General features: G+C 49.0%; 1 protein-coding gene and 1 pseudogene across 1 annotated transcript; both read right to left on the reverse strand.

Annotated features, from left to right (window-relative positions):
- Positions 1 to 3,257: 3,257 nt before the first annotated feature.
- On the reverse strand, positions 3,258 to 46,501 carry LOC150009727 (interleukin-4 receptor subunit alpha-like). Its single transcript, XM_090279388.1, is given in 11 exon segments — positions 3,258 to 3,695; positions 3,698 to 4,976; positions 5,378 to 5,427; positions 6,840 to 6,918; positions 14,353 to 14,452; positions 18,127 to 18,283; positions 21,797 to 21,945; positions 23,095 to 23,246; positions 24,782 to 24,920; positions 26,454 to 26,541; positions 46,375 to 46,501. Coding segments are annotated over 10 exon segments (2,613 nt in total). The 5' UTR covers positions 26,524 to 26,541; positions 46,375 to 46,501.
- LOC150009728 (small nucleolar RNA SNORA48) lies at positions 44,151 to 44,251 on the reverse strand (annotated as a pseudogene).
- Positions 46,502 to 72,089: the final 25,588 nt, after the last annotated feature.

Here is a 72,089-nt window from a genome sequence, read left to right on the forward strand (position 1 = left end):
AAGGCTCAGCCCCTCAAATGGTTGCTGCCTTATTTTAAAACCCTGACTGCAGCCTGTGACGTAGTCAGAGGGGTGACTGGTCCTGGCCACTCACAGAATCTCGCATAGGCCCCACAAGCTTTTTTGTCACCATTCTATGGTCAAAGCCTCTCCCACCTCCCGGGTGCTGAGTGGTCATAGCAATTTGCATAACTAAGACACGAGCTACCTGCCATAGATAGTCAAAGGCATCTCTCAGGAAAATGGCCGTGCACCACTGAGTCCCTTCCGCCAACTTCCGAGGCTTCCGTCCACTCTCTTACAGTTTCATGCCTGACTTGGAGACCCATGGCTGATTTGGAGACCCATGCCTGGGAGGGCAAGGACCAGGTTTTAAAGGGATTTCTAAGTCTTGTCAAAGAAATGCCAAGGAAGGCCCTGGCAGCCTGCCATTCCCCAGCGCAAATCAACTCATTCCTGGTGGGAGTCACTTTTTTCCTGAGTGTGAATATCAGCAATGGGGGTTTTAACCACTCCAGGTGCTGGTGTCGGGGGGAACCCTAGTCCTCCACCTGTGCGAGGTGAGAGGGAGTCCTACTGGGGGAAGCCTTCCAGTGGCTCCATTTTTTCTCACTGGCTCCTGCTTAGGGGCAGGTTACATTTTGGGATTGAGGAGATTGATGAGAGACTGATGTCTATGGGACCATGTTTCTCAGTGGATGGGGCTAATGTGCATTTAAGCCAAAATATAAATTCCTTACCCCAGCCCCTACTGTGTCTAACCTTATCTCCCACCACTATTCCTGGTTCACTGTGCTGTAGCTGGTCTTTCTTTGCTGTAAGTGTGCCAAACTCCTTGTGCCTCAGGGCCTTTGCACTTGCTCTATCCTCTGCTCAGAATGCTCTTCCCCTAGTCCATCCTGGCCTCTGTAGTCACGGAGGGCTCAACTTAGGTCATTTCCTTAAAGACCTCCCTTTAGGTCCCCATGTCTCAGACCTTATTTTCTTCGCAGCACCTATCAGTATTTGCAATTTTTTCTTTTGTCTGCTTAATGTCTGTCTGTCTCCCCCACTTAACTGTAAGACCAGAAGGGAATGGACTTGGTCTTGCTCAGTTTCCTCAGCACCCAGCAGTTCTCAGTAAATATCAGTGGGACGCGTGGCTTTCCTGCTCTTTGCTTCCTCCTTCCCTGTGCTAAGCTGGAGATGGGGGTTTGGGGAAGTGAGAACCGGGGCCTTTCTCCAGCTTTCCTGAAACTGGGTGGGTAGATTTAAATCCTGGTAAGAGATAGGGGTATCTCTAATTCTCCATTCCAGCTTCCCCAAGTGCAGCCAATTCTGTAACATCAGCTTCAGCTGACAACTCACATCTCTTTCTTATGAGATCCTGAGAAAACAATGACTCCGGCCTCCATTCTGTTGGCCTTCCAACCCAATTGCCTCTCCACTACTCACACAAATGTATTTCCTCTGTTTGCTGCTTAATTTTTAAATTGGATTTTCTGAGACAATACTCAGGCAAAGCGGATTAGAGCTGACAATTGATAGGTGCTAGGCTGTACATGAGGTGGCATTCCTTGGGGGCTGGGAGCTGTGTAGTCAGGCCTGGGTTCAAATCCTGACTCCAGGAATTCCTAGCTGTGTGACCCTAAGCTAAACCTCACGGCCTGCTTCCTCATCTGTAAAGTTGGGATCATTGATCCTGCCTACTAGTGCTGACATAATATACAGCACTTAGCATATTGCTTGGCACTAAATATTTATTTTTAATTAAATTATTATATTTTGTTATAAAAGCTCTTGAAGGTAAAAAGTCCAGAGGACTGGTTCAGGCTCTGCCACTCACTGCTGACCTTAGCAAGTCCCTCTTCCTCTTCAGAGCTAAGTTTTCCCATCTGTAAACTGTGGGGGGTTGGGGGGTGAGGGTAACTGGCAGCTAAAGGGATAGCTTTGGGCTCAGCACGAAGGACATCTTTTTAACAAACATCAGCTGCATATAAAGAAGTGAGCTCCCTGTCACCTCTAGTGCTTTGTGTAGAATGCCAGAGCAGGAAGGAACCTCAAACAGCCAAGCTTCTCATTTTGCAAGGGTGACACAGTCAGAGCAGCTACTCAGGGACACAGAATGATCACATGGGAGGCTAAGAGCCCCTGCCTGCCCACCTGATGGAGGCCCACTCCGTCACGCCACCTACCTGGGTGTCTGAAACAGATCACCTACAGAGGGCCTGGGTGACAGACACTGCCTGGGTTCAGCTATGGGCCTGCCACTAACCAGCTGTTGACCTTGGCAAAGTGTAGCAGCAGCTGCTGTGGCCGGTGCCCCCGAAAGTGGCCATCCAACGATGATGGGAGTTGGTGGACAAACACCCCAGCGCCCCCACCCTTTGCAGGGACACTGCTAGGTGTGTGCTGTGCATGGCTTTCCAAAGCTCCTGGCAGGATTACGTGGCAGTTGCCCACTCCGGCACTGTTTGGTAACACACCCTTCATTGCCTCCTGCCCTTCCCTGCTCACTGCCCCACCCCCCAAGCAGAGTGTCCTGGGAGCACCTCCTAAGGCAACTAATTGCACTTGAATCCCTGTCTCAGGGGAACCAAAGCAGAGATCACAAGTTACTTAAGCTCCTGGGCCTGGGTTCCCTGGATGGGAGGGTTCAACAAGTTAACAGAGATAAAGCACTCACAATGGTGCCTGGCAGTATGTTTGTTTCATAAATGGAAAAAAAAAAAAAGAGAGATAAAGAACTTTTATTTGTATAAAACTCCACCCCTCCCATTCCACCCTCCTCAGCAAATACAGACACCAGGTTTAAACAATCTTCGAGATGCACACGAACAAACATTACTGAACCCCAGGTCTGGGCCAATGTGCAGGCTAAATGTGCCTGGTGTCGGTGCTAGAGCACCCAGCGCAGCTGGGTCACAGGCGTGAAGCTCTCCCTCTGGTCTGTGTGGCCACTGGCAACACTGTCCACGGGGGCACAGACCAGCCCCAAGGCAGCTGGTGTGTTTATTCTGGGGACCCCACGCATACCAGGAGCCCCCAGCCTTACGGTTGTGTGGGGATCTGACAGTCAATTGTCACTGCTTGGTAATCACCCTTTTTCGGGGGCTCTGTTACCCCCACTTAACTGAGCAGCCCTCCGAGGCCCAGGTCCTGCCTCCAGTGTCAACCTAATGAAGCTCTGTTGAATGAACGGGCCCCTCTGGGCAAATAACCGCCCTTCCAGGACCTCAATTTCCCATCAGTTTCCCAGGCCTCCGCTGCTGGCGTGGTCACTTTCTAGGCTCAGCGTCCAAGCCAGTGACATGGCAGTGGCTGGTCCCAGGACTGGGCAAGACATGGGCAGCGAGGGACCAGGTGGATAAAACATGCCTTGGGCGGGCATGACAGGGACAGTGCGCTGGAGAAGCTGTGGACTGATGAGGTGGCCAGCGGCTCCGCTGAGTCTCAGAAATCCACCAGCCTGGCCGCCTTCTGGGCCGGCCTCCGCAGGCGCAGGCGAGGCACTCGCAGCAGCGGGTGGGCACGGGCCGGGAAGCACTTGCACGCGTGGGCCCCGCAGGGAGCACGGCTACCACGTGGGGGGTCTGGCTGAAGCTCTGAGCATGGCTGGGGCCAGGCTGGAAGAAGAGGGAGGCCTTGCCCTCCTCTGAGACACCCAAGGGAACCCTGCCTGGCAGGGGGCCGGGGTCCATCAGAGGGTTCACCGGAGCTCAGACCTGTCTCCACAGCAGCAGCCACAGCAGGGGCTGGACACAACGGGGGCCTCGCCACGCTCCTCCTGGCTGCGGCACTGCTTCAGGTGGCCACACAGGTGGCAGGTGAGGGCTGAGTAGACAATGCCGCTGCCCAGGTCGTCCCTGAGGGCGTCTGTGGCCTGCTCCAGGGACAGCGGGGGCTTCTGGCTGTCTCCACCCTTTGCCAGTGGCTCCAGACCGGGGCACTCAGGGCAGCCGCTCAGGAGTGAGTTCTGAGGGCTGTGAGGCGGTTCCATGTCCAGTCCAAAGGTGAACAAGGGGACGGGAGCAGGAACCCCAGGGCAGCCAGAAGTGAGGTTCTGGAAGGGCCTGTAGCACCCCTCCCCACTGCTGGCCTCAACCCCAGATGTGCCTGGGCAGGTGGCACCGCTGGCGAGCAGGCTGGAGAAGGCCTTGTACCCGGCTTCTCCGGAAGGGCTGCAGCCCGCCGCCCCGCCGCCCGGGGTGCTGCCCTGCCTCACCGTGCACACGGGCTCCCGATAGCCGCTGATGGGGGCCCTGTGCTGGAGGACGCTGCGGCGGAGGACCTGCTCCCAGGTTTCTGGCTCAGGCTGGAACGCAGTGGGAGCAGAGGGGATGTCGGGGTTCCCTTCCCCCAGGCATTCGGACAGCTGTGCGTCTGAGGCGGGCTCTCCTGGACTCGAGGACTGACTCAGGAAGTCGCTGAAGCTGCGGTAAGAGGGATGGTCTGTGACAACGGCTGGCAGCTCTGGGACGGCCAGGCAGGCTGGGCTCTGGGTCAGCGTGGCTGGAGGGGTTGATGCCGGGTTAAAAGGCTCCTCACAAGGCAACTCAGCCCAAGGCGTCTGAGCACTCCCACTTCCTGAAGGTGAGAGAAGACAGGGCTCCCCCAGGCCTTGTGTGCAAAAGCCCCCATGGTCAGCCCCTAGAAGGTCCAGGAACAGGCTCTCCGTCAGCCGGGCTGCAATGCCCTCCCTGCTGTCCTGGAAGCTACCCCTGCTGCTCTCAGGCGACAGGCAGAAGCTCCCTTCATCTTCCTCCACTTCCTCCTCTTCCTCGCTCTCTGCCTGGGCCTCTAGCAGCTCCACACACTTTACCACGCTGATGCTCTCCGGCGAGAGGATGGTCGAGCTGACCTCCACAGGGCACCATGAAGACTTTTCGGGACCTGGGAGAGGCCCATTTCTGGCAGCCTTGGAGGGACTGTCATCCTTTTCCATGTCATGCTCCAGCAAGCAGGGCAGCAGCTTAGTAAGACAAGTCTTCCAGTCTCTGCAGAAGCAAAGGAAAGTGTGGTCAGATTCAGTGTCGCCACTTGAAAAACTCCTACTCATCCTTCAAAGCCCAGCTTAATATCACCCTGGACTGATGTCTACAACTGGCACAGCTGCCCTGGTGGTCCACTCAACCAGCCTTGCTTGGGTCAGACTGTGTCTCCCAAGGGGGTTCTGCAGGTGACTGACCCAGCAGGGAAATTCAGGGGGCACAGTCAGTAGCCCAACTGCCCAGACCATTCCTCTTCCTGCCACCCCTTGAAGGAAAAGTGCTGAGTGCCAAGGAAGAGAAGACAGACATAGAGGGGGTGTGTGACCCCCTCTCAAGGTAGGGCCCACCACACCAATTCCATTCCCTTCCAAATCTACACAGGCTATGACCGAAGTTCATATACATACGGGCACTTGGCTGGCTCCTGGCCTCCAGACCTCTTCCCCCACAGTGACACCTGAAATACAGAGACAGCCAATGAGACAGCGGAGAGCCTTCCCAGCCAGCCTGATGTACAGCCACACCCAGTGAGGAAACCCTTCAGGCCTTGACTTCACACAGGTCTGAGGTCAGATCAGCTCACTCAGCTCTCTGAGCCTCATTTTCCCAAGAACTCATGAGACGACCCCAATATTAAGTTGCCAAGGCTGATGGCAAAAAGAGCCACAGCCGAGTCTACAGCTCCTCCCACCCTTGAATTTGGCCTGGCCTTGTGACTTGCTCTGGCCAATAGAATGTGGTACAGGTAACACTGTGCCAACTGGAGCAGCCTGCTGGAGGATGAGAGACACACGGCGTAGTCACCTCCACTGCCCCAGGTGAGTTAGAGAACTGCCAGACCTGTGAGGGAAGCCACCGGGGACTTCCCAGCCCAGAGAAGATGTGCCCGGTCCAGCCCAGATTCCCCCACCCAACCCCACTGCTGAGCCAATCTGCAGAAGCAAGAGCGACAGAAATGGCTGTTGCTGCGACTAAGTTGCAGGGTCATTTGTTACACAGCAAAAGCTGACTAATACATAAACCACACTTACTACGTGCCGGACCCTGTAATATACATACACTTTACGTGTACTGTCTTGGTGAATTCCAATGTCAGCCTTGTCACACAAACGCTGCTACAACCCACGTGAGAAAACAAGCTCAGAGAAGTTAAGCCACTTGCTCAAGTTCAATCTGCAGGTAAGGGACAGAGCCAGGGCTCAAAGTCAGCACCACCGGACTCCAGAGCCTGCCATGGGGCCCCTGGCATTCTCGACTCTCACTTCCTCAAGAACCCTGACAGAGCTCAGGCAAACCACACATGGCCCTCGCACTGGGGAAGCTGGCCCCAGTCCTGGCTCAGGGGTGGCCACTGGGTTGGTCTCAGGTGTTCCCACTCCTCACAGGGGGATGGTTTAGGAAACAGCATGTGATGCAATTCTGGCCAACAAGGAACGAGAAGAGATTTGCTGGCACTTTGGTGACAGTTTCCTGCTCCTAAGAGGAAGACACAGGAAATGGGTCCCCATCTCCCCCTCCTCTTGGCTGCCTGCCTTGGTACAAGTACCTCCCCAGGAGGTGACATGCAGATGACCTCAGGGGTCGTCTCCTCCCAGTGGAGGGGAAAAAACCAAGAGACCAACTTGAGAGGAACCCATCGTGAGGGAAGGCTGACAACGTAGGTACGAAAGTTGAAAGCCGAAGGGAGGAGAGGGAAGCCCCTGGGCTCCTAATGACCACACTGAGCTACGAATCAATCTCCCCTGAAACTTTCCCGACTGCTGAGGTGCAATTCCCAAAGCCAATGAGTATCTTTAACACCCTAGATGTCCTGAATCTTATTTCCTGATACACGTAGTCCAAAGTCTCAGAACCAACCCACACTCCTACCTGAGACTCCTGGATGACAATGGCCACGAGGTGGCTATGGGCTGGGTTGGGAATTTGGTCCCACCATTCTTTCTTAATCCTGAAAAAGAAAAGGAAAGGGTGTTGGCTTCTCCTCCCATAAAAATGATCATAGTCGCCAATACTTGCCAGGGGTCAGAGACCACGTTGATGGGTTTTGGATGTCTCACCCTAACCCCAAGGAGCAGACTCTGCTGCCAACCCCATTCACAGAGGAGCAGACTGAGGCTCAGGGGCGAAGTGACAGCCGACAGGCAGAAGAGTGGGGTCCTGCTCCAGCATTCTGCCGCCCAAAATGGAGGTCCTCACTCGCTGCCTCCGTCCTCAGTGGGAACAAGCCCCAGGGAAGCAGGAGAGACTCAGTCTGCAGAGGATTCTGGGCTTGCCCACCACCAATTCCCGCCACGGAGCAGCGGAGAGCAAGGTGCCAGGGGGAGGCCTACGCTGGCCTGAGAGGCTGAGGAAACCCAGGAAAGCAGATTCCTTCCCTCTCCTTGCGACGGCCTGGAGCCATGGAGTGTCAGCTCTGAGATGGAAGGTCCTCAGTTACCCCTGGGTCAGTCTCCACTGACCCCACTCAGTCAGTCCATGTCTTTACTGAGCACCTACTAGGTACCACTCACTGTGCAAGGCTTTGGGGACAACACTGAACCAGACAGACAAAAGCCCTGCCCTCACAGAACTGACCTTCTAGAAGAGGGAGACAGAGAAATGAACCTATGACATCATTAATTATGGCATTAAGTGCCATGAATGCAAATAAAGAAGATAAGGGAATAGAGGAGTGGAGAGTGTGATTCAGGAGGGCCTCCCTGAGGAGGTGACCTCTGAGTGGCTACTGAAGGTGGATGAGGAGTCATGGTGATGCCTGGGGAAAGGACATCCCAGTACGGAGCAGAGTGACTGCAAAGGCTTGGAGAGAACTTGCTCGGTGCGTTCGAAGAAGAGCAAGGAGGCTGGAGTCCTGGAACACAGTGAGGTAGGGCTGGGAAGGTCAGGCGAGGGGGCAACTGAGGCTCAGAGAAGGGGAAAAGACTGGCCCAGTGTGGCTAAGAGGTGTCGGTGACAAGACGTGGAGAGGTAAACTTGCAATCCCTGCACCCTTAATGTGTGCCTAGCAAAGTGTGGGACACACTCATGTCAGTCCTCAGTCATCACTGATCCTTACGTGGTGGGTGGGGCTTGCTAGTCCCATTTCAGAGATGGGAGGACTGAGGCTCTGGGACCTCATGTCTCCTAGGGCTCAAACTCACTGGAAACCAGGCTCCTTCTACCTCCAGTCCACTGTGATCCAAGACTCTCCTGGGACTCTTAGGACTGACAAAATATGTTCTCGCTGTATCTCAGCCTGCAAAGGAGGAACCCAAGGCTGATAGTCACACAGCTACCAAGCACCAAGGCCAGAATAGGAACCCAGGGTTCCTGATTCTGTCAGGGCAATCGTCTATTGTCACATGCCCCCAACTGTCTAGACCATACCCTGGGCATGATCTATCTCCCTTTGCTAAAGGAAGGCCCTTTCCTCATCTCTACCCTGGCCAGCTCGTTCCCCGTCAGGTCTCAGCTCAAGTATCGCCTCTTCAGAGGGGCCTGCCCTGGCCTCCCCACCTAAAATAGCAACCTGGAACATTCCTGCCCTTCCCCTGGTGTTGGTGGAAATCAAGCCTCTGGGTAGGGGCATTTCTTCACGCCCCTCAGTCCAGGTGTCCTGTGATTCAGATAAGCAAGCTGGACTTGCTGATGCCAGCAGCTGCAAGCTGTTCTAGGCCACTGAGCTATGGTATCCTGAGAATAGACTTTGCTGAGTACTCCATTACTCCCTTGTCCTATCATCTTGTTCGAAGCTTAGCCTTAAGGACTTATAGTTTTGTTGTTGTCTTCAAACTAGTTAATATTTGAACCCTGGCATCCTGTTTTCTCTTTAAGCAATATGGTGTGTATCCTGTAATTGCCACCCTCGGATTTCAATAAAAGGACGGTGCTTGCTCTGCTCAGTGCTGACTTGCCTGAGCGTGCAGCAGCCCCCCATTTGTCCAATAATTCTGTCTGCTGGAATTATCTCAGCATCCCTCGGTCATCACTTCACTTACAACTACATCTGGCGTCTGAACTCACGGACTTGAAGGTAAGAACTGGGAAGAGATAGAACTGAGAAGGGTTGGTTGCATGGAGTCCGCAAGCCTCTCGGCAATATGAATTGGGGTCATGGGGAACTCGCAATCTTTAGAAAAAGAGTATGTGATCCTCACAAAGTCTCTTATAAAGGGAAAAAGACCTTGGTAAAAAAATATAGGAAGAAAAGATTATATTAAAAATGAACAGAATCTTGGGCACTGTTGGGTAAATACTCATCTGTCCAGAATACTTGTAATTGGAATCCTGAAAGGATAAGAAAGTGAGATTGTGGCTCTTATTGATCTCCTTTCTCAGGTTAAAAAGCACTGCTATTGATGCGTTCCAGAAAGGAAAAATCAGTTTAGCTTAAAAGTATGGAAACAAGTTGGTAAAGCTCTTACAAGAGCTCATCAAACTGGTCATCCTATAGCAGGCGAAACATGGGCCGCTTTTAACCAGGCGGCTGTAGCCTTACAGCCATTTCAATCAGACTTTGAGCCGCTTGGCAAGGAGGAGCAACTGCCTTTTTGAATTTATGATCAGCCCAAAATAGCTCAAAAGAAAAGTCAGGAGGCGGCAGCAGGGGGAGGTTCCCACCGCAGGCGGGGGCCTGAATACCCAATGGGCTGGCAGCGGTGGCAACTCTGGACGCGAGCCAGGCCCTTCCTGTGGATCGCCCTGGCTGTGGTGGGCGCCGGGGGTGTGTGGTTGGCGGCGGCCGTGGGGGGCCCGTCCCCTCCACGCGCCTTGCCAGTTCTCCCTCTGCGCCCCTCACAGCGCCGCCGGTTCCCGTCCCACCGGGTCCGCCCCCCGGGCCATGGTTCCACACGGCGCCTCGCCTAGCAGCCGACTTAGAACTAGGGTGGACCAGGGTTATCTAAAAAACAAGAGATTTATTTTTGGTTGTTACAGCAACTAATAAAAGGAACTGAATATCAAGTTAAGGAAAGGTCGGCAGCCGTCCGTCTCGAGAGACGATGGTGTAGCTTCTTAAGAGTCTATCTGCACCACCGAGAATGGCTGTGCAGTCCGACTCGGGAGTGACACGGTATCTGTCTCCTCCCGTGTTGAATCGACATCTTGCGATGATGCTGAAGCTACAGAGCCTGGGCAGGGTAATATGGAGGGTCTGCTGTTGCCCATGCAGCAGACCCCCCCTCTCTTCGCAGCTGAAGGGTCCAAGGGAAAGACGGAGTCGATACAGCTTGGGTTCAGGTGCGCCGCAGGAGTTGCCGGTGTTGACTACAACGTCAAACCGCCTTAGGGACTCCGGCTCCGGATTTTCTGTCGGGGTTTACTCCCTTAGCCTTTCCCCTGAAGAGGTATGCCGCAAGGCAGCGGAGGTTTTTTGGAGTCAGAGTTTTCCTTCTCTGATGTACCCTGACTGGAAGATCGAACCAGCGACACTTAGCTCGCAGGCCGACGCTCAATCCACTGAGCTAAACCAGCCAGGTATCTTGCTGATTTAGTATATTACTCAAATACTTAACTAATATCCAAAAATTCATGTTTCTCAATGCTAAGAACTGAATTTTTGTCAGTTTATATTAACATTATATACCTTTTATTATCGCTTTAAATAGTCAAATATTATTTCATAATATATATTCCTTAGTTGACAAGATTTCCAAGATTGAAAAGTTAAAAAACTTCCTTACAATCTTGAACTACCTCAGGAATTTATTATTTTCTTCTTACCAAAAAGAAGAAAACTCTAAACCAATCAGACTTAACATATTTTAAAATACTTGGAAAGCTTTGTCAAATAAAATTTTACAAAAGAGCTCAAAAACAATTGGCTTTTGAAAATGCTAATGAGGATTGTAAAAGGGCGTTGGCTCCTGTGAAACAAAAGGGGAAACACTGGGCCAAGGACCGTAAATCTAAATTTGATAAGAATGGTAAATGTATAGTACTCTCTGATAATCAGGGAAACTGGCAGCGGGGCGTGAGCTCCGGTGCCCCGAACCAGAACAGGAGACCCCAAGGCCCCAGCAGTCAAATGTTTTGAGTCAGGGCAGTGCCAAGTCACAAATCTTTGTGCAGCCACAAGTGGGAGCGCAGGGCTGGACTTGGTCACCACCCAGCAATTAACTCTTAAAGAACGAGATCGCATTTATGTTGCTCCTACAGGAGTATGGGGACCTTTGCCTAAAGGATATGTAGATTTAATAATTGGCCAATCTAGCCTTATTGTTAAGGGGGCTACAGCAATGTCTTCTGAACGTGCAGGATGTGTCATTACACACCTCCTAGAAGCTTTTGCTGTTCCTGGAAAACCAGAAACTATTGACAGATAATGAATGCTCCAGCTTATATCTCAAAAAAATGTCAGGAATTCTTTTCTCAGCATAATATTAAACATATTACTGGCATTCCATACAACAGCACTGGACAAGCTTATTGAGCGCCATAATCGAACATTAAAAGAACTTCTTGAAAAACAAAAAGGGGGATATAGTATGGATTCCCCAAAGAAAAGATTAATGAATGCAGTATTTACTCTTAAATTTTTTACAAATTGGTAATGATTCCCTTGTCCCAGCACAAAGGCATTGGACAATGAAAACTGTTTCACCAATAAATCAGCCTGTTTATTACTATGATGTTTTAACCTCCAATTGGCTCCCAGCAACTGTTACTCGTTGGGGTCGAGGATATGCTTATATTTCCACAGGAAATATTTCCACAGGTTCACAGAATATTTGGATTCCTGATAAACACATTAAGTTGCGTCATGTCATCCCAGAAGAGGAAACACAAGGACAACGACAAAGAAGAATGGAGAAATCTCCCGAAAAGGATGTAGAAAATGACCCTGAAGCGAAAACGAAAGAGAGTCCTACGGAAGAACACTGACAACTCTCCAGGAACAGGTTTGCCCAGGTGGAATCAGATTAGAGAATTGACTAATAAAGCAAAACAATTAGTCAGGTCTCAACATCAACTCCTTACATCCAATACTTTGTTTCTTGCCCTTTTAGCAATAATGTTTTCTCAAAGCCCTAGTGCTAATGCTGAGAATTACACTTATTGGGCATATATTGCTAACCCACCTTTGATGAGAGGAGTTTCCTGGTGGGACCCTGTTGTTCCTGTTTATACCAATGAGACCAATTGGCTTCTTAGACCTTTTGACATTCGTGGTCCACTTAAACCCGATGAGGAGGGAACAGTAGTTCCATATTATGTTACTGGAATATTTGGTCCGCCCATTTGCTTTGGTTTTGGGCGTCATTGTCTTAATTATAGACCTCAGGATTGGTTAATGATACAAAGAAATACCTCTAATCTCTATAATAAACAATTAATATTGTTGTCTGCAACCACCCCATATGGGTTCTTTCCAAGCCGCTGCGAACAATGTTCACCGCAGGATGAGCCTGTCTTGAGAGATGCCAGTGTTTCTCTCAGTTACTGATTGGGTCCGTTGGACTCGATGCAGGGGAGAACAAGTACGAGTTCTTGTTAATACTCCCTATGGGAGCGTCATTAACTGGAGTCCGTATGGCTCTGCTTGTACGGCAGACCTTCATCAAAGAATACAATGGTTCAGTCAGAGTACATGGAAGACTGGTATTGCTAAACATCGTTTGGCAAGAGGTCGGGTTTTCGCCCGTTGCCTTATATAAAAGGTTTTTATGCCCAACCTCATATTTGGAAACTAACAGCAGCATTTGAATCTTTAAACATTTGGACAGGACGATTATATCAGGCTAATGGCCTTCATAATCTTACAGTTGTTCGCAATGTTACCAGAAATCTGCAGGCTTGTGTTAAGACTCCCTTATCTCTTACTCTGAGGAAAGATTACTTGGGAGAAATTTCTTGCTGTAATTGTACTTTGCATACTTGTGTTAAACGCTCTATGATTTTGTCTGAAAGTGAAAGCCTATTATCCTAAGATCATGAACAGGAGTTTGGATGCCTGTCTTGCTTGATCGTGCCTGGCAAGACAGCCCAGCATCTGAACTTCTGCGCAAAGTGGCCGAACAACTGCTTCACAGAGGCAAGCGTTTTCTTAGTCTTCTCATTGCTGTCATCATGGGACTGATTGCTATAATTGCCACTGCTGTTATGACTGGAGTTGCTCTTCATCACTCCGTGCAGACAGCAGACTTCGTCTGGACCTGGCATCAGAACTCTGAGCAGTTATGGACTGCACAATGTCAAATTGACTCTGAAATGCAATCTGAATTAGCTGATTTAAATTAAGCAGTTGTGTTAGTTGGAGATCAGCTACAAAGTGTTAAACGACAATTGTTATTGAAATGTGACTGGAATCAGTCTACTTATTGTATAACTCTTGTCCCCTATAATGAAACTGAATTTCCATGGGAAAAAGGAAACATTTGCTTAATCATAATTTGACTCAGCATATTGTAACTTTACAAACTAAGATACATACTACCTTTGAAAAACATCTTGAGCAATTATCTGATAAAGGTATATTTGAAAATGTTATAAATGTGTTAGACAAGATTAATCCTATTCCATACATTCAGGGATTCATTGGATCCCATGCAGGGACAATTTTCTTTATTGTTATCCTTATTCTTATATTTGCTATTGTGTTCTTTAGATATAAGAAAAAGCAAAAGGCTAAAGCAACAGTTCTCTCTGTACTGTTTAACAAGATGATTTTTAAACAAAAAGGGGGAAATGTTGGTGGAAATCAAGTCTCTGGGTAGGGGCATTTCTTTATGCCCCCCTGACCAAGTGTCCTGTGACTCAGATAAGCAAGCTGGACTTGCTGACGCCGGCAGCTGCAAGCTGTTCCAGGCCACTGAGCTATGATATCCTGAGAATAAAGAGACTTTGCTGAGTACTCCATTACTCCCTTGTCTTATCATCTTGTTCGAAGCTTAGCCTTAAGGACTTATAGTTTTGTTGTTGTCTTCAAACTAGTTAATGTTTGAACCCTGGCTTCCTGTTTTCTCCTTAAGCAATATGGTGTGTATCCTGTAATTGCCACCCTCAGATTTCAATAAAAGGACGGTGCTTGCTCTGCTCAGTGCTGACTTGCCTGAGCGTGCAGCAGCTCCCCGTTTGTCCAATAATTCTATCTGCTGGAATTATCTCAAGTGTTCTTGATCACATCCAACACTACGAACACTACACCCTGGTATATTTCCGTCAGTGCATGGGTCACTGAAAATGGTGACCCATGGAAAATGGTGTGGTTACTTGTTGAGCTGATGTCTGTCTCCCACAAGGAGCACAGGGTCCTCGTCGGTTTTGTTTTACCTGTTGCCTCAGTGCCTCACACATAGGAGCTGCTGAATAAACATTTATTATGGAAAGAAGGACTGCAAGCTGATAGCTGAGAAGAGGGATTCCTGCCCCCTTTGCACCCCAGGGGAGCTGGCCCAGGACTCACTTGATGATGCTGAAATAGCAGAGCACGCAGATGACCAGGATGGCAATGCAGGAGATGACAATGGCACGTGGGAGGTGCCACTCCCAGGGCCACTCGTAGTCTGGAAGTGGGAGGGAAGCTGTGAGTCTGCGTCATGCTAAGTACAGCCTGGTCTCCACATCCCTGAGCGGGAGACGGAGCCTCAGGAAAGTGTCCTCCCAGACCCTGCATGATCTGGCCACCACCAAGCCCTCCCGCCTCAAGCACTCCTCCCCTCCCCCTGTGCTTTGAGCCCTCTGACACACTGGTCCTTGCTGTCCCCCGCTCCTCCAAAGCTCAGTGCCACCTCAGGATCTTGAACTTGCTGCTCTCTTTCCTGACGCATAGAGGTCAAGGGCAGTGACTCTGATTCGAAGCCTGACCGTCACATATCCTCACTGGTGACCCAGGACATGTCCCTCACACTCTCTGTGCCTGGTTTCCTCATCAGTACAGTGGGGTTAACCGTAGTACTTACCTCATAGGGTTGCGAGGGTTACACGACTTAATGTATTCTGCACTCAGAACAGTGCCCGCACGCCCGTGACATTTGCTGTTACCACTTCACACAGCTGGCCCCTTCTCCGTGTTCACTCCACCGTCCCTGCTCCCAAAGATCCCCCACGCCCTCTCTACTGTCGCCCTCTCATCGCTCCACCCCGACTCTGCTTTTCCTTCCTAGACTTAATACCACTGGATCTAGAGCCATCTGATTTCCTTTTGTTTACTTGTTTGTCCTCTATTTCCCCCTCCAGAGTGGCAGATCCACAAGCGCAGGGATTTCTGTCTTCTTTGTTCACTGCTGACTCCCCAGTGTCTAGCATGGGGCCAGGCACATGGCGGGGACTCAATAAGTATTTGTGGAAATAATGAATGAGTGTCCAGCACATTGCATATGTCCCATACAAGCTATTTTTCTTCCTTTCCCTTCCCTTCCTCAGGTCAATGTTAGAATCAAACCACATCAACAAAACTTTCCAAGGACTTCCTGTGTGCCTGGCCCTGTTCCGGACACTGGAGACACAGACCCAGGTAGATACCACCCACGGAGCTCACAGCTCAGCATGGGAGACAGGTGGGCGAGGAGACATCAACGGAACAAGGTGGGCGATGCTGAGAGGGATGTGAGGAGGGTGGGGTCGGCGTGCCTGACAGGCACCCCTGTGCCCAGCGCTTTGAAGAATCCTCCTCTCAGTGAATGTTCACAGCAGCCTCTCTCCTCCCCAGTGAGCAGACAATGCCTGAAGCAGCCTCCCCTCCCCTGTCTCCCTTCTTTTGTCAGGCAGCAATGTGCCCACCTGGAAGGTTCAGTTGTAAGACTTCATTTTATGTGAGATGATTCAATATTTCTATTGCAAAAGCCATGTAGTAAAGTTGCAAAGTGTTGTTTTGGGGAATGCAGCTACTAAGTGAGGGACTACATTTCCCAGAACCCCTTGCAGCTACTTGTGGCCATGTAGCCAGTTTCACCAACAGGACGTGAGAGGAAGTGATGTATGGCACTCCAGGATAAGGTTTTTAAGAAGCAGGCGTGGTCTCCCTGCTCTCAGTCCCCTTCTGCTGCCTGGATGCAGACAATGGCAGAGCCCTTAGAGATTCTTAACTTGAGGGTCCACAGACCTCCAACAAGGTTGCAGATAGAATTCAAGGGTCTGGGAACTTGGATGGGACAGAAATGACATCTTTATTCTCACTAACTAGCATTTCCTCCCATTAGGAACGGAAGGAACAAAAGAGTAGCATCAGTCACCCAGCTCCTAGCAGAAATCACAGCTATTCTCATATCACATTACAGCTGCCGGATCACAAGATAACATTTATGCTCTGTAGGGAACTGCTCCTCGTGGTTTAGGGAATTGTAGCCCCGGCCTAAGCATGACTGCCGCTGGCATCCCGGTTGTGCTTGTCTTTAAGTCTCAACATAAGGCTGTGCATGGAACATAATTAAAAGCCACTCACAGGGTTTCCGTGGGAATTGGATTTAAAGAATGCTTATTATGCTTTAGAACTTGCTCTGCTTTCTTTATCATTAATGTAACATAAACAATCTCTAGCAAGGAGTGTATGAAACCTGGCACCTACTGCCAGTGTGGCGTCAAGATGTTTGATAGACCCTGACACAGACTGGTCACTGTGCCCTCTGTACTGGCACATGTAATCTGTTACTATCAACTGTAATCCTAACATCTCCATGCTATTGATGATTCATGAATCTTGACCTTGTATCTCTCATGTGTATCCTCCTCAATAAAAGGCACGAGGGAAGAAGGTCTAATTGCTGTTCTCCACTAGAGAGGCCACCACCTTCCTTCCCCCAGACATAATGAAATGTCCTGGGTAAAAGTTTGTTCCGCCGTGGTCACGAAGCCTCTGCTGGACAGAGCGACTTCCAACTGAGCCTAGGGTGTGTGTGGCACCTAAGCCTTAATGCTCATCTACTTTGAAATTAGAGTATTTATGAGAACTACCACTAGACCATGTTTTTAATGTGTTAATAAAGAAGCATATGTTCCTAGATAACAAATATACTTTAAAATATTTTTATAATTGCATTTCAATAAGTTTCCCCTGTAATCCTATGTGTTTTATTTAAAAATTATTATTATTAATATTAACTTTTTTAGAGAGAGGGGAAGGGAGGGAGAAAGAGAGGGAAAGAAACATCAATGTGAGAGAGATACATCAATGGATCACTTCCTGCATGTGCCCAGACCAGGGACCAGGTCTGCAACCCAGGCAGGTGTCCTGACTGGGAATCAAGCCATTGACCCTTTGCTTTGCAGGATGATGCCCAACCAATTGAGCTACACTGGTCAGGACTATGTATTTTTAAAACTTATTTATTTTTAATATGTTATTTATCTATTTTTAGAGACAGGGAAAGGAAGAAAAAAGAGAGGGAGAGAAACGTCAATGTGTGGTTGCCTCTTGACTGCCCTCAACTGGGGACCTGGCCCGCAACCCGGGCATGTGCCCTGATTGGGAATCGAACCAGGATCCTCTGGTTTGCAGGCTGGTGCTCAATCCACTGAGCCATACCAGCTGGGGCAGATCTATGTATTTTATTTTATACATTTAAAAATACTATCCTGGCCCTGGCCAGTGTGGTTCAGTTGGTTGGAACATCATCCCATAACCAAAAAATTGCAGGTTTGATTTCCGGTCAGGGCACATACCTAGGTTATGGGTTCAATCCCTGATCCGGGCACATATGGTCCCCAGTCCAGGCACATAAAATCCCCCATTCAGGTGCATACAGGAGGCAACCAATCTATGCTTCTGTCTTGCATCGATGTTTCTCTCTCTTCCTTCCTCTCTCTAAAGGCAATGGAAAAAATGTCCTTGGGTGAGGATAAAAAAATATATACATATATATTATTCTGAATGGGGTCTGAAGGCTTCACCAGACTGCCAATGGGACCATGCTACAAAAAGGTTAATTGTCTTTGTCCTTGGGAATGATGGAGCCTCTGGGAGGAAAACCACCTCCAGACCAGCGAAGTTCATTTTAGACTGTTACACAGGCAAGAAATACGTTTGTACAGTGTTAAAGTGCGGGTCTTCTGGGCTCCTTTGCTACTGCAGCCTAGCCTGCCCACCCTGGCCAGCACACCATGTCAGCTTGTACTCTGCTGCCTGCAGTTAGAGGCATCCCATGACATGGAAGCCCAGATGCTTGGCCAGGGGCAGTGTCTGCCACAGAGTAAAGTGGGGAGGAGAGATTCTAACTTCTCAGGACTCACGATAGATACTCACAGTTAAACCACTTGACGCTGGGGCTCCACTCACTCCAGGAGCTATTATAGCTCTGAGCCCAGGCCCTCACCTGTGCGCTGTAGAAAACCCCATGCTTTAGGGTGCTGGCTAGGAGGCGGAAGGTGGACTCCCTGTAGGTCACATTGTAGACCATAACCTGGCAAAGGGAAAAAAGACATTACTGCACCAGCTGTGGGGAGGGGAACACCAGCTCCCACTCTGGCTGCTGTCCTTAGCTGACCCCACAGTGCTTAAGAGCCACCAGCCTGGGTATTTGGTTATTCCTCCAAATCAGACATTGTTTGCCACCTCCATAACTGTGACCAGAGTTGAGTGAGATTGGTCAGGAGATCGCCCTCACCCGCCCCTCCTAAGCCCCCACTGATGAGTCATATGACATGGCTGGGCAAGAAAGAGTTTGCTTCCTCATCTGTAAATTGAGAGTAAAGATCCCTCCTGTCACTTTCTGGCTGTGTGACCTTAGGTAAATGACATAACCTCTCTGGTCCTTGATGTCCTCTTCTGCAAAATGGGAATAATAAAAGTGCTTACTACCCAGGGTTGTTGCGAGCACTTAGGATAGGGCCTGGCATGCAGGGAGCATGACGGTGACCTCTCTGAAGCACAGACAGAGTCACTGTGTCCCTCTCTCTCCTTCACAGGTGCTCTAGAGCCTCCACAGTTGAGCCCAAACTCACTGGCCTCAAATCTCAGCCCTGCCTAACCCAGCCCCCATTGGGAAGAGACCTCCAAGACCTGCTGTGTTCCACGATCTGCTGTTAAGCAGAAAAGGTAAGGTAATAATTTGTGTGTGTTGTCTGCTGCCTTTTGTGTTAAAAAAAAATGGTGACAGACAGACTGAGAGGCCCCATGGTCCTCACCTTGTATCATGCCCTTGTGTGGCCCCCTCTTCTTGAGTGTGGGCAGGAGCTGTGACTTGTTTCTAACTGACAGAATGTGCAAAGGTGATGGATATGTCAGACTATAAGTATGTGGTTACATTATATAAGACTGAAATTCCAACTTGCTAGGACACCCGCTCTCTCCTTTGTGGCCTGGAGAAGGCCCCAAGGGACAGGAAGGAAGGGTGGCCTCCTGACAAGGGCCAGCAAGAACCTGAGGCTCTCAGTCCAACAGCCCACAAGAAACTGAATGCTGCCAACATCACAGGAGCTGGGAAGTGATCCTTTTCCAGCCAAGACTCAGGTGAGACCGTAGTCCTGGACAACGCCTTGGTTCCAGCTGGGGACCCAGGGAGCTGTACGCAGACTCCTAACCCCAAAAAACCTGAGGCAATAACTGTGTGCTGTTGATACTATGTAGCAGCGGACACAGTGATGAATGAGCACACACGTTTGCCTGTAAGGCGAACACTCTCTAGAAGGAGACACGTGCCTCAGACCCTCTACCTGCCCAGCCGCCTCCTTTCCCTCCTGGCAAGAGACAGCAGTGAGTGGTCCACCTCTGGGAACAGGAACTGGAGGTGGCAGTAGGAAGAGAAACACACTGCATTCTAAGTCCTTTCTACCACGGAAATTACTTACTTCATGTAAATATTACTTTAAGACTTTAAAAAATAAAAAATGAAATAAAATCTATGTTCAAGATCAATTCTGCCGGCGAGTGAGTGGCCGGAACCCTCTGCCTGGGGCTCCTCTCCCTGAGGGCCCCACCGCTTCGCAGCCCTCCCTCCCCACCAGGCCCTTGCAGTGCCTTCCTGGTGCCCGCAGATCCGGCAGCTCCACTTCTGCTTGGGTTCGATGCACGCTGGGGACAAAGGTCTGGTGTGAAGTGAGCTGAGGGAAGGCTACGCAGTGAGGAAGCAAAACCTCAACAGGCTGCTGGAGAAACTGGAGGGAGCACCCACGGGCCCGCTGAGCCACGGCCCAGGCACACCGACCAATTCCATCCGCCGGCTGGAGTCCGGCACCAGGTCCTAAACCAGGCTGTGCTTCAGCCACCCAGTCCCTGTTTCCCCTTCCCCAGAGTCTCCTTCGGGGAGCCACCTCCCTCATTCTCAGCCCATCTGGCGTGGGTAGAGCATGTGACTCATCCCTGGCCAATCAGAGCATGGCCCCAGCACCCTCTCTCCTGCCCACGCCTGTGACAGGTTCACAGACTGGCCCATGGCCCATGCCAGGCAACTGAACATCGGCCCGAAGACTTTTATTGGGATTATCTAGAAAGAAAAACTTTTTCCACTGTGGCCCTGGGACTTAGGCCTGGAGCTGCTAGTGGGCATGGTGGCCACAGGAAGGAAGGGTCTGCCTGAAAATGAAGCCAACGCAGAACAAAGCTGGGCCAAGCTATGGGAAGACGCACGGAACCTGGGTCCAGCCATGATAAGTAAATACGTACATTGTTTGTACGCTTCTCTCTCCCTCAGGCTATACCCTGAACAGCCACAGGACATGGGAAGACTAGTGGACAAATCTGGATCTGCCTCTTTCCTTGGTATCTGTGCAATCTCCCCCCTCCCCCACCCCCAGTGCTCTCTGAGCCTCACACTGCATGTGCCCCATTCCTGCTCCCAGCCCACATCCTGGCCCACACCTGAGAGATGGAAATCAACACCCACCACCTCCCTGGCTTGGCCAGGAAGAGAAGCAGCAGCAACGGAAGCTGAGGTGGGGGCGTGCTATGTCTGGGGCCTGCGCTCTGGCAGCTGAGGGCAGGCCAGCCTGGGTCCTGGATGGAGGCACAGCCCAGCACAGCCCTCGACAGCTCTGCTCTGACAGTGGGAGGGCAAAGCTGATGGGGCTTTCCAGGTCCTGTGGCCCTCAGGAGAGGAGGAGCATGACATTTATAGAGTCCTTTGTGCCAGGCAAGGCAGCCTGTCGGTGTCACCCACTCTGTGCTCTCAATAGCCCTATGGGGTGGCACCCATGACATCCCAGGGTACAGATGAGGAAACTGAGGCACAAGGAGGTTAAGTGACATGCTCAAGATCACACAGCAGGTAAGTGGGAGGGCAGGTATGGGAGCCCGGTTCTGTGGGCCACCAGGGCCATGGTGTGTGGATGTCCTCCAGTGGAATGAATGTTTGAGGGGAAAACATGGTGGCAGGAAGTGACCTCCCTCACAACCTGCAACTAAAATAGAGGGGGGCCACACCATCATAGATAAATCAGCTCTGCCTGTGAAAAATGCCAATACGCTCCTTTGAAAAGGAGCCCGCTGCCTCTGCTGTGACTGGAAAGCAAGTGTCAGACGCAGTGAAACCCAGCAGCAGCGGTAAATTAGAGCCGAACCTGCTTTCTGGGGGAAGGGTCTGAGCGGGAGCCTCCCACTGTTATAACAAAGGATCAGTGAACCTGTCAGCTCAGCGGAGACCAGTCAGTCAGGAGGGAGATGACGCTGAGCGACGGTCTTGCTGTGGGACTCAGGCATTTAAGTGTGTTCCCGAAACCTCAGCGTCCCTCCCTGCCCCTGGGAAACACAGACGTGGCCCAGAGCCTTCCTTTACAGACAGGGAGCAGGGCCCAGAAATAACGTCCCTTCTCTGCACACTGGGCATTGGGTGGGGGATGGAGGGACGGGACCCCCAGAGCCAGGGCACAAGCTGGGCTGCTGCCAGCCAGGCCTCCTCTCCGGCTCCCACCCCCGGGCCTGCATCGCCGTCCACCTGAGTCCCAAGAGGTGGTGCAGCAGCCCCACAGGGCCCACTCACCTTCCGGTCGTCTTCATTTGAAATGTTGACCTGGTAGGAGAGCTCTGAGTACAGGAAACTCTCAGGAGGGTACGGGTTGCTCCAAGTCAGCCGCCACATGTGGGAGGTGTTGGTGTCGACCGTGAGGTTTTCGGGGGCCCTGGGTTTCACTGCAGGGAGGCAGTGCCTGGTGAGGACTTGTCGGCCCGCAGGCCCTGGCCGCTGGGGCTTTCAGTGAACACCGGCTCCGTATACATGTGTAAGGTCCCACGTAGATTCAGTCATAACAGAAAATTACGGTCATAACACTCATCTACTGCTGCTAAGACTCTGCTTGGTTGCCGCCGTGTTTATAACTACCTTTCTCCAGTGAACGCAAAATGTATAAACCAAAGTAACCCAAACTTTGGCATTTTCACTTTCATCCTTCACGCTTTAGGCCACATCTGTGTGCTATATTGTTTACTAAGTATTTATCTTTATTTTGATTCACATGCTTAAAAACTTAAGTCTCTTTTTAAGCAACCATATCAAGGAGGTCACAAGTATATAATGTGCATCAAAATCAACATACACATGGAAGAATTATTTTAATACACGGGTTTGTTCATGGGTCAGTTTAAACACCCACAACCCCCCACAGAACGAGCGGGTCTTCAGGAACTGCTGATGGAGTGGTGGCAGCTGTGGTTCTATGAGCTCTGCAAGAGGTGCCTCTGCTGCTTAGCAGCTGTGTGACTTTAGGCGGGTTACTTGCCTTCTCTGTGCTACAGTTTATTCCACTGAAAATGTGGATAATAACTGTCTTCTGGAAATTGAGGCTCAGAGAGGTAATGTGACTTGCCCAAGGACACACAGTGATAAATGGCGTTTTGAACTCCTGTCCCTCTACCCCAGCGAGCTCCTGGGAATGACTGCAGGGGCTCTGGGGAGCAGGGTTAGGTCAACCCCCCAGGTCCAGACTGCCTGAAGCAGCAGCTAAGCAGTCAACAGAGGGGGAAGGATGGTTCGCCATTCAGTTTCTGATCTGCAGCAAGCATGTCTCCCTTCAAACAGTCTGCTTTCAACACCCGCCCCCCAAACAGGGCTTTTAAATTCAGGGGGTTGAAATATCTGAGCTGAAGGGGGCCTGATGTACTGCTGAGCCCAGCCCCCTTTCAAAGATGGGAGGACCAAGGCCCAATAAGAGCAAGAACCCTGTCATGTTTAAGAAATGGTAAGAGGCTGCTTGGGACCCGCCCCCCCCAAATGGAGCCCGCCTCCCCCGTGCCAGAGCCCAGCCAGCTTTGGGACACCCGAACCCCGCCCGCCCCACTCACCATGCTCGCTGGGCCTGAAGGAGCCACTCCACAGCAGCTGCTTCCCAGCCCACAGGTCCAGCTGATAGGTGTCCCCACTGACCACGTCGTCCGTCAGCATGTCACACAGGCACCCTGTGCTTCCTCTGTTCTCAGGGACACATGTGTGGTTTCTGCAGACACGGGGCTGTGTTAGGCAGTCATGCACACATGGTCCCCGGTAGCTGCCTCAGGGTACCACATGCTCTTCCAGTTTCCCAGTCGCCCTGCCTCAAGGGAACTTCGGAGCAGAGCAGCGAGGGTGCGTGGTGGGGACAGTGGACTGGGACTGCCTTCCCTTCTGGCCACAGCCCCGCACCACACCGACCATGGACCCTTACACACCCTTGGCCACGGCCTTGTCCCAGGACGTGGCTCATCCCTAACAGCCAGTGAAAGGGAAGGAGCTGTGGCATTAAAGACTTTCTAACAACCTGTGTGCGCTCTGGCTACGTGTGCGGAGCACAGCTTCTCCTGGTGCAGAGGACTGGGCACACGCCTGTGCACCGCAGCGTGATCCCGATGTGCCTCCCACACAGCCAGCCCCACGAGCGTCTCGTGGGCTAGGCCAGGGGGCAGCAAGCGTTCTTTGTACAGGGCCAGACAGTCCATGTTTTGGGCTTTGAGAGCCACGCCGCTGCGGTGCCAACTGCACCGGGCGCGGACTGAGCACAAGGCAGCCCAGACAATACGTAAACAAATGGACACGGCTGTGGCCACAAGCACCTCACGTACAGAACCAGGCGGTGGCCCCGTGTGGCTGACGGGCCCCACGCAGAAGCACCGCCCACCGCAGTGTGCCACGGAAGACCGCCCCCGCCGGGGCAGCCACGCTCCCGTGTGGCCCTGACCCTGCGCACCCGGTCCTGTCCTGGCACCGATGTGACGGTGTCCCACATACACAGGTTGCCCAGTGAGCCCCCAGGAACAATGTACCCCACATGCCACAGTGAACCCCACCACTAACACTGTACCCCAAACAACAGTCTAGTCCAGCGGGTCTACAAGTGGGGCCTGGGGACCCACTAGGTCAAACTACTTGCATAATCACATTAAGGTGTTACTTGCCATTCCTCTCTTTCTGTCACGAGTACACAGTGGGCTTTTCTAGGGTCTACATGGCGTGTTGTGATGTCATTGCTCTGATGGCCTGTGTGCTGCTGTGACATAAATGTTCTGTTCTAATTCCTCACCAGGTGAGTACCAGCAGCTGTAGGCCGGTGGTCCCCAGCCTTTCTGGCCCAGGGACCAGTTCACTCACCCGCCTGCCACCCTCCTCCTGCTCTGTGGCCCAGTTCCTAACAAGCCACGAACAGGAACTGGTCCGCAGCGCAGAGGCTGGGAGCCCCTGCTGTAAGCTACCGAGACAAAGGCTTTGGGGTCCTCACCACCTCTCAAGCGCGCGGGAGCCCTGAGCCTAAACGTCTGAGAGCTGCTGTTGTCGTCCACCGTTCCACCCACACCCACGCGCCACATGCCTTGGTGGCCACGCTGGGAGCATCACGGCACACTGTGCCTCACACACCCAGCACCCTAGGGCACCCAACTCTCACCCCATGCCCAGTGACTGCAGTGAACCCCACTGAGCACCAGGCACTCCGGGGCCCCACCGGACCAGACGAACTCCCGGGGCCACCCTCACCGGCCTCCCGCTGCCGCACAGGCTTACTCAGAGCTCAGAAAATCCAGCCGGTAGGTCAGGTGGAGTTCAGTGCTGCAGTTGGTGGGGCCGGCCACCCCCCACTCACAGGTGGAGGTGCTGATGTAGTCGGAGAAGCAGGTGGGCCCACGCAGGACCTTCACACTCCCTGGGGAGACACAGGAGCACTCTGAGCAGCTGAAGCCTGATCAGCAAGAGGGACGCGCGCCATGGGGACAAGGCGCAAACCAGCCCAAGCAGGACCAAGGGGCTCCTCACAAAACAAGGAAACCACAGTCCCAGGCACGGTCACGCACCAGTCTTCACGGAGCTGGGCCAGGACTGGGCTCCTGGAGCTTCCCAGCTGGCACTGAGGTAATTCCGAAGCTGAAGAAATGCCCCGCGGTGCAGGTCCATACAGGGGATACCCCAAATGCACCTTTGTGTCATGCAGTTCAACTACTTGTTCTTGGCCAAATTAAAGGGAAAATACTTGACAGTCTAAGGAGTGCTAGCAGCAAACAGCCATCTCCTCTGGAGCAATGTGAGGGGGTACTGTTATCCAGGTGCCCGCCCCCATCTCTTCTCCACCCCTCTCTGAGCTCAGGAGGCTGACCCCCAAGGTCTTGTCACCCAAGTGCCCTTGTCCTCTGGCTTCTTGTGGAGTTCAGTCCATATCAAAGGGCAGCATGAGAGGCTGGGGTGCTTCTTCCAGGCAGCCAGCAGTGGAGCTGGATTTGAACCCAGTGGGCTGTCTGTTGGGTCTACCAGACCATCTGGGAGCCATCAGCCCCGCGCCAGCCCACCCTGCTCCTGACTGGCGGCGTCTTCCTGCTCCAGCGGCGGCACCGACCCATCACAGCTGCCACCAACTTGCATTTGTTCTCTGGGTAAAGGACTGACCATGTTAAGGAGAGTCTCAGGCATCCAATAAATGTCCCAAAGTTTCCTCATCTGGTTCCCGGCCCCACAGAACCCACACCCCTCTGCATCTGAGAGATGACAACTGCGTCCTTCCTGGCCGCTCAGGTCAGAAATCCTGAGACGCCTCTCTCTCACCCCATTGCAATCTGTCTTGAGATCTCCTTCCCAGATGGATCCAGAAGCCTATCCCCTCTCCTCTCCTCTGCTGGTCCGACCCACCTGGCTACTGGGGTGCCTCCTTCCTGCCCTGCCGGCTTCCACCCATGTGCTTGCAGACCCAGGGATCCCTTTCATGTACAGGCCATGTCGCTCCTCTGCTCAAACCCTGCAAGGTCCTTCTTGACGGTCACCCTGTCACCTGGCACCACACCAGCCTCCTCTGGCTCCTCAACACTTCAGCCAGGCTCTCGGCTCAGGGCCTCCATTGAGATCCTCCTCCCTCAGGTACCTGCATGGCTCCCTCTTCCTTCAAGCCTTTGCTCGACCATCACTCAGTGAGGACTTCCCTGAGTGCGTATTTTAAGTTGCAATCCCACACTCAATCTAACTTTCCGAATTCCCACTACATACTCTGTTCTATAGTGTCTTTTTCCTTCTAATGATCATTAGAACTTACTTATAATTAGGGCCATCTGTCATTGGCTGTCTCTTCCCACTACAATGTAATCTCTTCAAGGCCTGGGATCTTTGTTTTGTTCATGGATTGAGTGTGGCCACTAAACAGTCAATACATGTTTGCTGAATGAATGAATGAATGAATGAGTGAGAGGTGACTTACCAGAGCCTGCCGCCCACAGCAGGATCAGGCAGCTCACTGGGAATGTGATCCCAGAGCCAAGCCACCCCATTGGGAGATCCTAGGGCACCTGCTGAGAGAAAGTGAGCCAGGTTAGTGCTGACTCGTGGCCCCACCATCTGCATGATTCTGAGTGCAGACTTCAGAACTCACCTTTCTCCAGACACAACTGTCCCCCCACCCTGGCCATTTGTATCTCTGCCAACATCAAGTCCTCCATGTCCACCAGAGATCTATTTATAATCACAAAACCCAACCCAGATGCACAAAGCCCAGAAAGCCACGAAACACCTGTCCCAAGAGATGCTTTTTGGGAAAAAAATCCCATGGCCTGCTAAGTTTAAGCATCCCTCAAACCTGTGGAAGTTCATAATGCCCATTTGCATGTAAAGGTTCTGATAAGTCCTGCAGTAAGGAAGTATAGTTTTCTTTATTTAACTCAATGATTACCAAATTTATTTCCATACCCGACCTTCATTTTTGCGTGAGTGTCAAAACCCAATTAATCCCTGAAGGATTTACAATTCCTTGAAATATAGTTTGGAAATGCTAACCTGTTTGGCCTTATAGAGCTGGTTAAATAAGTGTTGGTATACCCATGCAATGAAGTACTAGGCAGCCAGTAAAAATGGTGCTGCTGAGTGTGTTAGACTGACTGCATTAACTCCTGTGTCCATGTGACCTTGCAGTGTGCCCACCACCACCACACTCTGGGCAAGGCGCTCTCCCTGCCCTTGGACTCTGGGTTCACCAAGTGACTAGCTTTGGCCAGCAGGATATTAGCCAGGGGAGGCATGTGAGGCTGCCCGGCATGACCACTGCCTCAAGAACGTGCCTGGGCTAGCCTGGTGAGGATGGTGACAGGCGAGTCCCAGCAGTCTCCTTCTGCGTTAGCAACAGGCAGCCGCTCCCTGTCATGTGAGTGAGGTCACACATCAGATGTGTGAGGCCGCCCGAGATCAGCCACACCCAGATGCTGGCCCCGCACACTCGGACTGAGTGTCCCTTACGTGGCCCTGAGGTGCTGTGCCCGTTTGTTACACGGCATTGTTACTGGTCCCCATCAATGCCCCCGACCCAGACATCTAACCCCACAGACGACCCTGCTGTCCTGTAGTTTATACCCATGGAATCCGTGGAATCCTGTACCACCCTTACTGTACTGACGCCATCCCACAAGACGTGACTGGGGAATAAAAATGAGGACACCCAAAAAGAAAACACAATTCAAATCCCCAAATCAAAAGGCCCAGCAATAACCCCACTCACATAGTAATAGCTATTCTTTCAGAAGCTGCTATGAGTACAGGGAGATAAATATGAATTTTATTTACCAAAATAGCAGCACGTTCTATATACGAAAACTTACATTTTAAACTTACTGTATCATTAATATGATTCCACGACACCAAGTTTAGATCCGAAGCACCAGCTCAGCAGGGCTCGGCGGAGTGTCCAGCACTGCATTTTAGCCTCATCTGCTACTTCTGTTACTTTGTTACACACGGGGGTCCTGGGCCCCTCCCGGGAGCACCGCCACTATTTCCCTGGTTACTTCCTTAAATGTAAACACCTGCCTTCATTTACGCCTCATGAACCCTGAGCAAGCTGCTTGACTCCTCTGTGCCTCGGTTTCCATTTCACTGGGAGTGTCGTGAGGATTAAATGAGCTAACAAACGTGGAGACCTCAAGCAGTGACCTGGACACAGGCCTGGCTCGAGTCATGTCACCAGTTATTATCACTAAGGAAAATGCTCAGACGCAGAATCCCACTGGGTCAAGGAGCGTGCCCTTCCCCCACACTCCTGGCACTGGTGCCAAGTGCCCTCTACAAAGCAATGTCCTGCGGCACATTCCCGGGCCACGCAAACACCCGCCCCTGCTCGGGTCTCTGTCCTGGGGTCATATTTAGAAAGGGGGCTGCGGGCCCTCCTCCTGCTACTTAGTAGCTACGTGCTCTTCTGACAGTTACATTGCCTTTCGGGCTTTGGCAGCTTTATCTGCAAGGCGGAAATGACACCAGATCAGGTGGCAGGTGTCCTGCAGAGGGAAGCCAGGTGTGCACTAACAAACTCGGCACAGTGTCTGGAGCACGGGAAGGGCTGAAGGACACAGCAGGAACCCCAAGCCCCCGCTGGAAGCTTTCCAGTGACTCCATCCCACTTGAAGGCTCCACCCCACTGGGCACCTCCCTCTCCCCAGCGCTAGCAGCTGTGCGTGGCGCTCCTGTCACCTGCACACCTTTGCCTTCACTTCCTGCTCCTCTTCAAACACACCGACTCATTTCCACCTCCATACCTTTCCCCTCGCTGTCCCTTTCAATCATATCCCACCCCCCCCAGCCTCTCTCTTATTTATTTAATCACAAGAAATAAATTACCCTCAATACCCCAGTACATTCCCCTATGGAACCACAATGCAACCATCACCATCAGGAAATCAACATGGATGCCTGACAGCCATCTCCTCCATTGACCCTGTTTCCATTGCGCTAATTGCCTCAATAGTGCTGTCAGTCAGGATCTGGCAGTGCCTCTGATTACCATGCCGTCCCAGCGCCAGGCCCTGGCTGCTAAATACACTCTGCTCTGAAAGGACCCAGCGCCCCTTAGAGAAATGGCTGACTCCAAGCCCGCAATTCTAGCTGTGCCAGGAAGGAAAGAAGTGCTTCAAGAACGGTGGGGACACGTGCAAAGGACAATCAGCTGGAACGGGTGCCCAATGGCCCAAATGGGCACAACTGAAGCGTCACAATCACTAAGGTATAAACCACCTGCAACCCTGGGCGTGAGAGCAGGGATGCAGGGGCAGCACTGATTTAGCTCATTTAATTCTCACAACACTTCCAGTGAGATGGAAACCGGGGCACAGAGGGATTAAGCAGCTTGCTCAAGGTTCATGGTGACTAAATGAAGGGGTGGGGGTACCGCTCTTTTCAACAGGGCAGCCTCCGTTGGCCCATGAACCTTGTATTCATTATTTACTAATTTATAAGTCAAAATAATTAACAATGTAATTTTATGTACATATATATGTATATAATTGTACATAACTTTATATGGAGAAACTTGGCAGGTACCACCTCGACCAAGTGGTCAAAGTTACCACCACCAGGAATGGGACAAATCAAGGTCATGAGCTTTCTGAAGCTATGCCCTGAGAGGAGCAGGACATTGCTTCTCTGGTGTTCCTGCCCCAAATTCACAAGTCCCATGGGAGCATCAGACAAACCTAAACTGAGGGGCAGGTTTGCACCCTTCAAAAGTGCCACGGGGGCAAAAGGCACAGGGCGTGTGGGAGAACTGTTCCTTCAGGTGACTGCCATCCCGAGTGCCACAGTTGTCCTGTTCACAGCCGAGTTCTCGTACATACGTTGGTGCCTGGCACATAGCATGGGCTCAGTATATGTCTGTTGACTTAAGTTATTTAGACACAATGTGGGTCTCCTAACAGATTCAACATGGGCCTGGAAAGCAGTTCCTAGGGGAGCCTGGGTGGTGGGTCTGTGACATAATTTTCCTCTGCAAAGTCCCAGTAACTTTCCCTCTACAAGTTCACAGATTCCCATAGCATCCTGTAGCAGAGATGGCAGAGGTGTCACTTAGCCCCAGTTTTGAATAAAGAGAAACAGAGAGGCCAAGCTTCCTGTCCAAGGCCACACAGCAGAGGGCTGTTGTGGTCGAGTCCTCCAAAAGGGTTGACTAAAACATCAGCTGACATCAGTCAGGGCATTATCTGTGATCTGACTTGGAGGGCACTTTCAGATGCACACATTGCACAGAGACATGCATACATGCCACAACCACGCACCAGCTGGCTGCACAGGATGCAGGCGCCGCATTTCAGGGGAAGCCATGGCACAGACGCAGCCAGAAGAAAGGCTGCCCTGAATATAACAGTGAGCAGAGGACAAAGTAAAGGAATTAAAAAGAGTAATTACCAAGTGACCCAGCTCCAGCACATGGGAAGAGGAAACAATTTCAAGTTCGCACCTCAGTCATAGATTCCTGACCTGCTGGAGCTGGGAGACATCTCAGCAGTTGCCTGCCCAGCTCATCTGCCAATCTGGACAGGGGTGCCCTGCAAATACCCCACCTCTGATGAGCTGCGATCCAGTGTCTGCTTGCACGCCTCCACGGACAGGGTGCTCATCCCCAGGTCATGCTGAGCAGAGCTGGACTAGCGGAAGCAGCTTCCTTATGTTGTGCCATGGATTTGTGTAAATAAAATCCTGCTTGTCATCAGTGGATTGAGTGTCGGCCTGCAAGCCAAGTGTTGCTGGTTCGATTCCCAGTCAGGGCACATGACTAGGTTGCACGTCAGGTCCCCAGTTGGGGGCGCGAGTGAGAGGCAACCGCACAATGATGTTTCTCTCCCTCTCTTTCTCCTTTCCCCTCTCTCTAAAAATAAAATAAATAAATAAATTATAAAAATAAAATCCTGCTTGTCAACTACTCACATCATGCTTGACACCTTGCTAAGTGCAGTAGAAGCATTACCATATCGAAACAGCCCAAGAACCCTGCAAGATGGGTTTGTTATCCTCACTTTCCACCCATGGGAACTGAGACCAGAGAGATCCAACAGCTTGCCTGTCAGGTCCCAGTTAATGAGAAGGCAAAGCAAGAGCCAGAACCCCAGTTTGTACACAAGGCACATGCCAATGTATCAATGCCTCCAACTTCTCCCAGAACCACAGGCTGACCCCAACAAGATGACTGAAGTGAGCCAGGAAAAGCGGGCTGTCCCGCTTGTTAATTGCAAACATTGGCTGCCCAAGCCCAGGACCAGAGAGCCTGACTGAGCAGCAGGAAAGGCCAAGGATTTGCATTGTCTACAAACCCCAATGAGCCAGAGGTAAAGCAGCAGCTAAACAAACAAACAAACAAAAAGCCAACTAAGGCCATATTAGCAGAGATATGAGATCCAGGAGAAGGGAGGAGGCGTGCCCAACCACACCTGTGCGCCCCGTTGGCAGAATCCTCTCATGTGAAGCGTGTTGAGAGGAGGACAACTGACACTGAGAGGTCCCCAATCCCAGAGGCGGGAAGGTCTGTGCCCAAAAGGCTCCGTCTCCTCCATCCTGCAGCCTCACCATTCACTTAACATACATACTTACCACGCGCCAATTTCCCTCCACATTTGGTCGTGTTAACTCCTGCAATACTCGGGGCAGCCCTGTGAAGCAGGGGCTGATACTTCCCTGTTTCCAGAGGAGGAGACCAGGGCCCAGGGAGGCGCCAGTGGGAGGACGAGGCGGCCAGGGCCGGAGCCTCAGCGCTTCACCCCTCTCTGGTCACAAGCCAGCGTCCTTCACGCCTGGACACCACTGACCCGTCTGCAGAGCTGACGCAAACTTCAAACCCACTTTCTAGAAAAGTGTAAACACTGGGGTTACATTCCATTGCAGGGGTTCACAGATGCCCCGGAGCCAAGTGAGGACTCCAGGTCAAAGGCCTCTCCTCCTCTGGCAGGGAGCAGATTTTGAGCTGTGGGGACAGGGCTGTGGCAAGCTTTCCCACGGCCCAGCCTGGGGCTGAGAGAACAATGGGGTGGGGGCCGCGGGGGGAGTGAGCAGCTGCTGCGGACACGCGTCGCCGTCTCTTCTCCACGCTGCAGGCAGAGTCACCTTTGAACCAGGCCATGAACTGCCTGCTCGCGTCCTTTGCTGGCCTCTGGCTCCTAACGGGTGTCTTCACCCAGGGGGTCATGGCCCCCCCAAGAGGAGCATCCCTGACTCAGAATGCAGTCCAAGCCCGTGAGTGACAACGGCCAATCCAAAAGGGTGTGCTGTGCCATTCCACTTATGCAGCATTCTGGAAATGACAACACACAGAAATGGGGAGCAGACTAGTGGTTGCCGGGGGTGATGTGGGGGCAGGCAGGGAGGTCGGTGTGGCTGTAAATGGCAACACAGGGGTGGACCCTTGTGACGACAGAACAGCTCTGCATCTTGACTGGTGGTGGGGACACAAAGCTGTTTCTGTGATAAAAGTGCGCACACACGGAGCACAGGAAAGCAGGGGCAGTCTGAACACGGCCAGTGGATTGTGCAGATGCCAGTGTCCTGGTTGTGATAATGCGCCATAGTTTTGTGAGATGTTACCCTGGGGGAGCCCGAGAGTACAGGGGATCTCGCTATATTATTTCTTACTCATGAGTCTACAACCATCTTCAAATTAAAAGTCTGAGAAAATAAAATACCCAAGCCCCCTGCCACACATACAGTGTCCCTCCTACCCCCTCTCCCTCCCCACAAGTCTTGGGTCCCTCTGGCCTCTGAGCACCGACACACTCCCAGTCCTTTGTCCCATGCAGGCTTTCCACGCAGAAACCCCATCATCTAAGGAGGGCTCCCCTGTTACTTCTTCTCACAGCACCCTGTTTTTTTCAGTCATGTACTTACCACCGTCTCTAATCATATCTGAGGTTGCATGTGTGAATGTTTGTTTTATTTCAGGACGTAGCTGGCAAAGAGAAAGATGACTGCAAAAAAATTTCAGTTTCCCCAGATCAAAACATGTCATAAAAAAAAAAAAAAGAAAGCAAAAGACTAGAAAAAGGTAGCAATCTACACGACAGAGGGTTAATGGCCTTTAAGAAAAAAAAGGCAAAGGACATAAATGGCTCACTAAAGAAGTGCTCTGCGTTGCCACAATAAGAAGTAGCCCTTCTCATTCTGCTGCCAGTTCATGAAGTTGGGAGTGTGAAAGATAACCTGTAACATTTAAATGGTTTCTTTGTCTATATATGTATTTGAGAATGCACGCCCCACGAGGGCAGAGCTTTACGTCTGCCATGGGGCACTGCTTCCTCCCCAGTGCCCGACCCGTGCCTGACGCACACAGAATATGTGCTCAATGGACAGCTCTTAAGTGAATGGTTGGTTAAACTTCAACAATAACAAATTCAATAATCTATCTTTAAACACAGGTCTATACCAAACCTTTGCCAATAATAACTGCTATGCATATATATATAGTTCTTATTATGTGCCTGGCATGTCCTCAGTGCTTATATTAACCAGTTTGGTTCTCACAACTGTATGAGGTAGATGCCACTAAAATCCCCATTTCACAGGTGAGGGGACTGAGGCACAGAGAGGTCAGAGCACTTGCTTGTGGTCACAGAGCTGGGACTGGAATGACAGCTGAGCCAGGAAGACGGCAGAAGCGCCTGCAGTGGGGAAACACTCCTGCCGGCAGAGAAACACATTTCACTCACTTTTTTTAATTTGGGGGGAGGTGAGTGGTGAGTCTTGAAGTGTCAAAAGCCAGCAGCCTTTGGAAGTGACCAACGAGGCTCTTCCTGAGCCCAGAGAGAGTCACAGGCTTCTTGTTCCTCATCTTGAAGGGCTGGATCAGCAGACAGGATGCAGGCTGGCAGCCCCGTGACAAGAGGTACGTGGAAAGGAGGCCAGTGACACTGCAGAACCTCCCCTGAGAGCTACTGATTCCTGAAGCTCCACAGTCATAGACCAGCCTGGAGCCTCCTCTGGCCTCCGAGACAGCGGGGCCGCGATGGCAGGGGGCCAGGGACACACTTCCCTGAGGCAGCCGCCTTCCCAGAACTGCTGCCTGGCTGGCGTTCCCAGAACCAGCAGCCACGTCAGTAACCCAGCCCGGGATGGTGAGGCAGGCCAGGCCTGGGCCCCAAAATGGCCTGGGCTCTGCACCTGCCCCACCTGCACCCCTGTGAGTGACAGGAGAGGCGGCGGCAGGTTGGGGGTGCTGCTGCCAGGAGCAAGGGTCAGTGACCTCAGCCAACAGAGCCCACTGGGCTCCCACGGACCCACTGTGTGCTCCAGGTCCTCACCTACTCATTCATGCCCTTGTGATTTCTTGTTACAGGTGGTTTCTGAGCACCTACTATGTGCCAGGTACTACGGATGCGAAAAAAGGCCATTCATTCATTCATTCCTTTCCTTCTTCTTTCCTTTGACAAACACTTGAGAAGTTACTGAAAGGTTTGAGCACAGATGTGACATCATGAGACTTTTCAAACCATCCCCCTGGCCGCGTGGCATGAAGGCCTGTGGGGTCAAGGGCAGAAGCAGGGACCAGTGAGGAGGCTACTGCACTGGCCCAGGCAGCAGGTGTGGACTCGCACGGGGCTGTGGGGCAGGGCTGGTAAGAATGGCTTGGATTCTAGATGTCTGACGGTAGAGCCAACAGGGTCTGCTGACAGAATGGCATTTGGTGGGGGGGTGGGGGGGTGAGAGGAAAAGAGGATGAATGAGGCCAGAGCCCCTGAAAGGATGGGGTGGAGTGGACCATTGGAGGAATCAGTGCGAGGAAGAGGCGCACGGATAGCCTGGGGACGACACCGTCAGAAAGCGTAAGAGGCCGTTAGGACGCAGCTGTTGGTGAGCACGCACGCTGCTCCTCGCGGGGAGTGGGGTGGGGTGTGGGGGAAAGGCCCACAGAGGGCACCCTGGGCTCCCTGAGGGCAGAGACCGTGTCTTGTCCACATAATCTCAGCACCGAGCCCCGTGTCTGGCAGAGCGGGCACTCAATAAACGGTCACATGTACCCCGCTTTAGCCCCACTGCTGCAGGTGCACAGTGCTTCCTCGGCCCCATGCACTGTTCCAGACACTTGAAGCCCCCCATGAGGTGACTACAATTATTAAACCCATTTTACAGACCCTGAAGGATCCCGAGAGAGGAAGGACTGGCGGGGAGGGCACGAAAAGAGGAGTGAACAGCAGGGAGGAGGGAGGGCACAGCGCAGCCCCCATCGCAGATGAAGGCCCTTGGCTGCAGCGATGGGTAAGAGGGAGCGATGAGAGCAGAGAGGCCGGCAGGGCCAGCATGTCTGCCAGGCATGGTAAGCAACTGCGGCTCCATCCCCAGGGCAGTGCAGACGCTGAAGGCTAGTCAGCAGGAGAGGCGCTGCTTTCCAGAAATCCCACCCAACCTGTGCGTGCCGACGACAGCAGGGCAAGAGGGGGCAGCCACGAGAGGACAGGGTGCAGATCCAGCCCTGCTCGGGAGGCAGACATGGCAGAGCTTGGTGACGGCCGGTGCTGGGCAGCTCAAACTGGGGAGGTGGCCTTGGGCAGACAGTGGTGCTGGGCAGGGGAGCAGGCTTGCTGGGAGAGACCACGCACTCCGCCACATGCGACACAGTGACTTCATGTGGGTGGTGGGCCCTGGGAGCCACCCAGGAGGACATATGTTCTGCTGGCCTGTTCTCAGGAGGACGGCTTGGGCTGGAGACAGATTTGAGGGTCACCAGCTGTGGCTGAAATCCAGGGGTTGTGCACAGTGAGACACGACTTTATCTGGGAGGAACGGGAGAGGGCTGGGAACTGTGGCCTCCTTCAGGGCACATGGCCAGGCTAGACCCCTGGAGGAAGGCACCATCTCGGGGACAGGGTGGCCTCTGTGCTAATGGACACTTTATGGCAATGTGTACACACTTGTGTGGGCTGTGGACACGTTGAATCCAAGAGGCCAATGCGGCCCCTGGGAGGTACCCAGGCAACTCCATCTGGGGTTCTGGAAGCCGCGGCCACCTGCAGAAGGCGCCGGAGGCCCCAGGGAGGGGGCTGAAGCTGAGGGGCCTGAATCCGGACCCCACCTGCTCAGGAGCAGAGCTGACCTCCGACCTCCATCGCTCTGCAAACCCTTCTCTTGCTCTGTGTCTCTGCTCAGCACCTGCTCCCTGCAGCATGTCACACACACACGCTTCCTGTTCATTGTCCAAGTGTCCGCCGGAGCCCAGAGCCCAGGACAGTGCCCAGCACAGCGTAGGGGGAGGGGCACAGATACCTGCTGAACCGGGGAGTGAGTGAAGAGACCCTCCCTGGCTGTGTGCAGGGGCCCGGTCCGCTGGCATTTTCTGCCTCTGGCTGCTGGATAAACACTGGCCAGCTCCGGCTCAGAGTCTCTGTAATACCCCAACGCAGGCACCGATGGGGCACCCTGGGACAGCTAACCCCCAGGGAGCGCCTAACGTGGGCATTACCATGATTGTTACTCGCTTCCCTGCAGAGCAGACACATGACGTCAGGACTCAGGCACTGATTAGATTCTGGCTGTGTTAGGAACAGTCACAACTGTTAGTGGGCCTCAGAAACCACCATAATGGCCCCTGCGTGTCCCCAGTCCCCCAAGCCAATAGACACCATGGGTTGGTTCTCTAATTGCTCTTCTGCCCATGGGTTCCATCCCTTTCCAACCAGATGAATACGGCAGGTACATTATTACCATTCCTTTTGTAGACATGGCAAAACTGGAGCCCAGGAAGGTGCAGAAACCTGCCTAAGGATGCACAGCTGATAAGTGGTAGGCCTAGGCCTGGCTGGTGTGGCTCTGTTGGATTGAGTGGCAGACTGAGAAACAAAAGGTCGCCGGTTTGACCCCCCATCAGGGCAGATGCCTGGGCTGTGGGCCGGATCCCCAGTTGGGGGCATGAAAGAGGCAATGACTGATGTATCTCTCACACATTGATGTTTCTCTCCATCTCTTTCTCCTTCCCTTCCCCTTTCTCTCAAAATAAATAAACAAAATCTGTTTTAAAAATAGGGCTGGAACCCTGGCTGTTTGTAGCTCAGTGGATTGAGCGTCGGCCTGTGAGCCAAGTGTCACTGGTTCAATTCCCAGTCAGGGCACATTACTAGGTTGCACATCAGGTCCCCAGATGGGGGCTCGAGTGAGAGGCAACCACACAGTGAAAAAAAAAAAAAATGGGGCTGGGATTCAAACCTAGACTTTCTCGCACAAACTTGGTCCTGTTACACATCTCTGTTTGCTCCTGCAGCAAATCCCTGTGAAAAATGTGGCCAAACCTTCCCCCTGCACAGAGGGGGGAACCAAGGCTCAGAGGGGTTCAGAAACAGTCCCAAGGTGATGACGCAGGAAGTGGCCGAGCTAGAACTTGGCCTCCGTCCTCTGTGCCCAGTTCTCACCAGTGAACTTGTCTCAACAGTAACCAGGACTTTGCCCCCAGGCAAACCCAAAGCCAGTAACACGTCAGCACTGATTAGAGCTTCCTGTTCATTTTCTGTCTGCAGACAGGCTGGGGGGGTGGGGGGGACACTCTCCCTCAAGTTCTGCTTGTAGTCTCACCCCAGACCATTCCTGGCAGTCAGAGATGCACAGTGGTGTGGCGTCACTCGTGTGGGCAGGGACTCCAGGGCATCTGAGACATGGAGCATAATTCTGGGCCTGAGTGTGCGGGCCCCGCCTTGACTGTCTGGGAGACCTTGGCGAGCTGGGGTCCTCCCAGAGCCTCAGTCTCCTCATCTGTGAAGTGCGGGAAGAATCTCCTGCCTCACGTGCGGCTGCAGGGAGGCAAACAGGCCATGGCCGGGTGGAAGGGGCCTCAGACAGCACTGACGGAGCAGGTGGCAAAAGCTCATCCCTGAGCACCAAGTCAACTCTCTGAGACCCTGAGTAAATGACAGCTGCTGCGACAACACAGACAGGTCCCACGAGCACAAGCTGAGCGAACAAAGGGCAATGCTGACTCCACTTACATAAAGTTCAGAAGGAGACAAACTGATCAGGAGAGGGTCTCGAGGTGGGGTCAGGAGGTAACTTTCTGGGGGGCTGGCCATGCTTTGTTTCTTGACTGGATAACACATGCATGTGTTCACTCTGTGAGAATGAATGAAGCTGTGCACTTGTCTGCATGTTCGTGGCAATAAAATGGAAAAAAAAAAGATGCACAAGAGGGAAGAGATTGTCGTGGGCAATCTAGGGTATTGGGTTGTGTCAACAAATGATCTCAGGGCTGGAAGGATCCCCAAAGACTCTTAGTCCACTCCCGATGCTACTTCAGGCTCCCCTAGGCCTTTGAAAGGGGCTATCTACCCTCTGCATACCTGCCTCCAGCACAGGACACTCGCTGCCTCAGGGGGCAGCTCCCAGCCCTCCGCCTCCTGCTATGAAGGCCACAGAGTCACCACCTCCAGAGTCAATTCCAACACCTGCGGTAAGGCAGACCTGTGACAGCAGCGAGGAGAGCGGGGACGGGTGGTGAGCGCCGGTCCCAAAGGGCAGCTGCACCCTGTGTCAGCGGTCTGCCCAGGGGCACGGGCATCACTAGGCCTTTTGATTTTTCAAAAGAAACCAGAAATCCAGACTTCTATGTGTTATCTTGATTTTTAAGTGTTGGAAAAGAGTTCAATATTGAAAAACCACACCCACGTGTGTGGTCCCTCTTCGGCTTAGTTTCCAGCTGGTGTCCTGAGATGCCAGGAGAGCCCAACAAGCGGAAAGGGGCAACAGGTGGGACCCCACACCTTCCCTGAGCACCAGCACCCCTGACGGCGAAACGCTGCTTTTCAAATGTTCCCTGCCTTCTGTCCCTGCTACCTCTTGCTCACTATGGGATGCTGGTTGCTATGGTGATGAGAAATGGGGGGAGGGGGAGACCTGGAGACACCCCATTGCCTGTTCTGTGCGGCTGAGTAGCATCATGGTATCAGTGAGGATTCCAAAACTTCTGCAAGCCCCACTGCCTTCCTCCTCAGTGGGGGGAGGACAAGGGGCCCAGAGCAGTCCTTACAAATCCTGCATCTCTCTCACCCCTGCCCCACCTGTCCCCAAATGTGCCACCCCCTCCCCGACTTTTGCACTTCACTTGGGCCGGTTGCTCTGCCTCGCAGTGCCCTCCTCCTGTGTCACCCCCTCCGGTCATTCCTGGTCAAACCCTGCTCTTTCCTCAGCCCACCTTAGTGCCGCCTGTCCCTCTGTCCCGACATCCTTTCCATTCTCAGTAACTGAGCTGCGCCCATCACTTCTCTCCCTTTCCAGACTGAAAAGTTCTTCCAGGCCTACCAGGGACTGGGTCTTACTCCTGTTCCTCTGTGGACAGGAAGGCAGCCAACCAAAGGTGGCCAAACTGAAGACATCGGCTGTCTCATTGTGGGTACTTTCCCACCTCCAGGCTTTTGCAGGTGCTGTTCTTACTGCCTGGAATGCTGGCTAATATTTATATCCAATGAGCAATATGCGTACAGGGATGTTCACCATGCTTTTTGTATTCACTATTGTAGTATTTTCACAAAAACCCAGAGAGAAGGGCAAAGCAGGCCATATCCTTATTTTATGGATGAGGAAATGGAGGCCTAAACAGGAAATAACTTGTCCAAAACTACAGAGTAAGTGGGTTGAAGAGCTGAGACTGAGATGTGAGTTTTGTTTTCTTTTAAATTCATCTGGCTACAAGACTGGGGTAAAATAAAAGTCCTACAACCTTAGAGTTAAAGAAAATAAAATAAAGAATTGGAAAATTAGTCAAGAAAAATGCAAATAAAGATAACAAATATAGGGATATTAATACTAACTAAAATGGAATTTAAGGCGTCAAAGTATTAAATGAGAGAAAGGTGGCTGTTTAATGCTGATAAGAGGAGCAGATGACCAAGAAGGTATAAAAATCATAAACCCTTCTTCTACTGACATACAGTAGTATTCTATTTATATGCATCTAATAACATCTTTGAAAAGAAAGCAAAATAAGAGAGAAGGCCAAAGAGAAGAGATCTTCTATCATAGTGGGAGATAAGTCAGGTAGACAAAAACCACATAAAAACATAGTAAATACAAATGCTATAGTTAGTAAGCTTGATCTACTAGACATATTTCTAGAACTTTACATCCAATAGAAAATATGTCTCCTTTTAAATGCAAGAGGAACATGCAGAAAAATTAACCAGAAAATCTCACAAAGAAAATCTCAACAAATTCTCCACCTTAATATCAGAAAGGCCACAAATATTGACCACAATGCAATAAATTTAGAAATCAACAGAAAAAACTTTCAAAAATTCCATCCACCTTGAAACGTTTTAAAAACATATACACTTTCAGACAAAAGGGTAACTGTAAACTATTTTAGCTGTGAATGAAATTGTGTAACAAGATCTGTGGAATAAAGACAAAATAGTACTCAGAGAAAAAAAATATAGCCACTAGCCTGAAGATTTATTAGAAATTAAGAAAGACTGAAAAAATAATTGTTAGTCTCAAGTAATCTCAGAATGGAAGAAACTTTGATTGACAGGAGCTCATGAAGAAGAGAGACCTGGAGGTTTTAACAGACAAGCCCAACAGAATCCCTAAGTGGATGTAGCTGCTATGAAGCATAATATCGGGTTGCATCAACAGAAGTATGGGCTCCAGATCCAAGGAGATGACAGAGTCCCTCCTCTCTGACTGAGCAGGCTTTGTGGGAAGTAATGGGTTTTACGTGAGACTCTGACCAACTGGATCATGTCCAGAACTAGATTGAACTCTACAACTCCCCGAGTCAGGAGGATGATTAAAAGAACTATGGTTGTGTAGTCTGAAAAAGAGATGTATTGGGCTGTCGTTTGAGGGCGAGAGTTACCACCTCCAACGGCCAGAACCAGAGCCAGTAAGTGAAAGCTCCTGGAGAGCTAATTTGGCTTCATCTCAGGAAAGATCCCCCAGTCAGAGCTGCTGAGCTATGGAAACTGCTTCTGGAAGCCTGTGCTCCATTATGACAGGCAAGACTGTCAGGAGGCTCTGGCTCTGTGGGCCCAGAGATCTGGTGCCTTTCCTCTCTGGAGAAGATCCGTTTCCTCTTCTGAAAAGGCTGCTCCAAGAAAACCTCAGGCCTTCCTCCATTCTACAAATTCATTCTCAGTGACTGTGCTCCCTTATTTCCGACCAAGAAATTCATTTCTCTTAAACCCTACTCCTCACGGGGGTGTGACTCAGAGCACTGGTTAAGTGAAAACCAAAGACGTCCTGGTCAGCAGCCCTGGGTTTGAATCCAGACCACCCCTTCCGCGTTGTGTCACCAGGTGACGCTCTACCACGAGCCTTGGTTTCCTCCTCAGGGAAACAGGAAGGCACCCGGTCACGCACCCGACTTCCCCCAGCATAGTGCCTGATTCAGAGTTGGGCCTCCACCGGCGCTGGCCCCTCTCTGCTCCCCTTCCGTGCCTCCTCTGCTTTGGTGTGTCCTCGCTGTCTGACCCTGGGGAGCGTGCTCATTGGTACGTGATCTTTAAGCTGACTCACACAATGACTGGGTCACCTGCAACACCAGTCCTAGCCTGACCACATCCATAGGGCTGCTGGGCTGACCCACGGCAGGCGGCACACCAGCAATGACTAAGGCAGCATGTGGGCCTTCAGCATTGGAGCCCTGTTTCCGTTATGTATGTTAACACAGTGGTGAAGACTGAGGACTCTGGGGCTGCCGGGTTCACAGCCCTGCTCTGCCACCATCCAGCAGTGTGACCCTGGGCAAGTTAGTGGACCATGCTGTGCCTGTTTCTTTGCCTGTAAAATCTGGATAAGAGCAGTTCCTATTTTGCAGGGTTAATCTACAAGTTGAATGAGATAATGCAGGCACCTGGCTCCAGCTTCCCTCCCTGACCTAAGTTCCTACTCCTCTCAGCCTTGCTCAGTTCCATCCAACTGCACCAGCTTTCTTGTGGGGTCAAATGCACCAAGCTTGTTTGCACCTGCAGTTCTCTGTAAGGAACACTCTTTCCCCTGATGTCCATATGTCTCTTTACTTCAGGTTTTAGCTTAAAAATCACTTCCTCGGAGTCACCTCACCCACTAGACTGTCAGCTCCATAAGGACCCTCATTGGCTGCTGTGTCCCTAGCCGCTGGCATGTTTGCTGAGTGAATGTAAGCCATGAGCCCAGGGCTGGCACTCAAGACTTATTACTTTTAGCTTGTAAGCAGCTCTGCAGGCTGGATGGAGGCTGTTAGTTCCTTGATACATCCTCTGCTCAGAACTACACACCCTCCCCTCAGGAAATCTGTTCCACCAAACCCTTGAGGACCATGCTCTCCTGCCCTGACCAGGACCCACATCCTCCCTCTTTCTGGGAGGGAGGAGAAGGGCACTCAGATGCTGGCCCAGCTGGTGACAGTCCCCAGCAAGTCACAGTGCCCAGGCCTGCGTTAGCCCAGACCCTGGACTTCTTAAGCAATCTCCAGGATGTGAGGAGGCCCACGGGGGCCCTAGAGTGAGAATGAGTCAGCCGGAGCCAAACCTGAAACCTCAGTGGCATCACCACTTCTTGGAAGGCACAGACACGCACGTGCTGCATGGGTGGGAGCCGTGGCTGGAAGTGGGTGCGGGGTGGACAAGACCCTCTCTACTGTGGTCCCCTCCACCTGGCCATTCTTCCAGGCCTCTGCCCCTTGTCTTTCCAATGCCCCTCCTCAGAGAGGCCCCCGACCCGCCTCCACCCTGCTTCACTTGTCCTCCTAGCACTGTCACTTCCTGACAGGATACGGCAGGTCCACATCCTCTCATGTGAACTCCTGGGGGTCAGGCGTGTTTCAGAATCCAGAATCACTGCGATTATAGAAAGCTCATCTTGCATACATACCAGCAGACGGAAGCACCCCTCTCCCCACATGTCCAGAGCAGCACCCCGCGGTCCATCACATGAATATCTCTGCAGGACAGACGCGCACTCATTCCGAGGAGAAATAAGACCCCAAAGAGCCTTGTGGTTAGTTCACGTCAGGTCGTGCTCCTAACTGAGTTATAAAAAAACTTTCCATTTTCAGAGCTCATGGATTTCAGAATTATAGCTAAGGGGTGCAGATCTGTATGTATGTACTTGTCTGTGTACTGCCTGTCTTCTCAACTAGAACTTCAGCTCCAGGAGAGCAGGACTCTGTCCAGTGCCCCGTCAGTAGCACCTGGCACAGAGCCTGCCACATGTAAGTGCTCAATAAACATGGGAGAAGAAATGAGTGGGGAAGCCGGGCGCTGGACATGAAGGAGCGACTCTGTCCTAAACGGGGAGAGAAAGAGCAATCTCTGAGCCATGGGCAAGGTGCCTATAAAAATTATCTCATGAATATCCCCCAAACACCCATGTTACTGACAAGCAAACTGACGCTCAGAAAGGTTAAGCAACTGCCTCCCAATCACAGGTAGGAAGCAGGAGGCTCACATTTGAACCAGGGGCCTCTGTCCTCAAGCCCTTCCCTGTGCCTCTAGCTCACAGAAGCAGAGTGACTTGCTGGAAATCACACAACAAAGCAATGGGGATACAGCCCATTTGATGCCAGCTCCTGCAGGACCCTCCAGCCAGCGCTGGGTTCTCCCAACCACACTCCTGCAAGGGCAAGTTCATACAACATCCCAGCAAGCCACTGGCCTCTCTTCTAGACTAGCCAAGGGAAGTCTGCTCAAGTGTGACCAGGCATGACTCCACAGTGCTGGCCATGAGCAGTGCTGAGAAAGCTGTTCCTCTTGATCCCCCCAGCAAACTGGAACAGTGGGAAAAAAACACAGGCTGGGAAGAAAAGCAGGTTCAGAACCCTCCCTCCGCCACTCCTTAGTCAAGGCCACCACACGCATCTCCGGTTTTCGGTTTCCTCACCTACAAAATGGGCAGACTAAGCCCCATCTAAGGGGGTTCATTTATTTAACAAATACATAGTACTTACTCTGTATCAGGAATTGTTCTGAATGCTTGGCACTTATTAAGTCATTTCATCGTCACTACAATGGTATAAAGTAGTCACTATAATTTCACAAATGTGGAAACTGAGGTCCTGAGAAGTCAGCGACTTAGTAAGTAGCAAAGCCAGCCTTCAAACCTGGGCAATGTGGCTCCAGAGCCCATGCTCTCACCCTCCAGGCTAAACTTCTTGACAGACGACAGTAAGACATGAACGTTTAGTGCGGATATACTTTTTTTTTTTTTTTCCCCATGTCTCCAAGGCATGAACCAGGCATGGGCACAAACCAAAAGCCAACCTGGGATAAACAAGGAGTTACTTTGTCCCTGGCTGATATGAGATTAGAAGTGTGGATATACTTTGTGTTGGAAATTGTGTTAAATGTTATAAAACATGATGCCATTAACCCTCTTCAAAGCCCAATTTTACAAACATGAGGAAACTAAGCACCCAGGGATCTTTGGTTCCCAGCTCCTCCCAGGTACATGGAAAGCAACTGGGGGCAGTGAGCTGTTGATCCCAAACCCTCTCCTCCATCCTGGGGCGGGGGGCAGAGGGTAATGGATGAGAAGGGGTCCAGGAAAGATTCTGTTCTCGCTCCTGACACCTCACCTCAGTCCTTTCTGAATCTGAGCATCAGGAAACTGAATGCCTTAAGGGACGACCTTCCCACCCGGCCTGGGCTTTCTGGAGTCCTGGCTGGTGCTGCACAGAACACATCAGCGCCCAGTCACTGCCCGGACTGGAAAGCTCAGGTCATCCCAGATCTGCTGGTAAATGGGTGTGCTGTAACCAGGGCGACTCACTAGTGTTTTCCCCTGCTGCCTTCCTATGGCCTCCCTCCAGATTCCACTCCGGAGGCCGGGTGGGGCCCAAGAATAAGCTCAGGCAAAGGGAGATCACACCAGCCTACTCCTCAGCATGGCATTCGAGACCCTCTACGACATCGCCAAGGCCACCTTTCCATCCTTCTCTGGCCTCTCCTCACTCCCTAGCACCACCTGCCATGCCTTCCCTCTTCCCAGCCTTTGTCCGTGCTGTTCTGGCTGCTCAGCATACCTTTGCCCCCTCTTCTCCCCTCCACCCCAAGCTCCACTACTCCTCTTCCAAGGGAAGGCCAAGGGTCCCTGCTCCGTGAAGCTGGCTCACTGCCCTTGAAAAACTGATCACCTTAAGGCGCTCCCCTCCCCGGGGGCACCCGGCAGGAGCCCTGTGAGTGCTGGTAAGGGAGGGAATGCTGGGCTGGTCGCCTCCAGTCCTCGCCTCAGCACCCTCCTCTGCAGTCAGGCTGGATTAGCTGAGTCCAGGGGCCTGTGCAGGACTCTGGAATGCCCTGACCGTGTGGGACACCCTGGCCAAGTGGACACCCGAGCCTCAGTTTCCCCAACAGACTTTAGGATTTTAATAAAGGCACCAATGTCCCAGCAAATGCTCCAGCTCCTAAGGGGCCACTCGTAGGGGAGGAGCTGCAGGGGCCACAGCTCACAGAGGACTGGGCACAGGCAGAGACTAGGATTCAAGCAGAATCAGTGCTGGCCTGGGGTGATCTGTGAACCCCAGCATTGGCCACCAGCCTGCTGATGGCCAGTCTCTCCTGATTATAGGAAATTCAGATTTTGGTTTTGGTTTTTAAATCCAGATTCCTTGATTTACTGAACTTGAATATCATGGAAGGGAGTCTGCAGTTTAGTCAGATCCCCTGGAGAACTCGTTTATGGGGTAGCTTGACAAACATCGTTGACAGGTGGAGGGCAGCTGGCTCTGCCGGCAAGAGTGCCTCAGTTCCCATCCTGATCCACACTTGCCAGGCGGGCCTCGCCCTGGGCACGTCATTTAAGCTGCCCGTGCCAACAACAGCTGAAACACGGCCATACGACAGCACCAACCAGAAAGGTTATTCTGAGATTTAATTCAGAATACTTTCAGTGTTCGGAATAGAGACTGTACAAAATAAGCCCCAGAATAGTATCCCTAGTATTGGGTCCATCTAATAACATTCAAATAAGAAGGCCAAGTGTGGAAAGGGCCTTATTTCCTCAGATTCTTTGACCTTGTATCCAACTACACAGTTTCAGAACTGTCCCACTCTTTCTCTGCCCACAACCCTCATCAACACCCAGAGACGGGCCCTTTATGACCCAAGACCTGTGCCACCCCACGCTCTCCACACTCCAAAGCCCTCGAGAAGCCGTCCCCGCTGACGTCTCAGACAGCAAGAGTTTGGGGGCTCCGGGCTTCTGAGTACCTTGGGGCCAGCCTTCCTTCCCAGCTCCGCGCCGCGGCTGCCCGGGGCTCTGTGCACCAGGCCGGCCGCTACCCGAGCGCGTGTTGGAGCGGTGCCGGTCCCCGCGCCTGGTCCCTGAGGCGGCCCAGCACTTCCGGGACGATGACTTTGTGCTTCGCACGAACCCCCGCCTCCGCCCCCGCCCCGCACGAACCTCCACCTCTGCCCCGCGCGAACCCCGCGTCCCACCTGCGCACTCGGGTCCATTCCACAGCCGGCGCCGGACGGGGAAGCGGGGACCCCGGGGCGCTCAGCCTGCAGCGCGGCGCGGGGCTTTCCAGGGGCGGGATCGACCCCTCCGGCCATCCTGCGCCCGCCCCCAGATTTGCATGCGGCGCCCCGCCCTCCGAGGGCGCGGATCACCCTCCCTGTCGCTCGCCCTCCGCCCTCTTCCAGGCCCCGCCGATGACTTCTCCTGGGGCCCACCCCCTGCTCACCATCTCCCCGCAGCAGCCGGAGGTCACGCCCCGCGGAGAACCTGCAGTACTTCCCCGGTGCCCTCAGAATCAAAGCCCGACATCTCCCGACGAGGCCGCGTTCGGTCTGGCCGGCCCCTGCGCCCCCTCCTGCTGCCCTTCCTGCCCAGACGCCCAGGTCCCCTTGCGGAGCGGGCAGCAGTGCGTTCAGGGCTGAGGGGTTGGGTAACTATAATTCTTCCCCCCTTCCCAGCAGCCTAACAAGTGCCAAGTGCCAATCTGTGTTCAGTCCTCCCGCAAACATTTACCGAGCGCCTGCTATGCGTATGTTAGGCTCCAGAAAAATTAGAGAGTGAAACAACCCTTCAATCACTAACTAGTACAACCTGACAGGCCCAGTGCTGACGGCCTGCATTAACTCCTTTAGTCCTCACAACTACCCCGTGAGGGAACTCGATTACAGAACCTCCGAGGGGAAACTTGCTCAGAGTCACGCAGCAGATGTGTCATTCGAACCCAGACTCCATAGACCACTAACCGCGGGACACCATAAAAGCCCTGATGCAGCCAGAGGTAGGAAGAACACTGAATGGATAAAGTATTTCAGGTAACAAGAGGTCCCAAGAAGAAAGTAAAAAGAGAGGGACCTATTAGGCCAGGGGGTCGGGTGGCTTGAACGTATCCTTGAAGAAGAGACTTTGAGCTGAGAACCTGAAGAGGATGTGGGGGAGACTAGTTTTGGGAGGGAGTACAGCAAGTGCAAAGGCCCTGGGGTGGGAACCAATTTAGCATGTTGTGGGAATTGCCTGAAGGCCAGGTTGGTGGAGGACCTTCAGGAGGGAAGAGCAGAAAGAGGTGAGGCAGGAAATGTGCAGACTCAGGCTCAGCAGTGCTGGGGACCCAGAGAGAATTCTGACCCCACCTTGCCCTCAAAGAGTTCCTGGTCTGAGAATGGAAGCAAATCTCTTGGAACCAAGGGGGGCTAAATGGGGGTGCTGTGGTGGAGAGTGAGCCAGGGAAGCAGCAAAGCTTCTGGTGCCAGAGGCAGGGAGGGACAGTACTTCAGTCTTCTTTCATTATTCTTCAAACACTTATTATTTCTTGGCCTTACTTTGTGCCTAACTTGTTACAAGTGCTAAGGATGCAAATATGAAAATATGGAACAGACATGGGTCCTGCCCTATGAGACCTTACAACCAAGTGGGCAAAACAGCCACTGACCCTCAAGTACATGACAGTACAATGGACTCAGTCTCCAGGAGTAGTCAGGGGTGGCTTCCTGAAGGAGGCGGCTTCTGATGGATGCCTCCAAGGGTCAGTGGAGAAAAGGGAGGGAAAAGGAAATAGGTGTTCAGGTGGAGAGGACTACAGGAGCAAACACTTGGAGGTGAGCTATGGTGGGGTGGGAGGGGCACTGGAAAAATGACATTATTCAACATCTATTTATTGACACCTCCATGTGCCAGGTCCTGAACTGGGGCCTGGGGAGAGTGAAAAATAGATGCAGCCCCTGCTTTCCTAGCCTTTGGGGCCCTGGCAGGTAAACAGACACAAGCAACTGAGTGTAATGAACTCTGTGATGGGGCAGCAGAGGAGACAAGAGAGGGGCCTTAGGAAGGACCCGGGAGCTTGGGCTTCCAGACAAGGTTTGAATTGCACCAGTCAGGTGGGAATTCCACATTCACATTGGATATGAAGTTTACCAAGCCCACACTCAGCCAGCTCCAGGGGGTTTCTTCACTGAGAAGGGTTTGTTTCTGCCTAGAAAACTCACAGTCACACTCACCCACATATACACTCACTCACATTCACACTCACCTGTCCAAACACCTTCACACTTCCACTACACACCCATGTACTCACACACACTTGCACTCATATACTCATATATCCACACACATTCACACTCATTCACCCCTCTGTTTACATTCATCACACTCAGTCCTTACATACCACACACATTCATAGTCACTCCCACTACCCACACCCCCTCGCATGTTCACCCTTACACTCACACATCCACATACATTCACACTTACACACGGACTCAAACTTATACACTCTCACATGCACCCCTCCCTTTCACACTCACACTCCCTCACACACCCAGGGTCACACCCACACAGGCAGTATTTGAGCCCAGACAGTTTAGAATGAACACCACGGGCTTCCCTTTGTAAAGAAGAAATCTTCTTTCCTCCAGTCCTGGTGTCTCTGAGTTTGCCCCCAATCTCATCTGGACACGACAGCAGAAATCTCTTTTTGGGAATCAGTGGCCTTGGCTGACTGTCCCCAAACTGGGGTCCTACCCTGTTTTCTGCATCTTTCAGTCATTCTTCACTCTTTCCTTGCTTGCTACCAGGCTGCCTGCATCTGAACACCAACTCTGTTACTTGCTGACTATGGGGCTTTGGGCAAAGCAGATCAGTCCCTGTGCCCCAGCTTCCACATCTGCAAAGTGGGGATGATGATGGACCGACCACACCTCAGAGCGCTGTGTGAGGCTGGAGGGATGAAATGCATGAAAAGGGCCAGGGGCAATGCCTGGCGCATATGAGGGGCTCAATCAATGTTCATTGTTGTTCACATCAGAATGACGAGGAAAAGAGGAGAAGGAAGCCAGATCAGAGCCTGTTCCTTCAGCCTCTTTGCTTGGTTGTGAAGAGGGGGCAGAAAAAGGAGACAGGAAAGGATAGAGCAGATGTGGTCGGGTGTGAGGCCATTCAGGAAATCAGGGGGTGGAGGTGGGGAGGGGATATGGGAAGTCTTTGTACTTTTGCAACTTTTTTTGTGAGCCTGAAATTATGTGAAAACTAAGAGTTAAAGAAAAACAGGGCATTGCCTTGAGGCCCAAGAGAGATAACAAATGTGAAGGTTGTCATCTGGCATGCAGTCCCTGCCCAAGTTGCCTAGACTTTATCAGGGGCTGCTCTGTGGCAGGCCTTGGAAAGGGGCCTGCAGGCCCCCAAATAATAAAACCTCAGGCCCTCAATCCAGGGCCTTTCTGAGTATTTGCCTCAGTACAAGCTAAGCTCACATTATATCACAACACATTCACTTGTTTTTAAGCCTATCCCTCAGGTTTTAAAAAATTAATAAAAATTAATTGAAAAATTGTAGATGTACAGAACAATTGGAAGAACAGAGAGCACCCATAAATCCCCTCCCCTGTACATAATTTCCCTCGTTATTAACCTCTTGCGTTAATGTGGGACATTTGCTACAATTAGTGAACCAATATTTTTGCATTACTGTATTGTTCATTAAATGCCATAGTTTACATTAAGGTTCACTACCTTCTCTTGTACAGTACTATGGGTTTTAACAAATGCATAACGGCTTGTGTCCACCAATATAGCAACATAAAGAATAGTTTGACCTAAAAATCCCCTAGGCTTCCCCTATTTATCTTTCTCCCTATGAACTCTGGAGGCCACTGACATTTTACTGTCCCTGGAATTTTGCCTTTTCCATAATGTCATAAAGTTGAAATCAGACAGTATAGGCTCTTAAGACTGGCTTTTTTCACTTAGTAATATGCTTTAGGGTTCCTCCATGTCTTTTTGTGGTTTGATAGCTAATTTCTTTTTAGCACTGAATAATGTTCCCTTGTCTGGGAGCACCACAGTTTATGTGTCCAGGCACCCAGTAAAGGACTCCTTGGTGGCTTTCAGTTTTTGGCAGTTATGAATAAAGTGGCTATAAATGCTCATGTGCAGGTTTTTGTGTGAACACGTTTTCAACTCCTTTGGGTAAATACCAAGTGTGACTGTTGGATTGTATGGTAAAAATACGTTTAATTTTGCAAGAAATCTAAACTATCTCCCAAAGTGGCTGCACCATTTACATTCCTACCAGCAATGAGCAAGAGTCCCTGTTGGTCTGTATTCTCACCAGCATTTGATATTGTCAGTGTCTGGGATCTTAGCCAGTCTAGCAGATGTATATATAATGATTGTTTTAATTTGCAATTCCCTTAAAGACACATTATATTGAGCATCTTTCTCTGTGCTTATTTGCCATTTGTATATGTCCTTTTTTTAAAAAAAGGTTTTATTTATTTTTAGAGAGAGGGGAAGGGAGAGAGAGAGAGAGGGAGAGAAACATCAATGTGCGACATCCATCTGCGAGAGAAACAGTGATCAATTGCCTCCCGCACACCCCCAAATGGCCTGCAATCCAAGCATGTGTCCCAACTGGGAATTGAACCTGTGACCTTCTGGTTTACAGGCAGGTGCTTAATCCTCTGAGCCACGCCAGCCAGGTCTGTATATTTTCTTTTTTGTCTGTTGAGATACTTTGTCTGTTTTTTTTTGTTTTTGTTTTTTTTGCCATGTCAAAAAGCAAATCCCACATCTGGAGGAAATCTTTTGCACATTTTTTAATTGGGCTGTTTTTTCTTGTTTAGTTTTTAAAATTCTTTGTATAGTTTCAATATATGTCCTTTACTGGGTATGTGTTTTGCAAAGATTTTCTCCAAGACTTTGGCTTATCACTTCATTCTTTTAAGTGTTGTTTTTCTTTTTCATTTAATAAAGTCCAAGTTAACAAAGTCTTTCTTTTGTGGATCATGTTTTTAGTGTTGATCTAAAACCTCATTGCCAAACCTAGGTCCTAGATTTTCTCCTATGGTATCTTCTAGAAATTTTATAGTTCTTCATTGTACATTTAGGTCTATGATCTACTTAAGAGTTACTTTGTGAAAGGTAGAAGGTCTATGTCTAGGTTCTTTTTTTCTTTCCTTCTTTTTTTTCTTTCTCTTTTCTCAAATGGATGTCCAGTTGTTCAGAACCATTTGTTGAAAAGACTATCCATTCTCCATCAAACTGCCTTTGCTTCTCTGTCAAAGATCAGTTGACTATATTTGTGTGGGTCTTTTTCCAGGCTTTTATTCTGCTCCATTAAACTGTGTACATGTTTTTTCACCGATACCACACTGTACACATGCTGTTTTGGGTAATGCTAGTCCCTCAACTTTGTTCTCCTTCTTCAGTATTGTGATGGCTATTTTGGGTCTTTTGTCTTTCTATAGAAGCTTTATAATCAGTTTGTTAATATTCACAAAATAACTTGCTGGGATTTTATTGGGATGCGTTGAATCTGTAGATCTAGTTGGGAAAAGTTGGCACCCTAACAATATCGAGTTTCTCTACTCATAAAGAGAATATCTCTCCATTTATTTAGATCTTTGATCACCATGTGCTCTGTTATCTCACTTAGTCTTCAAACAACCGTGTACATTCCCATTTTATAGATGAGGCAACTGAGTCTCCGAGAGGATAAGTAACTTGCCCAAGGTCTCACAGTTAACATGCGAGAACACTGGACCATCCCCCATATCTGCCCTATTCCACAGCTTGTGCCCTTACCCACTCTGCTATACTTCCTTCCTGGGATTCTACTCAGAGGCTGCACCTAAGGCTTTCCTTTCCTTGAGAGAAGGACCCAGACTAAAATGAGCCAATGTCCTAACACCTGGTTGGCATTGTGACCTGTTTTTCCCACTGTAGTACAGATGTTGTCGATGCCCCACCCATATCCCCTCACACTTAACAGCCCCAACTTCTCACTGTCAGCACCTGCGACTTTGCTGCAGGAGCCAGCTTCACCTGAGTAGAGGGTATGAGGAGAGTTAATGCCTACAAGAACAGGGCTCAGCAATGATGATTGGAATTGGAGGATAAATCCCCCAGTTTCCTCACTTCTCAGGGAATGTGGGGGGACAACTCTGAGACATGTTTAGCAGTCTCCCAGAGGTCCCAGAGAAACTGAGTCCCAGTCCCTCAGCTCATGAATGCACCCCCACTGGCTTTTCAAAATTTTAATCTTCATCAGAGGACTTGCCTATTGATTTTAGAGAGAGGAGAAAGGAAGGCTAGAGAGAGGGAGAGAAACATTGATGTGAGAGAGGAACATTGATTGGTTGCCTCTTGTACATGCCCCAACTGGGGACCTAACCTGCAACTTGGGTATGTGCCCTAACCGGGAACCGACCCCATGATCTTTTGATCTACAGGACGGCACTCCAACCACTGAGTCATACTGGCTTCTTTCCCTCCTCCTTTCACTTCCCCACTCTCTCACAGTGTCTTCTGGAATCATCTCTCATGTAAATGAAGTGCACTCCTTATCTCAGGAACTTCTGGGGCTTTCTAATTTAAGTCAGCACCCTCCTATAGCATTCTTCATATTCCTCTGAAGAACCACCCTCCCTAGCTCTCAGTCCAAATAAATTGAGTAGAATGAGCTCCACTCCAACTCTAGAAGTGGGCAGGTAACTCAGGAGTGGCCGATCAGAGTACTGTGGTCCCTTAGCTTTGTGATTTGGTCAGAGAGAGGCATGTGATCCATCAGAGCCAATGAGATGCTTTGAGATTTTTCTGAGGGAGCTGAAACAGTCACCTCCCCTTTCCACTGTGTCTCTCATCTGTACCAGCTGGAGCATGTAGGGCTGTAGCTCTGACCACCTTGCCTGACACCAGCTTTATTGCTGTTTCTGAATATAAAGATAGAACATGTTTGTAGGAGATTGCAATAATGGCTCCAATTCTTTATGCTTCCCTGTACCCACACACCTTACCTTCTGAGTTATAAGTATTTCTCACCTGGACTCTGAGCTCAGCCACATGACTGATTTTGATCAATGAAATGTTAGCAGATGTGATGGGGTGGAAACTTAAAATTTGATTCCATGATTAGACTTATTTGCATTCATGCCATTGTCATGAAGATGTCTCCAGGCTGGGTTCACCCATAGGATAAGAAATAATGTGGCACAGAATCACTTCCACTGTACCAGCCAAGGACAGTCTAGATCAGCCATTCTATGCTCACACATGAAAGAGCTCAGCCAAGATTAGCAGAATCACCTGGCCAACCACACTGAGTGCAAGCAATAAATGCTTACTGTCGCAGGCAACGGAGGGCTGCTGCAGCGTTACTAGAGCAGTAGGTAATGGACGCAATTCTCAGAAAGTAAAAGCCATACAGAAAAGTATAAAGAAATTAAGTGAAAATCATCTGAAATCTCAGAGGTAGCCACTGCGACATTTTGGTGAGCATCTCTCCAGGCGCATGTGCACACACACCTTACACACCTCCTCCCATATCCACTGTCACGGAATTAATATCACTTTGGCAAGATTAGGGAGGATCCTGGGGCAAATACCACAAAGATAAGACTATGATGTCATCCTCATAATGAGAGTTGTTTGCCTTACATGTCTAGTAGGAAGCAACATAATGAAAGGCCTAATACTGGGCATGGAGAGAAGAAAATCAAAAGACTAAGTCTCAGAGTGACTAAGGAGGTTGTAAAACATGATGGTTTAAAAATTAGAGACATACAGGACAATAAAATAAGCAGGAATGGGGCCTTGGGAAAGAATCAGGCTGGTTTATTTAAAGCTCTGTCACCCAGAACCCTGGGGTCCGTTCATTCATTTCATGAATATTTATTGATGTCTATTAGGAATCATAACATCCTAGGAGCTGGGGACTGCGAAGGTGAATAAGACATGATTCCTGTCCCCAAGGAGCTGTGGTCAGCTAGAGGAAAGTGTGACCAAATAATTAGGTACAACATGATACCAGTTCTGAAAGGGAAGGATGGGAATAGAGAGTTTTCTAGAGAAAAGGCCAACCACAAGGGCATCTGATAGATGAGTAGGAGTTCTCCAGTTGGAGGGTGAGTGAGACCAGTTTGAAGTGGGGAGTGACTCAAGGGAAGTAACAGAACTTGCAAAGGTATGAAGGGGAGACCAATTACTGGGGTAATTATATGAGATCAAGGACGCTGAGGGGGCAGGGAGAGTAAGGACACACACACACACACACACACACACACACACACAGATCAGCAAAGCAATATTTCACCCTGCAACATGCCATTCATTCTGATATTTGAGAGTTTGTTCTATTTTGTTTTTAAAATGTTGGTCAGGGGCAAAATAAGCTGATCACAAAATAATATACATCATATAATTTCATTTATGTGAAATTCTGTAACAGCAAAACTAAGCTATAGTGGTAGGGACAATATCAGTGGCTGCTTGGGGGATGGGGGTGGAGCAAGGTTAACTGCAAAGAAGTGAAAGAGAACTTCTTTAAGAGACGGAAATGTTCTATATCTTGATAGGCGTGGTGGTTACATGGGCACATGCACTTGTTAAAAATAAATACATAAAAATAAGTGCATCTGAGGGAACTTTCTGGGGTGGTGGTGATGTTCTATATCTTGTTAAGGGATTTGCATTGCAGAGGTGAATGCATTTGTCAAAACTCATCAATTGGTATACTTAAGATTTTTGCATTTTATTGTATGTAAGTTTTATATTAAAATTGAGAACAAATATTGAACTGCAATTGATACACATGCGGAAGTGTTAGGAGGAAGTATTCTGGTATCAGCAACTCACTTTTTGAAATGTATCAAAAAATAAGACATTGGTGGATAGATAGAGGAATGGGAAGATTGACAGATACATTTTAAAGCAACTACAATAAAATATAAAGCATGTCAAGACAATTCAATGAGAAAAGATTAGCCTTTTCAATAAATAGTGCTAGGATAACTGCATATCTATGTGTAAAAGAATTAAGTTGGATCCTTAACTCACATTATACAAAAATTAACTCAAAATGGAACAAGGACCTAAATGTAAGAGCAAAACTACAAAATCCTTAGAAGAAAACATAGGTGCGAATCTTCCTGAACTTGGATTAGGTAATGGTTTCTTGGCTAGGACACAAAAGCACAAGCAACAATAACAACAAAAAAATGGATGGAATTGACATCATCAAATTTAAAAGCTTTTGTGCTTTGAAGGATACCATCAAGAAAGTGAAAAGACAGTCGACAGATGGAGGAAAGTGTTACGACAGTTACAATTCATTAATAACAACACAAACAACCCGATTTTAAAAATGGGCAAAGGATCTGAATAAACAGTTCTCCAAAAATACATATGCAAGTGGCTAAGAAACACATGAAAAGATGCTCAGCATTCATCAGGGAAATGAAAGTCAAAACCACAACGAGATATCAGTTTACACATCTACTAGGATGGCTCTTATCAGAAGACAGAAAATAGCAAGTGTTGGTGAGGATGTAGAGAAATTGAAACCCTTACAAGGTTGATGGGGCTATAAAATGGTGCAGCCCCTTTGGAAAACAGTTTGATAGTTCTTCAGATGGTTTAAACATATAGTTATGATATGATCCAGCAATTCTGCTCCTAAATATATACCCAAGAGAAATGAAAATATGTGTACATATATAAACTTGTACATGAATGTTCCCAGCAGCATTATTCATAGTAGTCAAAAGGTGGAAATGACTCAAATGTTCCTCAACTAATAGTGGGTAAATAAAATGTGGTATATCCATAGAAGGGAATATTATTCAGGAATTTAAAAAATGAAGCACTGATACCTGCTACAACATGGATGAGCCTTGAAAACATCATGCTATGTGAAAGAAGCTGCTCACAAACGATCCCATGCTGTGTGATCCTGTTTTCGTGAAATGTCCACAGCAGGCAAATCTGTAGAGACAGAAAGTGGGTTAGTGTTGTCCAGGGCTGGGAATGGGGTCGGAACTGATGGTCAAGGGCTGCAGGGCTTCTTCTTGGGTAACAAGAATGTTCTAAAACTGATGGTGGCGAAGGTTGCACAAATCTGTGAATATACCAAAAAAATAGAATTGTACACTTTAAACGATGCATTTCATGGTTTATATCTCAATAAAGCTGTTTTAAAACATTCATGTGAATAAAAATGAAATATGGATAAACTGCACTTCAACAAAATCAAATGCTTCTGCTCTTCAAAAGACGCTACTAAGGAAATAAAAAGGTAAGCCACAGATTGAAAAAATATTTGCAAATTATATATCTGATAAAGGTCTTAGATCCAAAAAATATAAAGAACTGTCAAAACTCAGCAAGAAAACAACTCAATTTTTAAAAATGGGCAAAAGACTTGAAACATTTCACCAATAAATATAGATGTATAGCAAATTAGCACATGGAAAGATGACCAACATCATTAGTAATCAAGGAATTGCAAAATAAAACCACAGTGAGATACTGTGACACATATTAGAATGGTTCACATTTTTAAATATCTAGATAATACCAGCTGATGGTGAGGACTGAAACACTGGAATTCTTGCAATTGCTGCTGGGAATGCAAAATGGTACAATCGCTTGGAAAATAGTTTGGCAGTTCCTTATAAACATAAAACATGTTTTAACTACATGACCCACTTTTCTAGGTATTTACCCTAAAGAAATGAAAACTTAGGTTCACACATAAACCTGTCTGCAAATGTCTATGTGACTTTATTAATTATTGCCAAATAATGAAAATAACCCAGATGCCCCTCAGCTGGTGAATGGATAAATAATACATCAATGAAGTGGAATATTATATAGCAATCAAAAAAATCTGCTCTACATAATACCATGGAAGAATCTCCAATGCACTCTGCATTATGAAAGAAGCCAGACTCAAAATGCTACACACAGTCTGACTCTTTGTTATATGACAAAGTACAGGGAGAGAAAACAGACCAGTGGTGGCCAGGGGTCAGGGGAAGGAGGAGACACTGCAAGGGGGCAGGCGAGAATCCTTTCAGGTTGAAGGAACTATTCTGTAACACGGCTGTGGGGGTGGCTACTCAACTGTGTTTGTCAAAACTCCTAGAACTGTACACTAAACTGGGCGAATCTTGCTGTATGTAAATTATATCTTGAACTAAAAAATTAAAAAATATATATTAACAATAGAATCTAGATGATGGGACTATGGGTATTCACTGTATAATTTAACTTTTTGATATGTTTGAACATGTTCATAATCAGATCTTGGGCCAAAAAATATCAAAAATACTATAAATAAATGTATGCATGACCAAAACCAACAAATAATTAAATGAAAAGTAATGTGTCTTCTTACCCTTCAAATCTTAAATAATAATAAATGTAATAATTACAGCAGTATAGGTCATGACCCGCTAACTTGATTTTATAAGCTATTGATGGGCCATGACCTTCAGTTTGAAAAACACTGCTTTAGCTCAGGCTTCGATCCTTGAACTTTAACCTGAGAGGGCCTGGGGGAGATTGGGGCCCCAGAAGTGGGCTGAGCTGTGCTGATTCCCTGCTCTGGGGCCAGGGCCAGTTGGAGGTCCTGGGGAGTAGCTGGGGCCTGTACCCAGCTTGGGGGGAAATGGTTGCCTGGAAACCCCAGGGAAGCTGGACCAGGGAAAGGACCTGTGTCCTGCATCAGGGAGCCAGCTCGGGGTGACAACTGAGGGCAGTCCACATTCTGAGAGTCATCCGTGTGGTCTAAACCCACAGGCCCTCCCACACCATCTGGACTGGATTAGACTCTGTATTTCCACTTGACCCTGGATGGGGGAGGGTCTCAGAGTGATAGTGATTGTCTGGTCCCCAGCCTTGTTTCTGGGCGCACAAGGTCAGGCTTAATTTAATTTATTAGTAAAATCATCTTTCCTGCATCTAAGACAATTGTGGTCAGGAAAAATTTATCCTGATTATGTCTGATTTATGTATTGGAGTTACAGCTAATTTCAATTTATAAAGCAGTTCATGAATAAGAAACTGTTCTGCTACTTCAAAGTGCAAGTTTGAAAACTTTTATTTCAACTAATTTCTGCAATTTTAAGCCTGCAATTCCGACTTATTTCTGCATATGGGTCTTACCTACCCACGGTCTTGGAGCTCAAGATAAAACTCCAGTGTCTTCTTTAGCAACCTCATTTCCCGATTTCTGCACCATTTACGCAATGCTCAGAATACTCACAGTTCTGAGGACCATCAATGCCTTTCATACTGCTTTGCCTTTGCAAAGAACATTTTCCCCTCTTGTCCCTCTGGTGAACTCCTATCCATCCTTCAGTGCCCTGCTTAAGCTGTACCTCATCTGTGCAGACTTCCTTGGATTTCTTTGCCTTATGACAGAGGCAGTGATTACTTTTTCTGCATTTCCACCCATTTGTGCATGTAGCTGTAAAGCCAAGCTGCCTGTCTCTCTGGATCTACAAAGCGCCATAGGAAATTGTTGTTCCAAATAAAATTAAGTCTAATGCCCCAGTGTATAATAAGTGGCTCTCAGTGGTTGCTGGAGTCTCTCCCTGCCTCCAGCGTGAAGTGGGTGGGGGTGGAGTCACAAGCAGCATGGGCACTTACGGAGAGCCCTCGGCCCTCGGGGCTCTGGTCTGAGCCGCTGTTGTCCAGTTCTGCCTGCCCCTGGGAAGTGGGTGTCCTCACTGTCCCTCCCAACTTGGGCATGAGTGTCCAGGCCGTGCTAGGTGAAGCCTCCCCTCATAGCATCACACAGTCGTCACCACTGGGGTCCTGTTGCCGCCCTGGGTGCCAGGAAGCAGCACTGCACTGTCACACAACCCAAAAACGCTTGCACCCCTCCTCCCAGTGTGGGGAGCTCTCCTGCTCCTGCGGCCCCTGGGAACTTTCACTGGAAACACAATGTCCACCTCGCTTGCCTAGGGGAGGGGCAAGGGATGCTGAGCCAGCCAGTTGCTTGCTAACTTACACCCTGCTACACGTCGATTGCACTTACCTCACCATTTTAGCCTGATTTATTGCCCCCCTGGGCCTTCCTCCCAACTGTGGGTCTTCTGAGGTCAAAACTGTCTCCCTGACCTTGGTCTCCAAAAGGCCGAGACTGTGCTTTCTAATTGTGTGATTGTGGCAAGTATGTTAAACCTCGCTAAGCCTCAGTTTCCTTACCTGCAAAATACCAATCCCGTAGTAGTGTGGTTAATCCCTTAAAACACTGTCTGACGTGTCCCGATAGCTCCACGAATATAAGCCACCGTTATTACTTTTTATTCTCAATATTGTGGCTTCCAGTGGATGTTTGGTTGTCTACCCAATAGTCATTCCAACTCCTTTTTCCACTATAAAGACTGAAAATCAAAGTCCTCGCGTCCTCATCCTTGTTTGCAGGTAGGGCATGGGCATGTGATCCAGTCTTGGGCCATAGGACTTGATGGAAGTGTGCAAAAGTCTTCTGGGAAAGATTTCCTTCTCTGAGAAAAGACAGAGGTAGAAGAGACTTTGGACCCTGTCATGGAGAGAGGGGATGCTCGGAGCCTTGGCAGCCATCTCGTGACCGTGGGGGCCCAGCTAAGGATAAAACAACATGCTGAAGATGTCACAGCAGAAAGAGGGAAGGGTCAAGGCCTCCATTACACTGTTGAGTTGCTGCCCCAACCCTGGGACCTTCTGCCTTAGAACACTTTTTTCAGTTGTATCTGAAATGTCCTTATTATAAAGGCCACTTTTAGTTGGGTATTCTATATAGTACCAGCAGCTGAAAATAATTCGTTGAATACATTATTACAGAAAATTATACTCAGTAACTCCTAAAGTGACAGTGCCAGGATGGAAATATTGAACTCCTGAAGCCCACATGAGTGGGCTTCCGCTGAGTACCCACTACTCTCCAGCCCCAACTCCCCCATCGAGACTAACATTAGCAAAAGAGCTGGCTGCTAGCTGAGGTTATAGGTGGGTAATGCTTTTGTCCATTAATACACTGGTTGGCCTCATGAGCAGTTTTGCAGTCTGCCCGTAGGAAAGTGGGTGAACAAATGGCAAAAGAAAGTGCAAGAGAGGTGGGGAGAGGAATCACTCACAGGTGAATGGTCCAAAATCCTTGGGCTTTGTTTTTGCTCAGTCTTATCCCACAGCCTTGCTCATTTAATATGGGACATCCTGTAATATAAATTGCAACCTTGGATTCAATCTGCTGTTGACTGGCAAAGAAACCATTATACGTTATCTAGCCTGGTTTCACTGATATTTCTAACTTTGGTCTGTTATTCATTTTTTTGTATCGGAGACTCTGCTTTTCTGTTGCTGAGAAAAGGGGGGAGGGGATTGTGTTTCTCTTGTTTCTAGTTAATTTTGTGGCTAGAAAAAATTTCGTGGGAAAGACAAATGCACAACATATTTTTACCGCAACAACTACCGGTCCTGTGGTGATGCAGGATGTTGCAGGAATAACTGGTTCATATCTCATACAGGTTCATGTAATACTTAACTTAATAATTCTTGGTTTGTTGGCCCTATGGTAGGTAAAAAACTAGCTAAAAAGCAATGAGTGGTAGGGTAATACATTTAAGAATATGATTGGTCACCTGTAGCGAAGAAATATCATCTCTGTGCCCCAGTGCTTCCTTAGCTGTGTGTTCTCTCCTGGTGTCACCATGTTTCTGTGAATCTGACCACATTTCACCTCCACACTTATGCACTCTCTAGGATCAGTGATGGCAGTGTCACCGAACACACGGGTCTTCTTTGCCAGCCCTCATCCAGTCTTCTCCACCTCAGCAGCCGCTCCTTCTTCAAGGAAAATCTCTTGGCATTGATTTACAGGATTCAATACTGACTCTCTAAGCACTTTCTTCTCTTACTTTTCTTCCTGCCTGCTAAATGGAATCATGTCTGTTTCTCATTCTTTCTCTTTCCTCTTCTCTCTCACAAAAGGCAGCCTCGAGCTGCCATGGTCTGTCCGCTCCATGGCTGCACTCATTTTCACTCTCCTGCTGCTTCTGCCCTGGTCCAGGCCCTAACCTCCTCTCGCGTGAACTATAGTGACATCCTTGCCTGCTTTCAGCTGCTGGTGGCAGCCTCTGCATAGAGCCAACGCAGACCCTTTGTACCCTTCCTCCCTCTCGTGTCATCCAGGCTGCAGTGGCTCTGCCTAGAAACTGAATCATGATTGACTGAGGTCAATAACAGCCATCCTAATCCCCTTTAACAGAGTCTCACTTTACGGGGCTCCTTTGTAGCAGGGGATGGTGATGTGATTCAGTTCTGGCCAATAAGACATGCAGGGAAATCTGGAAAGAGGCCCATGGAGAGAAAGACCTCTGCTCACTTCCTCCCACCTCCCAGTAACATCATCAAAGTAGATAAAACGTTTATTTTTTAGGTGTTTAAGGCCTGCACAACCTAGCTCTCCATTTATTTTTCCTCCAACATTACTGCTTACCACATAGCTCATGCGGAGCCTGGTGGTAGGAAGGCAAAGTGCAGCTATGTCCTCCATGGTAGCTGGTCTCCAAATGTGGCCCCAAATGAACGCCATCTCCTGGGGTTCACAATCTTGTGCAGCTCCCCCAACCATGAATCTGCACCAGGTGTGTGAAACAGTGTAACTCCTAGAATGCAAAGGACAGGATGCTGGGCCAGCCTGACCCACAGTGACCTAGAAGGTTCTGCTTTTGCACCTCAGGAGCACTAAGTCGCCAGATAAGCAATCCAAATGCACTATGACTACTGTGCGTGGGGAAGTGTAACCTGACCACAGGAAAGGCCATGTGGAGGAGAACTGAGAGTCTCAGCCAGCACAGAAGACCAATGCCCCAAACTCGAGAGGGAGCTGGAGCCATTCCAACCAGCCCTTACCCCCTGCGTCCCCTGACACAAGGACAAGTGAGATGAGTTGGGGTGAAAAGTAACTCAAAATTGTTTCTAGTTAGAGTCAACTACTCTTCTGTTTCCTGCAGACGACTGTTACTCTTCTGTAGCCACACTTTGCTTATATTGCCCTTTCAGCTTAGATTAGCTTTCCTTCTCATCAAGTTTATCCATCCTGCAAGGCTCTTCTTGAATGCTACCTCTCCTGTAAAACTTTCTTGATTATGTCAACTCTCAACACTTGGGTATTTTGACCAGCTCTGAAGCAGGTATGTGTTTTTGTCCACCTGTAGCAGCACAACAGTTTTTTTTGGGTAAATGATCCCTCCCCCTTTTTTGGTGGAACTGCCCGTCATGCTGTCCACTTAACTCTGTCCTGGGTGGGACATAAAATCTGACTGGGCCAATCAGATGCTCTCTCTCTCCAGGGCAGATCCTGAGATGGGTGACAGCCTGACCAAAACTCCTGCCGGCCACATCTCCTGTGCTGCTCTGATCCCTGTTCAGAGCAAGAGTGGACTCTTCAGCTTCTCCTTTTAATCTCTGAACCCCACTGGAGTAGAGATAGTAAGCTCACCAATTATTCCATTTGTCCCCTTACATTTATTCAGCCCCCTGCAGTGAGGAGAGATCCTGTGACTAGTTCTGGCAGGTGACATTAGCGTAGAAATGACACGTACCACTTTCAGGATGAGGCAGTAAAAAGCCCCCATGCAAATCTCCAATCTGTAGAGACCCCTGCATGGTAATTGAGGAGGCTTCATGCTTCAGAAGTTTCAGATGATGTGGCTGCAAGACTGTGGATCCTCTGTAGGCTGAGTCCTTGAGTGAGTGCAGAGTGGAGCCTCTGCAGACCCACATGTGCTATGTAGCATGACCTAGAAATAATGATTTGGAGAATGTTTGTTACAGCACCGTAACCTGGCCTATCTTGAATAACACATACCCAGTACTCTTCCAATAATTTTTTGTTGTTGTTTAAATTACACAGAGTCAGTTTCTTGCACCTAAAATTGCTTAAATGATCAACACTACCAGCACTTAGCAGTTTCTTCTTATTACACTTACTAACATGCATCTATTTTATTTTTCTCTTAGCAGCTGAGAGCAACCTGACTACAGGGACTATTAGATTCATCTTTGCATCCTACACATGTATAAGGCTCTTGATAATTATTTGTTAGGATGAATACAAAAATGGAATGAAAATGAAAAATTTGATGAGCCAACTAGATACTTTCTGTTCAACCTTGGTTTCCAAATTAATTTTCAAGTGAGAATTAACGAAGAGATCCTAAAATATAATTGCACCTCTGTTTTTATGATGATGAGGCATATATATGCTTTCAATCATATTATAACCAGTTGTCATAACTTTAAAAACTATATTAAATGCCAAAGAGTAAAATATTTTTGAAATATCTAAACAACAACAAAATTCAATGGGCTCTTAACTCCTGACAGACACTTCAGGTAGGGTGTTTAGTTTTTCCTCTTCTTGTCCCACCCCAATTCTAATCCTGACATTTAACATCTCATTGTAGACAAATGAAGAAGTGGCCTATTGTTCCTGAAGAAATTAATAATTTTCAAATCAGTAAAAAAAAATGTGTCAGGGATCTGATGGACCAGTGAAGAAGAACTACAGAGAAGAAGGAATCCTCCACTTTTGTCCATTAAAAAGGAAACACCTGTAAAGCGAAAATGATTTACAACCTGCTCCCAGAGGAAGAGAGAGAGAGAGACAATGTTTTTCTTGGAATAATCTTGAAGGCCAAGGGACATCGAATATGTGAATAAATTTAAGCATGTTCTAGATCAGAGCTTCTCAAACTGAAATGTGCATATAATTCACTGGGGGATCTTGTTAAAATGCAGATTCTGCTGCAGGAGGTCAGGGTGGGGCTTCAGACTCATCTGATGCTGCTGGTCCACAGACCACCCTTGGAAGAGCATGTATGGATACTCCTTGTGTGCTAAGAACCACCACTGCAATTCAAGATCTCCTGACAGGCCTACTTGGGGCCACACTGAATTTGAGGTCTTGATTAAGTCGCCCTGAACTCAAGCTTTGATCTGTTTTCTCTAAGTCTGTTAGGATATCACTATGATCTTGTATCTTATCTTGAAATCAGTTCTCTGGTAACTTTTCTACCTCTTTAGCAACTAGCCCAGAACACAGAAGCAGGTGGGACTTCTGGACAAGATGGTGGAGACATGGCTCTCCTCTTTGCACAACCACATCAAAATTACAACTTAAATATAGAACGACATTCACTCAGAACCTTCAGAAATCAAGTTGAATAGAAGTCTGACAACTAAGGAATTAAAGAAACCACATCCATCCAGACTGGTAGGAGGGGCGCTGACACAGAACTGGCTGGTCTCACACCCACGTGTGGTGGATAAAAATTTGGGAGGGATATCTCAGGAGTGAGGAGTTCCTGCCCCTCACCAGGCCCCCCAGCCCAGGGTTCCAGTGCCAGGAACATAAGTCCCCACAACTTCTAGCTGCAAAAGCCAATGGGGACTGAGTCAATGGAAGAAACTTCTGGAGACCCAAGCAGTTCCTCTTAAAAACCTGCAGATAGACTCACTTACTCAGACTCATTCCCTCTGAGCTCCAGCACCAGGGTAGCAGCTTGAAAGGCACCAGAGGTACACAGGGAGAAACTGAAGTATTTGGCATCAGGGTTAACAAGTGCATTACCAAACTTCTAAACCCTCCCCCAACAGAGCCAGCAAGTTGGGGTCATATCTGAGACTCCACCAATCTGGCTAACACTGACCCTCCTTGGAGATCCCCAGAGACTCTGCCCCACCCAACTTATTGGCCCACCTGAGCTGCTTTTCCACATAAAAGGCTGGTCTTGGCTCATGTTTCACAACTTCCTAAATCCTATCAAACAAGGAACAGCTGGCTTCAGTGAGCCCCAGGACCCATAGTAGCAGCAGCCAGCTTAGAGTCACAGCTTGGCTTTGCCTGGGAATCTCCAAGCCCAGCATGAGTAGCAGCCATCTCAGATTGCTTTATTGCTCAGGTTGGGTGCCCTGGGAAAACCACAGGTGTGAGTTGACCTTGGCCTACACCATGCAGGAAACCCCAGGGCCAGTGTACCCCATGGATGACTACAGACCACGTTGGCCACCATTCCCCTGCCCCAGCAAAGCTGATCCTCCACAGAGGGTGGACGTTGGTGGTCGTGGTCACAGCCAATCCTTGCAGCTGATTGGCCAGGGAAAATCCCCCCCATTGATGTGCCAACAGCAACTAAGACTCAACTACAAGAGGAGGGTGTACTCAGCCCACACGAAGAGCGCACCTTGAGTACTCAGCTTGGGTGATTGGGGAGGCTGTGCCAGTGGACCCTACAGGACACCTACTACATTAGACCACACTTCCATAACATGGAGTCAAAGCAGATGTACCCAATACATAGAAGCAAACACAGGGAGTCTGACAAAATGAGGATACAAAGAAACATGGCTTAAATGAAATAACAGATGAAAACTCCAGAAAAAGAGCTAAACAAAATGGAGATAAGCAATCTATCAGATGCAGAGTTCAAAACACTAGTTATAAGGATGCTCAGGAAATTTAGTGGGGACCTACCTCAACAGCATAAAAAGATCCAGTCAGAAACGAAGGATACACTAATTGAAATAAAGAACAGGAAAGGACACAAAGGCTTTTTGGCGACCACAGGCTTCCCCAGAGGGGAGTCAGGAGGAAAGCGGATCTCTGCCCGCTGGCAGAGATGGGACTCGACCAGGCGGCATTGGCGCTGGAAGATGGGAGACAGAGTGCTGCTGAGCAAGTGAAATCGTAATTTTTTTCTTTATATTTTTCTCTTGTGAATTGCGGAGAGGGGTGGGAAGTTTGGGGGTGATAAGACATTCTTGAGGAGCGCAGGCGCAGAGGTGCGCTCGCCCACTCCCCACCCTCCCCTTGGGTCACGCAGGTGTGCATAGGGAAGTGCCCTCATTCACTGGCCCAGGTGCGCAGGGCCACGAGTCCAGGTGCCCCTCGGACACACCCCAACAGACATAATATAAGTGCCCCAACGGGCGCAGGGAGGGCCCACTGGATACGCGGAAGACTGTGCACAGTCGCCTCTGGCCAGTTCCAGTGGGCGCCAGGCCAGAGTGCCAGGCCGGAGCACAAAGCATTTGCTCAGGCTCTGCTTGTGCCTGCCCAGGCAGGTGCGGGAACGGTGGGTGGCTGTCAGAACAATGGGTGGCTGCGGCACCAGAACAGCAGGCAGCAGCGACTCACAGGCACTCACTTCTGCTGAGCACAAGTGTTCGGGGCCCCACCCTAAGAGGCGAGAGACCAACTCCCAGAGTGCTGCGCGGCAGGCCTGAGGCTAGCCCCCTGGCAGCCTTGGGCTAGCACGGGCGCCGGAGCGCAAAAACACCTCGCAGACAACAATAGGCACCAATCGCTCACTTCCACTGTACACGAGTGTCTGGGGCCCAGCACTGGCAGGCGGGAGACCAACTCCTGGAGCACAGTGCGGCAGACCTGAGGATAACTCCCTGGCCACCTTGGGAAACTCCTGGAGCACTGTGCAGCAGGCCTGAGGCGGGCTCTCGGGCCGCCTTACCCGCTTACAGGCGTGCCTGCAAGGACAACTTGGCTAGCTCCAACAGACACCGAAGGAACGCTCTGTGCGGCGGCCCACTGCTGCAAGGAACAGGAACCTCTGACCCACCTCATTAGACCAGCTGTGGATATAGAAAAACAAGACAACACACAAAGGCTGAACTGACAACTCCACAAAAGAATTCAAGATAAACTGGATAGAGTGATTCTCAATCAACTAGCCAGAAAGAAGATCCTAACAAAAAGCATCTGAAATATAACCAGACAGCATAAACAAACGACATAAAAGGTACGCCAAGAACATCAGGCTCAGGAGATCAAAGAGACTGCACCACTGAAATTACCAGATCTCCCTTAAAGAATCTCATACCACAAAGGTGGGAAGGCAAAGCAGACTGACCCCAAAAAATAAATAAATAAACAAGAAGAATCCAACATGGTAAGATGCAGAAACAACTTCTCAATGAAAAGAAAAGAGGAATCCCCAGAAAGAGAGGTAGATGGAATAGACATAGCCCAAATGTCAGACATGGAATTCAAAACTATGGTGGTGAAGAAGCTCAATATGCTCGAAGACCTCAAAAACAACTATGACAGCCTCCAAGGAAGTTACCAACAGCTCCAAGAAAATTACAGGGAACTTGCAGAGAACTACACCAGCATAAGAAAAAGACATAGAAACTGTCAACAAGAACAAGGAAGAAATGAAGAATGCAATCTCTGAAATGAAAAACACAGTAGAATCAGTCAAAAGCAGACTAAACAAAGCAGAGGATCGTATTAGTGAGTTAGAAGATAATGTAGGAAAAATTTCTCAGATGATACAGCAAAATGAAAAAAGATAAAAAAAAGTACGAAGAAGAGGTAAGGGAGTTACAGGATAGCATAAGGAAGAACAATATAAGAGTACTTGGAATCAAAGAGGGATCAGAAGAACAAGGAATAGATAAACTGATAGGAGAAATAGGGACAGAACATTTTCCAACCTGATGAGAGAAAAAGTTATGCAAGTCCAAGAAGCACTGTGAGTTCCAATAAAGAGGAACCCCCAAAAACCCACTCCAAGGCACATCATAGTTAAAATGGCAACATTCCAAGACAAAGAGAGAATACTAAAAGCAGCAAGAGAAAACCAACTGATTTCTCAACAGAAACACTACAAGCCAGAAGGGAATGGTCAAAAATATTTCAAGCAATGAAAAACAAAGGCCTACAACCAAGAATACTCTACCCAGCAAGGCTCTCATTCAAAATAGAAGGTGAAATAAGGAGTTTCTCAGACAAAGGAAGACTAAAAGAATACATCTCCACAAAACCAGCATTGCAAGAGATGCTAAAGGGAATATTCTAAGAAAAAAAAAAGAAAAAGAAAAAACAAAAAAAGAGTAGAGGAACAGAAGTACAAAGGGAAATGAATAAATACATGTCAATAATAACCTTAAATGTAAAGGGATTAAATGCTCCAATTAAAAGACAGAGGGTAACGAAATGGATAAAAAAACAGGACCCACATATTTGCTGTCTACAAGAAACACACCTCAAAACAAAAGATTTACATAGACTGAAAGTAAAGGGATATAAAAAAATATTCCAAGCAAACGGACCTGGAAAAAAAGCTGGGGTAGCAGTCCTCATATCAGACAAAACGGATTTCAAAGCAAGGGCAATAAAAAGAGACAAAGAAGGACATTTCATAATACTTAAAAGAACAATCCATCAAGAAGATATAACACTGTTAGACATATATGCACCCAATATAGGAGCACCCAAATACATAAAGCAAATATTAGAAGACCACAAAAAGGATATCAACAACAACACACTCATAGTAGGGGACTTCAACACTCCATTATCAACAATAGACAGATCACCCAAGCAAAGAAACACCAAGGATATACAGGCATTGAACAACGCACTAAACCACATGGACTTAACTGATATATATAGAACTTTTCACCCCAAAGAAGCAAAATATACATTCTTTTCAAATGCACATGGGACGTTTTCAAAGATAGACCACATGATAGGACACAAAACAAGCCTCAACAAATTCAAAAAAATTGAAATCATATCAAGCATCTTTTCAGACCACAATGCCTTGAAACTAAAAATCAACCTCAGAGAAAAAAATCAAAGACACCCAAACTCATGGAGAATGAATAACACGCTATTAAATAATGAATGAGTTAACAATGACATCAAAGAGGAAATCAAGAAATTTCTAGAAACTAATGACAATGAACACACAACAGCCCAAAACCTATGGGACACAGCAAAAGCAGTCCTGAGAGGGAAGTTCATAGCAATACAGGCATATCTGAAAAGGATAGAAGACGCTCAAATAAAAAATCTAATCATAAAGCTACAAGAACTAGAACAACAACAACAAACAAAGCCTAGGGCAATAAGAAGAAAGGAAATCATCAAGATCAAAGCAGAATTAAACGACATAGAGACTAAACAAACAATCCAAAAAATCAACAAAACTAGGAGCTGGTTCTTTGAAAAAATAAACAATATCGACAAGCCTCTAGCTAGGCTCATCAAGAAAAAAAGAGAGAAGACCCAAATAAACAAAATCAGAAATGAAAGAGGAGAAATCATGACTGATACCACAGAAATACAAACAATTGTAAGAAATTACTACAAACAACTCTATGGCAAGAAATTTGACAACCTAGAAGCAATGGACAAATTTCTAGAAACATATAACCTTCCAAAACTGAATCAAGAAGAAGTGGAAAGTCTCAACAGACCAATAACAAAGAAGGAAATTGAAACAGTAATCAGAAATCTCCCTGCACACAAAAGCCCTGGACCGGATGGCTTCACAGGCGAATTTTACAAAACATTTAGGGAAGAACTAACTCCTGAACAAATGCCCTGGACTTCCGGCCAAGACAGAGGCTTAGATGGGCACGCTCGGTCTCCCTCTACAACTAGAAAGGAATACAACTACCTTAAAACAAAAGATAACCAGAAATTCTAGAAGATAAAACTACATGGAAGCCCAACGTATAAAGTTATAAACCAGCGGTGCTCGCCTGGATGGGTAGTAGGGGCAAAATCAGAACCAGAATGGAAAGGTCAGGCGGGGCTGTTTTCGGTAGCAGCGGGGAGAGCGGCAGGGGGAGCAATCCTGGCTGCAGTCGAGCCCCAGCAGCTCGCGACCCCAACGTGGGGAAAGGCAGCCCCCCCATAGCAACAGACGGTGAGGCCCAGAGGGCAGGAGGATGGATCCCGGTCTCCCAGCGGAGAATAACAGCAGGAATCCATCTTGGAACCCTGCCCCCATACAAAGCGCTGCAGCGCAGCAAAAAAGGTCAGGATCACTGCCAGTCACCAGGTAGTGACGAGTACACAGGGCTCCGCCCCCCACAGCCTGCACAGGAGGCAAAGCAAAACACAAATCTGTCAAAATGAAGGAGACAACAACTGAAATCCTGGTGACGCAGCTCATCAGGCAGCAGATGAAGAACCTGACAGATGAACAAATAAGAAACCTGTCAGAGGCTCAGTTCAGAGCTATTGTTATAAGGTGGTTTACAGAATTAACAAAAGATTTGGAACAGGACAGGGAAGGAAAGAAAGCCACTCATGCTGAAAAGAATGAAAACACATACGAGACAAGTGATGAGGAAATAAAATCCAGAGATCAAATCAACAAACCGGAACACAGAGAAGGAACAAATAGTCAGCCAGTCCAGAAAGAGGAAACAAAAAGTAAGGAAAGTGAGAATAGGATCAGAAACCTCTGAGACAGCTATAAGCAATCAAACATTTGGATTATAGGATTGCCAGAGGGCAAAGAAGAAGAACTAGAAATTGAAAAATTATGTGAAAAAATAAGCAGAATTTCACGAACTTGGGGAAGGAAATAGACTTACAGATCTAGGAAGCACAGAGAGTTCCAGAAAAACTGGACCCAGGGAAAACCACTCAAAGACACATTATAATCAAATTGTCAAAAACCAAAGATAAAGAGAGAATTTTAAAAGCAGCAAGAGAGAAGAAAAGAATCATGTACAAAGGGGTCCCAATTAGACTATCAGCTGATTTCTCAAAGGAGACCCTGCAGGCAAGAAGGAACTGCCAAGAAATATTCAAAGTAATGAAAAGCAAAACCCTACAACCATGATTACTCTACCCAGCGAAACTGTCATTCAGAATAGAAGGGCAGAGAAAGTGCTCCCAGGACAAAATAAAACTGAAGGAGTTCATTAGATCCAAACCACTATTATATGAGATGTTAAAGGGACTGGTTTAGAAGGAGGAGGATCAAAACTATGAACATTAAAATGAAAACTGTATCACAAGAACCAAGAACAGAAGCTAGGGAATTGAAACAAAGGCAGACTAAGTAGGCAATGAGAGTGGAAAAAGAACTATTGGGATGGAGAACATACTGGGGGAGGTCAGCAGGGAGGGGTAAGGGGGTAAGGGAGGGAGATGGTACAGGAATTAAGAAGCATAGTAGGAGGGAGTGGAGTAGACAGGAAGAAGTTGAGAAGAACTATATGCACAACCAATGGACATGGACTAAAAGGGGGGACAACTGGAGGGAAGGGGGTCACCGGGTGGAGGGGAGCAGAGGGAAGGGAAATTGGGACAACTGTAATAGCATAATCAATAAAACATATTTAAAAAAAATTCCCTTCTATACTGTCCATTTTTTTGGCACCATAATATCCTATTATGTAATTTTACATTTTACAAATTCTCCTTCAATCAACCAAAGTTTTACTAACAGCTCTGTGATAAATACACTTACAGCTTTACTCTCTTTCATTTGTAATTGGTGATAAATGGGTTCTTTTAAGCAAAGGCATTCTGAATTGATGCTTTATGGTTTCTCTCTCCTTAAAAAAAAAAAGAAAAAAAAAAGAACTAACTCCTACCCTCCTCAAACTATTCCAAAAAATCCAAGAAGAGGGAAAAATCCCAAACTCTTTCTATGAAGCCAGTATTACCCTAATCTCAAAACCAGGTCAAGACACAACAAAGAAAGAAAACTACAAGCCAATATCACTGATGAACATAGATGCTAAAATCCTCAATAAAATATTGGCAAACAGGATCCAGCAATACATCAAAAAGATCATACACCACGATCAAGTGGGATTCATCCCAGGGATGCAAGGATGGTTTAATATTCGCAAATCAATAAATATAATACATCACCTAAACAAAATGAAAGACAAAAATCACATGATCATATCTATAGATGCAGAAAAAGCATTTGATAAAGTACAACACCCATTTATGATGAAAACACTCAGCAAAATGGGAATAGAGGGAGCATACCTTAACATAATTAAGGCTATATATGAGAATCCTGAAGCCAACATCATACTCAATGGACAAAAACTGAAAGCATTCCCCCTGAAATCAGGAACTAGACAAGGC

Source organism: Furipterus horrens, unplaced genomic scaffold (assembly GCF_987537825.1).
Source record: "Furipterus horrens unplaced genomic scaffold, mFurHor1.1.pri manual_scaffold_5, whole genome shotgun sequence".
In the NCBI taxonomy this organism is placed as follows: Eukaryota; Metazoa; Chordata; class Mammalia; order Chiroptera; family Furipteridae; genus Furipterus; species Furipterus horrens.